Source organism: Coenobita brevimanus, chromosome 26 (assembly GCF_032717465.1).
Source record: "Coenobita brevimanus isolate Jiangsu-jjx chromosome 26, ASM3271746v2, whole genome shotgun sequence".
Classification (NCBI taxonomy): Eukaryota; Metazoa; Arthropoda; class Malacostraca; order Decapoda; family Coenobitidae; genus Coenobita; species Coenobita brevimanus.
The window spans coordinates 49,062,860-49,129,384 of NC_136979.1; the positions used below are offsets into that span (position 1 = coordinate 49,062,860).

General features: G+C 41.9%; 1 protein-coding gene across 1 annotated transcript; it reads left to right on the forward strand.

The window, feature by feature from the left end:
- The first annotated feature begins 24,846 nt into the window (after positions 1 to 24,846).
- On the forward strand, positions 24,847 to 52,697 carry LOC145394111 (2-acylglycerol O-acyltransferase 1-like). The gene is made up of 9 exons (XM_080268091.1): positions 24,847 to 25,165; positions 30,363 to 30,560; positions 31,830 to 31,898; positions 33,558 to 33,738; positions 40,565 to 40,649; positions 46,386 to 46,560; positions 48,874 to 48,925; positions 49,159 to 49,306; positions 52,380 to 52,697. The coding sequence occupies exons 1-9, from the start codon at positions 24,879 to 24,881 to the stop codon at positions 52,532 to 52,534; spliced, it is 1,350 nt and encodes a 449-aa protein (XP_080124217.1). The 5' UTR covers positions 24,847 to 24,878; the 3' UTR covers positions 52,535 to 52,697.
- The last annotated feature ends 13,828 nt before the right edge of the window (positions 52,698 to 66,525 follow it).

A 66,525-nucleotide genomic window follows, 5' to 3' on the forward strand; every position in this document is an offset into this window, starting at 1 on the left:
GCTGAAGATAATAGAAACTATAAATGTATCCTCTTTAGAGCTCGTATTGATTCAGTTGATAGTTTCTCATTATAGCCCTAATATTTAACTCCTTCAGCACGACGATAAGATTTTTTTTTCATTTTGTTCCAACTATTGTCAGACGATTTTCATGCAGCTCTGGAGAAACAGCTCGTAGTATAATTGTTAGAAGCTCACCATTTACCCTTTCATAAAGAGAACACCTTCTGTATTTTACTCTAGTTTTTGCATGTCGATTTTATACGTTTCTAGAGAGACGTCATAGTTAATGAAATAAAGTTTGATAGATAGATTTGTGTTAAATCTCGAGGTCGGGACAACCCAAGTGCTGCGTTCCTACAAACGCCAGACGATTTTTCTCAGCTGTGAGTAAGCTATGCGAGCCAGCGATTGTAATTAGTCCCCAATAACCCTCTCATGACTGGGACAACTCTAGTGCTGTAATCCCGCTTATGCAATATTTTATTTAGCTTTTAAGTATGCTAGTATCACATTTATGATAATTTCATTTATCATCGCACTTTACGAGACCAGATAATTTATTACTGAATTGTTCTTCCTTCATTTCAGTCCTTCCTGCTCGATGATGAAGAGGAGGAAGAGGAGCACATGAAAATTATGAACCCGAGAGAGATGATCAAGTATAAGAGGAGAAGCAGGGAGGGAAAAGAAGAAGACAGGGAAAGGAAGGAGGAAACTGGCGAGAAAAAGGGAAAGGAGAGAAAGCGAGAGGTGAGGTTCAGCTTCACTCCCTTAGACGAGGAGCGAATGAAGCGAGAAGAACGAGAGGAGGAGAGAAACGCGAGAAGACTAGAAGATGGAGGGAGAGAAAGGAGATTAGGAGAAGAAGGGAAAAGAGAAAACATATATCGATTCAGGAACTACCCAGGGACCTTACCCCGTCACCTACCCAGTCTCAGGGGTCGATTTGGGTCTGGGGACGAGATGGAGGACCTCAGGGGAGAGTTTTGCTCCAGGGACGGACTGAACAATTCTCGGGGACGATTCGGGAGTGGGGAAGACTTGTACAACCAACGGAGGTTTGTTGATCTTCCGAGAGTCGATTCTAACGTTAGGGACGAGATGCGATATTCCAGTGAACAGCTTTATTATCACAGACTGGAACTTGACCGAAGGGACGATTTGTACAGAGGACGACTAGGTTATGTGGAGAGAGACGGTTTATGTACACCGAGGGGACGAGTTAGCTACCCAGGTGTGGACCTTAGACAATATTACTCACTAAATGACCTCAGTTACTCATGGCAAGTGAGGGATGGAGAGGATGAGGGGGAGGAAGATGAGTGGAGAAGAAATGGGAGAGGTGAGATACGAGGGACTAGAGGGAGAGGACGAGTGAAAGGTGCTATAGAGGGGACAATACGTGATAGAAGCTCCAGTACTTCAGCGAGTCGAGCAGGGGGCCCAGAACCTCATCGAAGAAACAGCGTGGGCCCCAGAAGCTCGCCTGTAGAACGCCTGATCAGAGCGGCGGAGACAGTGGTGTGACAGGCCTACCATTTGTGACATTGTTTCTGCTTTGGTTGCATACTAAAGTGGTTGTCTGCTAAATTACTATCGTGGTTGTCTGCTGATGACCGCCGTAGTAGTCGTCTGCTGATTCCTACCGTGGTTGCCTGCTGCTGCTGCTGCTGTTGCTGCTACTGCTACAACTGCTGTTCTCCCCCGCTACTACCTTCCTGTCCCCCTTTTGATGGTAAGCAGTTTAGACCCTTCTGTTTATGAAAATATGGAAAGCAAATATGCAAAGGTGAAATATTCAATTTTCAAATAACTGCAAAACTGCAATATGCCAAGCTGAAATATACAGAACTAATGATACGATGTTTAATATTGTGTGATACATTGTTCTGTAATCTAGGATGTTTATTGTATACTTTAAAATATAACACACAAGCAACACAACAACACTTGAAAATATTAGACATCCAGTTCTTGCTTTTCGCGTTTCTGTTCTTTCTTGTCACTTTCTCTCCTTTCCTCCACTGCCTTCACTTTCTCTCCACTGCCTTCACTTTCTCTCCTCCCCTTTCCTTCTCTTCTCTCACCTCTTCCCCTTTCCTTCTCTTCTCTCACCGCTTCCCCTTCCTCTTCCCTCCCACACCCCTCTCTCCTTCTCTCCCTCCCTCGCCTCTCACCCCTTCACCCTCCCTCCCATATACCCACGCCCACCTCCACCCTCCTATTCAGTATATCGACATCATTCCCTCCCTCTTGCTGCCAGACTCATTTCCATTCCCCTCACCATCCCTCTCACCTTTTCCTCCCTCACCCTCACCATTTACCTCCCTCTCCCTCCATCACACTTTCCCTTTCCTCATCACTCTTTTCCTCTTTCACTCTCAGCCTCACATTTCTTTTTCTTACAGTTCCCTCTCTCCCCTCACACTTCCCTCTCCCCCTCCTCATCCCACTTCTTGTCACACTTCCCTCTCTCCCTCACCGTTCTCCTTATCACACATCCTCTGTTCCTCACACTTAAATCACACGTCCCTTTCTCCCCCACACTTGTCTTTCTTCCCTTTTTATCCCCCACACACTTCGCTTTCTCACAATTCTTGTCGCATTTCCTTCTGTCCCTCACACTCCTCATTTTCCCACTTCCCTTTCCCTTACATTTCTCTTTCTCCCACTTCCCTCTCTCCCTCACACTTCTCTTTCTGGCACCTCCCCCTCCCCTCACCCGACTTTCTCACACTTCTTTCATTCCCTCACACTTCTCACTCTCACGCTTCACCCAGCTCTCTCCTACTCCCAACTCCGCTGCTAATTATGGAAGTGTTTGCGTGTGACGTCATAATGGAGGCTGATCGGTAATCGTCATTCACTGGGGGCTAATGAGTCGTAACGAGGCCACCCTGTAGTTAGTGCACGGGGAGGGGTAAAGGGGATTAGAGCAGAGGTAGTTAGTGCCGGGGTAGGGCAGGAAGAGAAGGCGGAATGATGATGATGATGATAATGGTTAGGAGAAGCCACCGTCATTAGTCATGCTGTCACTTTTTCTGGTTCAGTTTTATTTATTGATTTAATTTATATTAACTTTTCTGTTCCCTGCGTTTACTGCATACTTCCATTTGCTTCTATTATTGCCATATGTACTTTGTTTTCATTATTTTTATTGTGTTTTCTTTGTTTCAGAATTAGTTTTCAATGGTTTTAGTTTGATGCCTCACCCCATCCTAGAGCGGGAAAAGAGGTGAATGATGATGATGACGATGATAGTGATGATGATGATAATGACGATGATGATGTGTGATCCTGTCTCTTATATGACTTCTTCTTTGATGATGATGATGATAATGTTTTGTTTGATCCTACCACATATATTCCTTTTTCGTTTCTTTTTAACCAATACTATGTTCATCAGGTGTCGTATATATTTTTTCATTATTATTATTATTATTTTTTGGTGCCTTCGATTTTTTGAAACCTTCTGTTGTACTTGGTTTCTTAGGTATCGTTTTCTTTTTAATTTATATTCATTATGTCGTCTTGTGAAATGGAGAGATGCATCATTAAAACGTGGAAAAATGTGGATAGAGTTTAGTGGAGTAATCAGTTGGTAGGTAGGTAGATAGATCGATAGATAGACAAAGCAGATAGACAAAGATGGCTACAGATAACCAGAGACAGACATATAGATAGATAGATAAGCAGACAGACAGGCAGACAGACATAGATAGATAGATACAGATATACAGACAGACAGATAGACAGACGGATACACAGATAGGAAAAAAATATTAGTTAAATACAGAGACAGAGAGAAACACAGTTAATGGGGAGGTGAAATCGAGTGTACATAGATTATCGGCCGGAGAGATGGAATAATTGAAGTACGAGCGAAAGACGGAGGGATGGGTCGATGGATGAATGAGAACGGTGGTTAATTGGGTGGATGGATAGGTAGATCTGTTATTTAACAGATGAGTGGATGGATGGATGGTTTAATTGAACAGATGTCTGGATGGATAGATAGATAGATAGAGTAAAAATGAAAACTGATAGATTAAAATGGATAGAATCATGGACAAAAGCGATATATAGAAAAATTGAGCTTCGCATAGACAGACCGACAGCGTAATAGATGGAGAGAGACGGGGACAGATGGCTAATGGGGGGGAGGAAGGGGAGAGGGAGAGGGGGAGCAAGAGAAAAGGGAGAGAGTTAGGAGATAGCAGGAAAAGGGATGAGTGAGAAAAAGGAGAAGGGTGAAGGGAGGGAGAAATGGGGAGAGAGGGAGGAGGGATAGATGGAAGAAGAGGACTGAGAGGGAGCGGGGAGGGATGGAGGAAGAGGGGAATAGATATCAGATAGAGAAAAGGGAGGGGGAAAGGGACAGGGGAAGGGGGACCTTGTAGGGGGTATAGAAGGTAGGGGAGGGAAAGGGGAACCTTGTGGGGGGGTAGAGGAGCGAAAGGGGGAAGGAAAGAGTGGCAGGGAGGGAAGGAGGAGTAGCGGAGAGAACAAGGAAGAGTGGAGGGGAGGAGGGGGTGAGGTTGGAGTGACAGCTGGCCAGGGAACATGTAATATTGAGTCCTACCCTGATCAGTAACCCACCACCCACCCACCCACACACCCACACCCACACCCACACACACACACACACACATCGACTCCCAGTGCCGCTTTTATCACACATGCAAACCCGCATATGTACAGTGGGTACAAAAAGTATTGTCACTCCCAGAGTCGATTACGCTGGACACGGGCGATTTCTCTTCATGGCGTTCAAGTAACCTCTTCAGTAGGGTGACGATTTTTGTTTATTATTTTCTTTTAATATATTTTTTTGTTAAATACATGACGATTTTATACAACCCAGGAAAGGTCCCAAGCTTTGATGAATGTAAATTAGTCCTGAACTGGATTATATTAACTAAAGTCTTTTGATTTTTGCCATAAGTTTATACTAAATTGGACTAAAGCGATAATTTGCCTAAATATTTTAGTGAATTCGGGGTACCGAATATTTTCTGTGAGAGTATATTTCATTAAAATTTTTCGGACCAGTGTTTCTCTCTAACCCCTTGAGGGCACTGGGATATCTCTCATTTCAGTCAATTCAACCTTAGAAAGACCTCTGGAAGTGAAGGGGTTAGTGAAGGCTATATCTAAACCTTCAGTACAGAAAGTCTCCCTGAGCTGAAAAAGGTCGTCTGGAGGTAACAAACATATTAAATACATCGTCGGACTGTAGAGGTTACCTTTCGCAATGTTTTAATTCTGCATAACTTAAAACTCAGACTGATATCATATTAATTTCCATGAACTGCAATATTACACAAATAATTCCTGAGTTAAATTTTAAAAAGAAAATTCAGAGGAATAATATTGAACGGAAGGAATTGAAAATGAATGATAGGGAATGGTACATGGTTGCTGATATTTGACACATAGTGCGGTGTTCCAAATTATTTCGCCCAGTGATTCAAAACACGAAACACACAAGAATAACGAAATTGTTTGGGTCGACTACGCACCATTTTTACACACACACACACACACACACACACACAGACACACTCACACACACACGTCTGCAGCGAGTGAGTAATTGACTGTTTCGTTGCTTTCCAGAGACGATCCCTCCACGCCTCTATTACGTCACTTTTATTTCTCTCTCTCTCTCTCTCTCTCTCTCTCTCTCTCTCTCTCTCTCTCTGTAATATATATATATATATATATATATATATATATATATATAGATATATATATATATATATATATATAATCCATTTCACATTCTAATCATGCAATTCTCATATCATCCACTCTATCACTTTCTTCAGTTCCTTTTCACTCCCTGTCCTCCTTTCGTTTTTTCTCTCCCTCCCCTCTTAATATCTCCCTCGATCTTTCCCTCTCTCCCTCTCTCCTTACCTTAAGCCCTCTTCACCTTCCCAATTTCGACGCTCCAATGTTTTGTAAAATAAAGAGTGTTCGTTATCTGGCGTCTGTCTCTTCCCCTGCCTTCTTCGGGTATTACCTGCTCCATATTCCATTCTCACCCTCTCACCCATTCACTCTCCTTCTCACTGTCATTTTCACTCAAGCAATTGTTGAGTGAAGTGAAATATGGTTTTCCGATATATACATACAGTAAGTGACCATTATAATGTGATCGACTAATGTAGGCATTATGTATGTGTGTGTTATGCTCGATTTTTCATGTGTCAAATTATATACCGTTTGTGTATACCATATATAGTTCTCTCTCCCTCTCTCTCGCTCTCTCAGAATAGCTAGCATGGGAGAGTCTGAAGAAGGGAGAAGAGGGAAGGGGAATGGAAATTGGAGAGGAGAGAGGGAGAGCGATGGGAGGGAAGTGGGGGGGGGGGAGTAGGAGGAAAGCAAGTGCAATAAAACAGTGGTAAATAGAGAAAACCAGAAAGACATTCAGTTGAAGGCATACCTCCAACATGCTGAACGGTTCTTACACGGAGCTGGCTCGTAGCAGGCATAGGAGGCTTCGTAACATCTCTTCATAAGTGATTTATTTTTTATATTAAACGTCAGCATTCTCTAGTATGATCTGTATATGTCGTTTTAATATAGACATACTGTAATTTTCATCAACATTATATAAGAGAGTACTGAATGTAATGTGCAGAATAAATCACTGTGGAGGACACATTACGAATTCTCCAAAGACGTTAAGAATATAATCCCTTTTATCTATTGAAGTACAGTCAGGAACAAAGTCGTGTCGCCTGTCGTGCCTCTTGTTCCCTGAACTTCAACAGTCAGACTCATAAATCCGCACCAGCTAACATTAATGACATAATTTTGGCCACCGATCAGTGTCATTAGGTCGTCTGTTGCGGATTCACCACATTAATCATCAAAGTCCATGGAGAAGAACGCAGGGGAAGCGACAGGAATTTTGTTCCCGTCAGTACAATCAATAAAACGGTATCGACCACTTTACCGCACGTATCATTCTGAAACATGGACGAAGCATTGTGATATATGGAACACCCTGTGATCATACAGTACGTGCAAATATTATCCACGGTAAGGACTCGATATCGCACTAAAGTTCACATTATAGTTGTTGGGTTTTTTTGAAGGCACTAGATTAATAGATTCAGGTGTTTCCTACATGTGCGTCCTTGTACTGTACTTGGTGTCGTTATCACTAAAGCACCTTTTCTTTGAGAGTCAACAGAAATTTTCATTGTAATTCTGTTAGCAGTTTATCCGTGACTGAAATGTCGGGCAAACAGACTGTGAAGCAGACAGACAGACAGAGACACTGCAGTGACGCAAACACACAAGTAGCATTGAAACAGACATTGGTGAAACTGACAGACATAGCGATGAAACTTAATTTCCTGAAAGTTTTCAGACAGACAGACAGACCAGTGAAACAGACAGACAGAAATAACGGCCAAACAGGCAGGCAGACAGAAAACAAATAGCGGTGAAACAGAGAGAGATAGGAACAGTGGTGAAACGTAATTTCCCAAAGGTATTCAGACATCCATCGGAGCAGTGCAAAGTTAAAAACATGGAACAGGAATAAGACGTATGCAAGGACTGTTTAGATGTCGTAGCTATTATTATTATTATTATTATTATTATTATTATTAATTATCATTATTGTCATCATTATCATCATCATCATCATCATCATGTTTTCCCTGAACATCTGTTTTATTCTTAGTGCAACCAGACGATTTTATTCAATATCAGAAAGGCACCTCGTACTGCAAGGGTTTATTAAGGATATCTCTAACCCCTCCAGTTCGAAAAAAAAATATATATATATATATATGCTAAGCCGAATAAAATCGTCCGGAGATGGAAAAAAAAAAAAAAAAAAAAAAAAAAAACTTCGGGCTTAATGTGATGTCGGTCGTACTCTTGATGCTGTATTTACTGTAGTGATGATATGGTGATGACGGTGGTGCTGCATTTGCTGTAGTGATGAAGATGATACTGATTGTGATGATGATGATGATGATGACGATAACGCATGAAAAATAATACTATGATAATGATGTATTTGCATATGTTAGAGGCTTTGAAATGTATAGAGATCAGTCCATTATTGAATTCTACTTGCTTCTGTTGCTTCATATCCATTTTTAACTTTATATTTCGTTTTTATATGAGTGAGGGGGATGTAAGTTGAGGGAAGGGCCGAGAAATGGCAGGGGACAGGGCGACATGGAGGCGATTTGTTTGTGTCCACCCCTTACGGGATTAGGGCGTCAGGCTATAGATAGGTAGATAGACAGACTGTTAAACGTATTCTTCCCGCGTCTCATAGTTCTTCCTGCAAAAAATAAAGCATACTTGAAACAAGGAAATCAGTCGCAAATATGGTAGAAAATCTCACCATAAGTTACCAAAAATTTTAAAAGCTATCAGCGTTAAAGTTTGGGCCTCGAATACAGGACTTTATTATATTTCAGCTTACGACGAACGATTTTCTTCAGCTGGAGTCAACAGGTAAAGCAAAAGGAAAAGAAAAAGAATGGAAATGAGAAAAAGAAAAGTCATTATATTCAAGAAATCGAAGGTAAAGAAAAGGAAAACTCTTGTGCAAGAGACCTTAGGAGTCAGTATCTCCATGACAGTTTAAATTTTGACAAGGTGAGTCAGCAATACCTCCATGACAGTTTAAATTTTGACAAGGTAAGTCAAGAATTGGAAATATTTTACACAGACATCTATTTTTATCATTTTCAAAAGCATCTAATCATTTTTAAAGCGCCTAATCAATTTATTTTGGAATTATTTAATGTTAGTGGGTGAGAGAGCTCAGAATTAAGTAGAGAATATGGAAGTAAGAAAAACTTTATACTATTTTCCTTTTTGTTTACATATCTGATTATCTGCATTTATTATTTTGCATTATTTTATGTTAATATATGACTCATTTTGCTTAGTACTTTCAGCTATAATTTTTCATATTTATTTATATACTTTTATTTTCAGGATTATTAAATGTGAATGCAGTTCTCATTAGTCTCGATATTTTAAACACATTTGCCAATTCACATATGTATAGAATTATTACTTTTATTACAGAAATATTGCTTTACCTACTGTCGCCCACCTTTAGAAGGCGGAGCGATGATTGTTTTTGCTTGCCTGTGTGTGTGTGTGTGTGTGTGTGTGTGTGTGTGTGTTTTCCTCTCATATCTCACGAACGGCTTGAGCTGTCAATATGAAACCTTCAGGGTATCAAGATTTGGCCAGATTCTTGGACGAGCTCGAAAATGAGCACTCGGGGTCAAGATCAAGGTCACCAAAATGGCTGTAAAAGGTCAACAAGTTTTTATCGCCCGCCTTTAGCACCATTATATCTCATGAACGGCTTGAGCTATCAACATGAAACTTTCAGGGTATCAAGATATGGCCTAAATCTTGGACTTGGCCAACAGCATATTCTGGTGGGTGATTAGCAGTCGGCTCCCGAATGATTTTCTTTAATTTTACTTGATGCATTGAGTAGTTATTATTTATTTACACATCAAATTATTTTCATTTACCTTCAGGATTTTTTAACTAGTTACTTATGAGTACGTTATTATTTGCGGTTTTTATCTGTGTACCTGTCTGATTATTTACTTGTATTTTTTATATTGTGTGAACTCCGAAACGTTTGCCATAATTAAGTGATTTTAGATGGGGGGACCTAGGAAACACAACCTGGCCAAAACCCCGGTTATATGGTTACCACCCAGCGTACAAACCATTTGGCTTGTCACTCGGTGTAGAGACCATAAGACATCCCTACACTGAGTGAGTGGATGATAGACGGCCCCATCTACCACCAAGTAAGGGAGGACTTAGAATCAGTGAGTTGGAATGAAATGGATCTGGACGGCCTGTGGAATGCATATAGGGATTGCTTAGTTAGGAGCGGTGTGGAGTGAGGCAGGAGTAACAACCAAGACGAAAGGTACGGCATGGTGGGATGAAGACGTTAAGAGAGCAGTGGAGGAAAAGAGGAAGAAGTGGAGAAGTGGCTAGAGTGGTTACGGAACATGGGTTCAGTTGAAATAAGAACTGAATATATTGAGAGCAAGAAGGACGTAAAAAGACTATTGAAAAGAAAAAAGGGAGGTTAATGATGGTCTAGGAAGAAAAACGGATTCAAATTACTCTGAAAATAGGAAGTTATTCTGGAAAGAGGGGCGGAATGGTATAAGTGACAGTGGAAAGAAATGTGAAAGTGTGATGGATGTAAGTGGTGGATTATTAACTCATGGGGATGAAGTAAGGACTAGATGGAAAAAATATTTTGAAAACTTGATGAGTGGGAATAGTGCAGAGCGGCTGTAAAGATGATTGGTTTTGGGGGTGTGCAGAGAAGGAATGCAGTGATAGGAAACGTGACACTCACCCAGGTAAAGAACGCAGTGAAACGGCTGAAAAATGGGAAAGCAGCTGGGGCTGATGAGGTGTATGCAGAGATGATTAAGTGTAGTGGAGAGAGCGGAATGAAGTGCTTGTTGGAGATATGAAAGAAGGCGTGAATGAGAAACTGTGCCAGCAGAGTGGAAAAAGACTTTGATGGTACCCTTGTACAAAAATAAAAGTGAGTGAAGTGAGTGCAAGAATTGTCGTGGCCTAAGTTTATTGAGTGTAATGGGAAGGTATATGGAAGAATTATTATAGAGAAAGTAAGAGAGATATCAGATGTCCTGGTGAGTGATGAACAGGGTAGCTTTTGGAGTGGCAGAGGATGTGTGGATCAAATATTTGCAGTAAAACAGAGTGGAGAAGGTTTGTGAGAAGGACTATAAGATGTTTATGGTATTCATGGATCTGGAAAAAGCATACTACAGAGTAGACAGAGAAGGATTGTGGAAGGTTTTTGCGCATGTAAGGTGTAGATCATAAGCTGCTAGATGCCGTCAAGAGTTTTTATGTTGGTAGTGAAGCATGTGTAAGGGAAAATGGGCATCAAAGTGAATGGTTCACGATCGGTGTGGTCGTGCGACAAGGTTGTGTGATGTTCCCATGGTTGTTCTATCTATCTATCTATCTATATATTGTGATATTCCATCCATCACCATTCATTACCAACGCCATCCCCCTCTCCATTACTCGTGTTTATACTTCTCTCATATATATATATATATATATATATATATATATATATATATATATATATATATATATAATTTGTATGCTGATGATGCAGTACTGCTAGCAAATACCGGACAAGAAATTGGTAGACTATACTCCGTTTTTTTTTTTATTGAGGCGAAGTTGCGCTTGACAGGTTGATGATGATTGGCTGAATGCAACATGTCCAAAAAATATTTACTAACCCAAATTTCCCCCTCAGATATTTGTTGTCAGTTAATAATGCTAAATTATGAAGTAATGTTGCATTCAGCCAATAATCACCATTCTGTCAAGTGCATCTTCGCCTTGATAAAAAAAAAACTGAGTATAGTGCAGAGTTTTGTATATGTCTGTTAGGGTCGTGCCTTGGGAGTAAATGTAGAAAAGAGTAAAGTCATGATTATTGAGAGAGATGACTCCCTGTGTGATGTTACAGTGAATGGAGAGAGACTGGAATTGGTGTGAGAGTTCAAATACCTGGGTACAGTGATAGAAAAGAGAGGAAAATGTGCAAAGGAAGTGGAAAGTAAAGTGGCACAAGGAATGAAAGTAGCTGGTGCAATGAAGGCCTTGATAAGAAACAGGCTTGAGTGTTGCAGCTGCACGAGGCTTACATGAAGGAGTGTTAGTGTCAGCTTTAACATATGGATGTGAGGCCATGGTGTGGTATGAAAATGAAAAGTCAAGAGTGAGAGCAGTGGAGATGGGACTGCTGAGGAATGTGTGTGTAGTACAGAGTGGTTAGGATACGAAATAATGTGGTTCGTGAAAGATGTAGAGTGAGGAAGACTGTGGGCACCAGAATCGAAGAGATTGTACCGAGATGATATGATCATATGGAGAGAATGGATTACAACAGAGTGGTGAAAAAGGTATATCTGAGCGAATCTGAAGGAGGGAGGAGGCGAGGTAGACCAAGAAGGTGGAGGGATATGGTGGTTGAGTGTGTGAGGACGAGAGGTTTTTGGAAGTCGATGAGGCTAGGGGACTGACAAGAGAACGAGCTGGCTGGATGAATGTTGTGAGGAGAAGCGCATGACCAGGAATTTGGCATCCGTTTTTAATGTGACTACGTCCAGATTGACTGTATTGGATACGTTTATGTGATGCTACAGAACGTGGTGAATGTTTTTGGCGTATCAGATAGAGCTAGGATTCTGGGAGCTTGAATGATGATTGAACAGAAGCGTGGCCCATTAAATTGGGCAAATTTGGGCTATCTGGGTGTTGCTACTCCTCACCCTGTCCTAGGGTGGGAATAAAGGTCCGGATGATGTTGAATGATATTGTGTGAATGTGTGATCAGTTTTGCAAGAAATTTTGTTAGTATTCTCCAGATTTTTGCTTCAACTTCTGAAGTATATCGATCCATCCGCCTCTGATGTTCTTGAAAATGATGATGATGATGCATTCTGTTTCCAGTCGTATAGGTACACATAATGCACACAGACACACCTACACTGCCAAATAGCCAGAACACACACACACACACACACACACACACACACACACACACACACACACACACACACACACACACACACACACACACACACACACACACACACACACACACACACACACACACACACACACACACGAGCACAAGCATCTTCGCCGAATCCTCTTAAAGCATCAGCAGCGGCAAAACTTAGTGAGCTTAAAAGAGAGTGTAATACAAGGAGAGAGAGAGGGAGAGGGAGACAGGAAGGAGCTTAACGTACACCGATAGAAGAGAGGAGGGAGAGGATCTGATTTAAAAGAGGGCTGGAAGAGGAAGGGGAAGGGGTAAAGGTGCATTGATGAGGGATGGGAGGAGGAGGGGGATAAGAGGGTGCAGTGTGTGGGGATTTGGGAAGAGGAGGAAAAGGGGGGTGGGAATGATAGCGGTGGGGAAAGGGGGGAGGGAGGTAGGAAGGGTTAAAGGTACGCTGATGCAGGGAGGGTATTGTTTTTTTTTTCTTTCTTTCTTTTTAAGTGTTGAAGGAGCCCAACGTTAAAAGCCTTCAAAACTTACCTGTCCCTAAAGCTAGTCAAACAAAAACAGGAAGCGGTGCCGAGGCACAGCAAACCCGTCCCAGACGGTCATTTTAGTGCTGACAGAAACACAACAGGATATTTAGTCGAAGATGTCACATATCAAAGTTGGAGTAAATCGGGTGAAAATTGACGATTTTATGCCCATCTGAAATTTTATGCTCAACCCACCTGACATTGACCCCCCTACTGCTAACTGGGGGATGGCCTCCCCTGATGTTGTACTAATTAGGCATGTTATAGGATGCAGATTTGAAAGATGCACCTTTAGGTTTTGGTTTAATGTCGATATGACGAATTTGAATGGGGTTATGGCGAAAAAACTTTTTATTTTATTGATTGATTTTTGTTTTGTTTTTTACATTTTGGGGGACTACAGCCTGGGCCTTGGCCAAATTTGGCCCAAAATATAATCAGGTGATCAGAAGGCCATATCCCATCATCCCTGTAGTTTTAGTCAAAATCGCACCACTGATTTTCTCGTAAAGTTGTTAACAGAGAGACAGACAAACCAAGTGAAAACAATACCCGGCTCGAGATTGGGAGGGTGGTGGTTGAGTGGTACGGAAGTGGAGTGCTGATAGATTTTTTGAGTAAGGGCCGTATTAATAACCCCTTCACGTCGATGATGATATGCGACAGAGCGACACCTTCACATGGTGGCACTGATATAACTTGGCGGCGGCTCTGCCTGGTTATACAAACACCTCACAAAATTCCCTCTCTGTCCCCCAAATGGAGGATAGTGGGCAGCGGAAAAAAGGACTCTGTAGTCTGCAATTTGCCGAGTGAACCTGGGGCTGCTGCTGCTGTTAGTACTGTTACTCCTCCTCCCCCTCCTCCAAACGATGATATTCAGCTAAGGAGACAGATTTTGGAAGTGGAGGGGTTAGATTTAGCAATCGTTACCCCTTCGCTACTTGGGATCGTTAAATAAATCGTCTGGAGATTGCATAATTATTTTAATGCGTCATCGAACTAAAGGGGTTTTAACGTAGACGAAGTTATTTAGTCGGCTGCTGATAAATAAATGAAGGGTCATGTATGTGATGCATGTGATTATTAAATTTGATTAGCCTGCATCCCACATTAGCAAAGTGCACTCGCGTACGGTATAGAGAAGCCGTGTATGCTCTATTTTCCCCAGGTTCTTTAGAAAGTGCTAGAGAGAGAGAGAGAGAGAGAGACGCTTTTGAGATTTTACAGTAGGATTTCGATTCCAGCTGGGGCAAAACAGGGAACAGTTTGATTACGATTTTATTTGGAATGAATGATACGATTTTATTTGGAATGAATGGACGTGATGCAGAGGTCAGCCGATTGCCAGGGGATCGAAACACAGATCATTAAGCCACCGTATCAGACTCGGTAATTAGGTTGATTCGTAATTAGGACTGAGGGAATGGATGTATGAGTATTTTAGCGGCTGGTGTGCGTACGTCAGACAAGAGTGAACAGTTGCTCTGTTCTCATTTCATTGTAACTACTGTTCTTTCACCAAAAGTTGACCCGTATTTTCGTCTTTTGCAGCTTATTTCTCGTAGCTCATTGGCGGAAAAAGACGGTTCTCTGGCTGTACGTCCATTTTATGGAGCTCCTTCGTGAGGTACATCATTTTCTAGTGCTAATTTAATGCTACAACTCGACAATCAAGATCGAGAGATGATGGCAGGCAATTTTAGGCCAGGTTAGTGTAAAATTGGTATTGGCATAAAATCGCTATCCCACAGTCTTCATTGCCATGCCATAATAATGATAACGCCAGAAGGTGGTGCTTGGCATGAAGAAGTGCCATGGAAAGGACGTAGAGTCGTAGTATCGTTTTATTCTGCCACTTAACTATGGGAAATAACTGCAAAAGGACGAATATCTCTGTCTAGATAAAATGAAGGAACTGTATACACGTTTAACCCTTTCACCCTGAGACGTCACTTCTTATTTATTCTTGGTACTTTCATAGGCTTTTATTCGGTTTAGAAGAAACTTTTCGAAATCGAGAAGTTGAACATAGCCCTCATTAATCCCTTCAGTACGAAAATAATTATCTGCATGTAGCACGAACTACACAAAAAAAAAAAAAAAGTCATGGATTCAGTGAATAAATAGATATGGTAAATAGAAGTGCAGTACGATCCCATCCCAAGCCTTTAATATACCCAGCAATAAAATCAATTCGACACGAGATAATCTGGACAAAATTATTTCAGGAGCTTTCGGCAGCGCTCTGTGAGCCTCTAATTTTTTGTCTTTTTAAGAGATACATTTATTGTTTTTTTCTCCCAACCTTCCTGAACACGGGCGCTCGTCGATACACTAGCCTATCCCTTTTTTGACATTAGGAATCGGAAAAAATAAAAGTAATGAAATTCAGAAGTGCCGGTGCGTCTCACTCAAAATGGCCGTAATTTTCTTGTGTTCTTATTTCTTAAACGGCAACAGTTTGAAAGCGGATTTATATATATATATTTTTCTATTTTCGCCTTTCATTTATTCAGCGCCAGGCTCGTTATATACTAGAGTCGGAGTGGATGCGTGCCTAAGTGTGTTTGGATACTGTTTTGTTTGTGGAAGCTGTTTAGTGGATGTGTTATGGGAGAGAGAGAGAGAGAGAGAGAGAGAGAATACAGGTAGTAGTGGTAATAGTCGTAGTGGTTGTGGTTGTGGTGCGGGTGGTAGTGTTAGTAAATGCAGTATAATTAATTAGTGGTGATGGTGACGGTGTAGTGGTAAATGTCGTAGTGGTAGTGATGGTGACCGTGGTGATGGTAGTTGTGGAGGTGATGTTGGAAGTAGTGTTGGTAATGATTGAGGCAGTGGCAATAGCTGTTGGCAGTGATGGTGGTGATGGTAAGATAGTAGCAGTAGTAGGAAAGGTTAGTCAGTTAAAGGTTTCCCAAGTCAGTATGTCGATCGCGCTACGATGCGAATGATACCATGTGTAAGAAGGATTATTTTTATACTGTAGATATGAGGGATGACAAGATTAAAGACATCACCACCAGCATGAAGAAAAATGCCGTGACGTGATCGTTGATCCCGCCCTGCTTCCACTGGCTCCTTTGGTTCTTTACATATAATAAAAAGATGCACAGGTGGACATCAGTGCTCTTGAGTTTTGACTCGAGGACGACAAGCTTTTTTGGGCATAAGAATATTATATCAAAGGACAACATTTACCGTAATTTACCACGATGAAAAGCGAAAATTACAAGATCACAGCATACAGAGAAAGGACTGTGATTGTTGACGCAAGCAGTTCTACTCCTCTAGTGTTTACCACATGGGAGGAGCTGGGCGTAGTACAAGAGGCTTTTATTTCAGACTGACAGAATTTTTAATGCCAAAAAAAGAGGGAAGGGGGGGGGGGCAGTCCAGGAGCTACATTGTGACAAGAATTGGATGTCACCAATGTTTCTTACTGGTGAAGAGTTCCTCCTCCGCTTTAGAGGAACCACGTCATCCACCCCTCAAAACAAATCCATCACAGACATCGACTGTGAGGGACAATCTTGCTGGCTTCTGGTCTTTGGTTCCTTGTTCCGTGCATTTAACTGGCTCAACCTTTTTTTAGAGTGTATTAGTTACTGCATTAGGTCGGTATAAGGAATATATAAATAAATGGAGAACAGCCACATGAAAATACAAGGACCTCTACCTTTGTTTTTCGTTCTGCATCTTTTCCATAGCACTTCTTTTGAGTAATGTCATATTTTTGTGTAAATATATTATTACAGCTCAGCATTTAACATGAAGAGATCACAGTGTTAGACCAGGTTAATGTACAAGGAGTATAGTAACAGTTGCCTCTTGGAGGGTATTGGAGTGAGCCTTGGATGGAGCTTTCATAGCCTTTTACCCTGAAAAAGTAGTTGTATCATCATCATCATCAGTAGTAGTAGTAGTAGTAGTAGTAGTAGCAGCAGCAGCAGCAGCAGCAGCAGGAGGGGAAGGGGGCAGAATAGTAACGTGGTGGTGGGAGTGATGGCAAACGTGGGAGTTCTAATCATGGTTAGTCACCCAATCTTCTATTTGGTAATGTATACAAAGGTACTTAGATTACGTAGATTGATTATAAATCTGACTTCATTTATTCTTAAGATAATATTGTACAGGATATACACCTACAGCGCCACCTAGTCCTTGGTCCATATTTTTATTGTTATTGTTATTAGTAGTAGTAATAATAATTGTAATTTTTATTATTATTATTATTATTATTACTGCCACAACAACAACTACTACTACTACTACTACTTCCACCGCTGCCGCTGCCATCATTATTTCTCTCTCTCCCTCTCTCTCTCTCTCTTTCAAGCTGACTCTCTTTAGGGCGGCCTGGACGATGCTGTTTTGTTTCATAAGCGCTAAATGGGGCAGGCACTCAGCACAGAGGAGGGAGAGGGAGGAAGGAAGGGAGGCAGAGAAAAGGGAGAGAAGGGGGGAAGAGGAGAAGTGATACAGGAGGAGGAAGGGGGGATAGAATAGAAACGGAGGACAGAGGGAAGAAAAGAGGGAGAGAAGGAAGAGGAGAATGGTGGGAGAGGAGGGAAGAAATGGGAGAGGGAGGTGGAGGAAAAGAAAGAGGAGGAGGAGGAGAATGGTGGGAGGGGAGGGAAGAAATGAGAGAGAGAGAGGGAGGAAAGGGAGGAGGAAGGAAAGATGAGAGGAGGGAAGGAGAGAGGAGAAGAGAAGCGAAGCAAAGAGGAGAGAGAGAAGCAGGGGAGCAGGAAGGAAAGATAGAGGAGTGGGGGGGAAACAAAGAGGAGAAAGGGAAGAGAAGAAAAGAAGAGGGAGAGGAGGTGGAGGTCCTCCGCCGTTGAGGCGTAGGGAGTTCTCGCCCGGGTGTTCTGAGGTGGGTCTGGGGTTCCCGAGGGCTACGGTCCCCAGGGCTGGGCGACGCCGATAGTGAGGGGCTGCAGCACCGGTCTGCTTCGGGGTCCGTCAGGTGGGTCTCCTCCAGAGCCAGTTGTAGGAAGTAGAGGCCAGGGGAAGCTATAGGGCCTCTCCAATACTCCTCTACGCCCTCTGCGTCGGGGGTCGGGGAACTGGTGTCAAGCTGGGGCGGCAGGGCGGCTCTCGGCTGCTACTGGCCGTGGCTTCCTAGGGGTGCGGCTACAAGCCGCCAAGGCCCGGCTACTGGCCGTGGCTTGACAGGGTGAGTAACTGCCAGCAAACCCAGGGGCACCTTCGGAGCGGCTACCAGCCGTCTGACGAAGACGGGAGCGGCTACAGGCCAACTCCTGCAGGAGGGGTGTGGAGCAGCTACAGGCCGACTCAGGGGAAACACCCTCGGAGCAGCTACCGGCGTCTGATGAAGGCAGGAGCGGCTACAGGCCGACTCCTTCAGGAGGGGGTTTGGAGCGGCTACCAGCCGTCTCCGGAAGAACACCTTCTGACGAAGGCGGGAGCGGCTACCAGCCGTCTCCTGATTACCCTCAGGACGGCTACAAGCCGTTTCCTTAGCGAGGGGCGAGTGGCTGCAGGCCGTCTCAAAGAGGAAGACACCTTCAGGGAGATTACCGGCCGCCTCCTGACGAAGGCGGGAGCGGCTACAGGCCGACTCCTTTGGGGTGCTGGCAGGAGCTGGACAGACAGCTCCACCCCTAAGCTGGTTGGTGGAGGCTCGCCCGGAAGGTAGTGCAGTATTCCTGCTTTGGCGACGGCGGGCGGGCTCCGGGTCATAGGGGCGTGCGGCCCGGGCTGACTTGGCCGTTGTCGCACCGAGTCTCGGTGCGCTGCTGCTGCTCCTCCGTGGGCTCCTTGTGGGGGTGTCCGGGAGTTCACGGGGGCACTATGCTGTATTCCTTGTGGAGGTGACTGAATATTCCAGGGGGCACTGTGCTGTATTTCATGAATGATGATTGAATGGAAGCGTGACCCATTGGACTGGGCAAATTTGGGCTGTCTGGACATTGCTACTCCTCACCCTGCACTAAGGGTGGGATTAAAGGTCCGGATGATGATGTATTCATTTCCTTTGGCCTAATAGAATCTGTTGTTAAACCATCTTGGTTCTGAATTATTCGTTCTAAACGGTTTTGAAGGAATATATCTACCTTGGCCTGTGTGTGTTATATATGCTAACTTAACATATTAATTTTATCACCGACCGAAGTCTTATTGTTCATAAGTATGAGGCCCACTCCCATCCATGGATTGTATGTCCTTCCTCACTTATGACTTGAGCTTCCCAAGTCATCTGGCGCACATTCCCCCCCATTTCCTTTTATAATATCAGGGCTAAGACTATTACTAGCTTTAACTATTAGTCTGTGAAATGAAATATTTGGGTTTATTTGACAACAGAACGAAATTAAAGTTTAAGGTGTCGGACGGTATTTAGTATGACTGCAGGATCGAAGTAACAGGGTTTAAACATTGGATTTGTTGGTTTACTGTGAGAGTAGTTAATATTTTATGCACATTTTGCGTGACAAGTGTTGTGGAACCATAGTTGAACTTGTCAGTTATCTATCTATGTATCTATCTATTGCCAGACGCCTCAATCACCTTTGTATATTTTACGGTACGGTTCTTCGTCATGATAATCTACCAGTACTTCGCAAAAAACTGCCTACACCGGTAAATATGACTTTCAGCCTGCAGCCAAGGTTTTTCTTAAAGGCTTCGTTTTCCCATTCCCCCCACTCCCCCTTTGGGTGTGGTAGAAGGGAAAACGAAGCATTGTCTAATGAAAAGAAGGTCAGAATCTTTCAAACCACATCAAAAACCACCAGAAAAACCTTGTCTACAAACCTAAGCTAACCTAACCTAACCCAACCCAACCCAACCCTCACAGGGGGGTAGAGCCCCCCAGACCTCCTGTTGATGCCATGGAATCGTCGCTAACCTAACGGCGTAGCACATACCTTATTAATTGAGGTTTACATAGCACACTGCATCATCGTTGAACATGCTTGGGGTTTCATTTGCTCGGGACTTGTCTTGGAAAAATCATATTACCGTACATCTCTTGTAAAATCTGCTTCCAAGAGATTGGGTGTGCTAAGCCCACTCCGTTCCTTCTTTACCCCTGCACAATTGTTGACTCTATACAAGGGTTTTAACCGCCCCTGCGTGGAGTACAACTCTCATGTGTGGGGAGGCTCCCCACATACAGGTCTTCTCAATAGGGTGGAGTCAAAGGCTTTTTGTTTCATTAACTCTCCCCCTCTTACTGACTCCCTTGAACTTCTGTCTCTTCGCCGCACTGTTGCATCTTTATCTTTTTTCTATCGTAACTTCAATGGTCACTGTTCCTCTGAACTGTCTGCATGCATTCCTCCACCTCTACGACGGGCACGTAGCACCTGTTTAGCAGCAAACTCTCACCCCTTTTCTGTCCATCTCTCTAATGCAGGAGTTAACCATTACTCCCAGTCCTTCATTTATGCAACAGGTCAGCTCTGGAAATGTCTTCCTCTGTCTGTATTTCCTGCATCCTATGATCTCCAGTCTTTCAAACAAAGTGTGTCTTGGCATTTCGAAATGATCGGATCTTGAATTTGGCTCTCTCTTGTATTTTGTTTTTCTGTTGTAAGGAACAGTTTTGTGGGCTCGTTGCCTTTGGTTCCTTCTTCCTCACATTAAAAAAAAGAAAAAAAAAAAAAAAGTATCTGCCAATCTTTCAGATGTGTATTTGCTAAAAAACCGCCTTTAGAATCACTAATAGAAAAGTTACATTAGTTCCTTTTCTTACTCTTTGCCCTGCCGTGAAAACGAGTACTCCTCCAGATATATTTGTTTTCACGTAGATGACATGGCTTTTGGCATTTCTCACATAACACTTGCGAAGGCAGGAGTCCGTGTTTTCGTAGGAAATTTATGTTCCTCTTGTTCTTTCGCCTGCATCTTTGTATTATTTTATGGTGCAACGGAGCACACCCGCTACATTGTCCTCCCGTTTCCATGTCTTGATGTGGACTTATGCTTTTGAAATTCAAACCCTGGGGTGACTCAAGCCCGTCACGTCATCACATGATTTGGAAAACAAAAGCAATTGGTTAGATTAACTACACGTCATCATGCAACGACTACCAGCTCCTTCCAGCTGCAGCTAACAGATCAACGAACACACAATGGTCATGGGACGCTACGGTCAACATCTCCACCGGAGCTAAGTTTGAAGTCAAAAATTTCAAAAATCATTTCTGACGTTGTTATACATTTGGACACCAATTGATGGGGTTCAAAATGCTCAGAAGAGAGAGATTTAGAGGACAGTAAGACTGAAAATGCAGAAAGCCATATTGGTCCTAAACTTCACAAATACCCCTGCACCATTCGTGATCAGCATATATGGTAAACATACACTTTACTTTAAGCAATAGAAGCTCCTTACCAAATCAGTTCTTCTTGATAATATGTTGTATCAAATTTCTTATTTTTTCTGGGGTGTTAAATAAACGATATTTATTAAAGGGCATATGGTTACACCCATATGGATAATCATGGTGTGGCCATACCCACGGATGTACAGTCACTAACTGTATTGGCTGAAGAAAGTGTGTGGCAAGACCCACCACCTTCTTTTGTTGTATATGCACTCTGTACCATTTACAACAATAAATACCAGTTTTTCACATTCAGAATAAAAAAAAATAAATAAATAAATGTTTCTAGTTACATCTGTTTCCCAGTTAATTTTAGCTGTTAAGCTGTGACAACACTTGCTTGGTTTGTTAGGGTTTTGGACTTGGTTTGGGGGGAAACCCAAGGCTGGTAAATGCTCCACATTACATGTTAAAAGTACCCCGATGTACAATACCCTGCTTAATGATGGAGTTTAACCTATTACATTATTAAACTGGGTTTTATATATATACCAGTATATATATATATATATATATACACACACACACACACACACACACACACACACAAGATGCTACCCAAAAGTTCCAGTAATTTTAACAGAGGGAGCCAATAAGTAATTACTGTATACTTATTGCTCGTAAAATATTTTGGCTCATAGCCAGTTTGTCTACTAAAAATTTGTTTGGCACATAAATCTGAAACCTCAGGAGCCAAATAGCTCGCAACGATCGGCAGTTAGCAAGAGCCCTGCACCCTTTACGGGATTAAGGCATCTGGCAATAGTTGGATTTTATTTTTTTTTTTTAATGAAGTTAGGTATAGCTTTCATTAACTTTTTCACAACAAAAATTATCCCTTAAGTGAAATAAAATTATCTGGAGGGAGCAAGAATAAACTGTAAAAAAGACATGACTGGATTCAGGAGGTAAAATGTTACACTGTAGTGAGAGGTGCTCAAGACCAGTGTAATTTTTCATTTCATGTACATATACGATTTATATAATAATGATAATAACCTAGGAGCCCACATTATATTTACAGCTCATGTAACCTTGAGTTTCTCTTGATGGTCCAGTGGTTTGTGGAGGCTGAGAGTGTCAAGATAGTGGAGTGAGTTTGATTAGATACTGCTGTGGCCCAGAGACAAGATGAGAGGCAAGTGAGTGGGGAGTGACTTGATAGTTGGTTTATTTTCACTTGATTTAATTTGGTCACTCCCATCACTTGAATAATGAGTCATGGTTGCATGAAATTTGATGAACCTTAGTTATGAGGGTAAAAATGAGTCTCCTTGGTTACTATAGCACATTTGCTTTCCTTGGTTACTGTAGCACATTTGCTCTAGCCAGACAAAGATCTTCAACCCTTTTCAGCTCTATTGATAGTCAGACATAGTCAGATTGAAGGGTTGCTTTGACTAATAAGCAGGGAGACTCATTCTTACTTTATAACCAAATCCCATTGCATATAATGCAGGCATGACTTGTTAAGTTGTGGGAGCAGTCCAGTTCTCTCAGGTGAAAACAAACTGACTGTGGTTTTGAGGCAGCCTATCTGTGTGTTAGGCAGCTAGTTTGCTCATTTAATACAAGTGATTGAGGGATAGGGCCATCATCATCATCATCATTGTCGTCATCGTCGTCACTCTCTTTGTTATTTAACCTTTTCACTACGATGATGTAATAGTATAATTTATTCTAGTTATCATCATCATCATCTCGGACACATTGCTTCTTCCTGGGAACCTCCTGAACAGTTCATAGCTGTAACAAATGCTTCCAGGTTACTTTATCCTTATGTTCTTCACTCACTCAAGGATGCATCTCTTCCTGTTCCTTCTCTGTCACCAGTATAGCTCATTGCCCTACTCTTTTCTTTCATACTTCCAGATGATTTTATTCAACTTAGGAAGATCTTAGTTGTGAAAGGGATAATGATGGTCATATCCATTGCATTCATTTAGAAAAAGTTCATCACAGTACAGTACAGGTACCTTATCACTACGGGTTGAAAATCCAGATCGTGTTGGATGCAGTGTAGCCAATACTTTACTTATAGGAGTACAGTATCCTGCAGTGTTTGTACTTTGTCATACCTGTGTTTAATACTAGATTGGATAAACATAGATATGGACACATTGCAACATAAGCGTAGCTCTAATCATGTGTCGTACAACTAGGCACACGCATGCATGCATGCAGGTGCATGCGCACGCACACACACACACACACACACACACACACACACACACACACACACAGTGTCTGGAGATGTAAAGTGTGATGTTATCTTATCAGTCAGGTAAACATTGTCTTGTACTGATAATGCTCATAAGATGTACTGGAGCCTTGAGTGGTGTGTAGTAACTGAGTTCATACCATTGTGGGTAGTGACTGAGTTTGCACTGTAGTTTATAGTGCATGGTGAGTGAACTTGTAGGCTACTGTAATATGTAGTGCAGTGTAATGTAGTGTAGGGTTTTGTGTCTGTGTAATATAAAGGGATAAAAGCTTTTACAGCTATGAACAAAATGTTTTCTAACAATCCTTTCCCAGTAGTTTGACCTTCCTTCCATATTTCTTTTTCTCCCAAGATGAAAGCAAGTATCTTTCCTAATCACCTTTGTTGTATGCTGCATAATGTTATCACAAGAAAATACAGTATGTAACACCTTCCATTGCCATACCTGCAAAAGAAGTATTAGCCAAATTTTGCTTGTGTCTGTACTGTAGTGTACTGTATTGTATAATGTCTGGTGTATTTAACCTTTGACAAGGTAGGTCCTCTGCTGAGTAAAATCACTGAGAATTTTCCAGAGTTATTTACAGTAAACCCAGACAAGGTGTGACATACGGTATATCCTTGATGCTGTACCAGTACTACCAATCAATATTTTTCAGCTTAGGAGTTAGGAGACCAAAGGAGGAGGAAGTGAAGGGATGGGGTGCAGAGATATATGAATGATAATGGTGAGATGGAGGGAATTGCGTGATCTCTGAGGACAGGTTGACGTGGGGGCAAATTTTCCATGGTCATCCTCTTCAGGAGTAACCATGTAGAAGAGGAATTAATCAGTTTGAGTAATCAGACTGTCTTCCACAATCTGTATATCCTCCTGTCTGTTACCCCCAAATCAATTAAGTGCAATGTTTCAAGGCATCTTGAAATGATTAAATCTTGGATTCAGCACTCCTTTTTAGTTTTCCTAGATTTTTTTTTTTTTTTTATGGGCATGCATTATATGGTTCTTTCTTATTTCTGTTAGAGAAATTGAAATATATTTTTGGTACTGTAGTGAAAATTGTTTTGTCTGAGTCAGACTAGGATGAAAATACAATATACTTTTGGTTTTGCAGTGAAGACGGTGTTTTCGGAGTCAGACTAGGAGAATGGATTTCGCCAGTCATAAAGTGGAAGAGATACATCCCAATGGCAAGAAGACAGAGGAAGGCACATTCCTGAATGGGAAGGTGGCTGCAGGGGAGGTAGTGGATAAGAAAGAAAATAAAATGGAGGATAAAAAGGAGACTGAAAATAGAGAAGTGACTGGAAGCAAAGATGAGGAGACAAAAAAGGTGAAAGGAATGGATGATGAAGAGCTGAAGAAGTACAACAGGAAGGTACCAGAGGAGAGATCAGCTGTAAAGAAGGATAAAATTGAGGAGCACTTTGACAGGTAAGGCAAAGTTATGCCACTGGTCTCATGTAAATGCCTGATGATATAGAGGTTAAAATGCCGTATGCAGTGACGTCTGTGCATAGGTTCAATTTTCAAGATGTGCCCAGAAGTTTTTTTTATTATGTAAATGCTGGTTATGATTACATAAGGCATTAATGCAAATATATTCTGACATGTTGTGATGGTGAAATGGCTGTAGGTATAAGGTAGTTTGCTGCCATAGACACTTGTATGTGACCAAGAGAGAAATGTAGCTTTTAGCTTATATCATCATCATCATCATCATCCGGACCTCCTTTCCCACCCTAGGGCAGGGTGAGGAGTAGCAATGTCCAGACAGCCCAAGTTTGCCCAATTCAGTGGGCCACGCTTCCATTCACTCAGTCATCATTCAAGCCCCCGGATTCCTGGCTTTATCTGATATGCTGGAAACATTCACCACGTACTGTACCTTCACATAAACGTATCCGATAGAATCAATCTGGACGCCGTCACATTAAAATGGGGTGCCAAATCCTTGATCATGCACTTCTTCCAACATTCATCCAGCCAGCTCGATCTCTTGTAAGTCCCCTAGCCTGATCGACTTCCATACCTCTTTTCCCCACACACTCATCCACCATATCCCTCCACCTTCTCCTTGGCCTACCTTGCCTCTTCTCTCCTTAAAATTCGCTCAGATATACATTTTTTTACCCCTCTGTTATTATCCATTCTCTCCACATGACCACACCATCTCAGTACACTTTCTTCGATTCTGGTGTCCACAGACTTCCTCACCCCACATCTTTCATGAATCACATTATTTTGTATCCTATCCACTATGCATACTCCACATACATTCCTCAGCGGTCTCATCTCCATTGCAGTCACTCTCGACTTTTCGTTTTCATGCCATGCCGTAGTCTCGTATCCATATGTTAAAAGTTGACACTAACACTCCTTTATGTAAGCCTTGTGCAGCTGCAACACTCAAGCCTTTGTTGCATATCAGGTATTTCATAGCACCAGCTACTTTCCTTCCTTGTGTCACTCTACTTTCCAATTACCATTCTACATTTTCCTCTCTTTTCTATCACTGTACCTAGGTATTTGAACTCTCTTACCAATCCCAGTCTCTCTCCATTCACTGCAACATCACACAGGTAGTCACCTCTCTCAGTAACCATCGCTTTACTCTGTTTTACATTTACTCTAAAGGCGCGACACGTAACAGACATATAAAAAACTCTGCACTAGTCTACCAAATTCTTGTCCGGTATTTGCAAGCAGTACTGCATCATCATCATACAACAAATTTGAGATATTCCATCCATCACCATTCATTACCAATGCCATCACTTTCTCCATTACTTGTGTTTTTACTTCTCTCATCACCCCATCCATATATATATATATATATATATATATATATATATATATATATATATCTATCTATCTTTCTATTGCCAGACGCCTCAATCCCGTTTGGGGTGGCCACAAACAAATTGCCTCCAAGTCGCCCTGTCCGCCGCCATTTCACTCCCCTGCTCCCAACTCACACCCCCCTCTCTCATATACCTCTCCACCCCATCTCTCCATCTCATCCTCGGCCTCCCCCTCCCTCTTTCCCCCTCCACCTCACTCACATAAACTCTCATCGTCAGTCTTTCACCCTCCATCCTCTCCACATGGCCAAACCACCTCAGTGTGTTCCTCATAACGCTTCCTATCACATCCACATCAACACCACAACGCTCCTTTATATCCTCATTCGTCAGCCTGTCTCTCCATGTGACTCCACAGGCTCCTCTTAAATAACTCATTTCCACGGCTCTCACTCTTGACTTGTGTCCTTCCAACAACGTCCACGCTTCACTTCCGTACGTTAGAGTTGGTATCACAATACTGTCATGTAGTAACTTTTTCACTTCCATGCTCACTTCCCTGTTTCTTATCACTGCTTTCAAAGAACCAGCAACCTTTCTTCCCTGCTGTACCCTTTCAAGCACTTCACCCTCCAAACCTCCATCCTTACTCATCACACTACCCAAGTACTTAATATTACTAACATATTCCAATTCCTCACCATCCAACCTCGCTGTACATTCACTGACTTCACCTCTCTCAAAGACCATCACTTTACTCTTCCCTACATTCACCTTTAGATTCCGTTTCCTACACTCTCTCAAACTCATCCACCAAGCCTTGCAGCTCTCCTTCGTCTTCACTCAACAACACGGTATCATCTGCAAACAACAGTACAGGGAGTTTCCAAACACTATCCTCTCTCACCAGGGCCACTCCAACATCCACTACCCTACCTTGTACCTCTTTTATTACCCCATCCATGTACAGATTGAACAACCATGGAGACATGACACATCCCTGTTTCAACCCAACTTTCAAAGAGAAAAATTCACTTAGTTCACCATCCACACGCACTGCAGCCTTCGCACCATCGTACATACTCTTCACAGCATTCAACAACTTCCCATCTATTCCATATATTCTTAACACTTTCCACAATCCTAGTCTCTCCACCGTCATATGCTTTCTCCAAATCCATGAAAGCCGCATACAACTTCTTTCCCTTCTCTAGAAACTTTTCCACTAAAGATCTGAGAATGAATATCTGATCTACACAACCTCTTCCCTTCCTAAAGCCTCCCTGTTCTTCTCCAACTAATTTCTCTGTTCTTTCTCTAACTCTGTCAATAAGTATCCTACCATACACTTTTCCTATTATACTAAGAAGACAAATGCCCCTATGATTACCACACACTTCTTTTTCCCCTTTTCCTTTGTACAAGGGAATAATTATACCTGACTTCCAATCCTCCGTGACTCTACCTTCCTCCCAGGCCAATCTGCACATCTTCCACATCCATTCTACTACTATCTCTCCCCCATGCTTCAACATTTCACCACACACTCCATCAATTCCTGGGGCTTTCCCTGATTTAACTTTCTTCATTGCTTCCACAACTTCTATCCTACTGATTTCTTCCTGTCTTCTCACCTCCCTCCTTCTCCCAGCCATTCCCCAGCCACTTATACTTGCAATACTTCCATCCTCCACGTTCAACAATTCCTTAAAGTGTTCTCTCCATCTGCTCACTTTTTCTCCCTTCTCCACTAGTAATCTACCATTTTTATCTTTCACTCCCCTGCTAACTTCACTTCCACCCTGTCTTACTCTTTTCACCTCTTTCCAGAACATTTTCTTACAGTCCCTCGACTTTACACTCAAATTCCTTCCAAATTCCTCATCCACTCTCTTCTTACTCTCTCTTACTAATCTTTTCACCTCTCTCTTCCTTTCTACATATAACTCTCTCTTCCGCCTCTCAACTTCTTCCACGTCCCTATTTCTCATCCATTCATTGTATGCTTTCTTCTTTTGTGCCACAGCCCGTTTCACCTCTTCAGTCCACCACGCTGTTCCTTGCACCCCCCTCCGTCTTCTCTTCCTTCCACACACCACATCACATGCTGCACATATATATATATATATATATATATATATACACACCACGTTACCGTTCCGATTTACCATCGTATCCTCGGCAAACCTGGTATGAAGTGCCTTGTGATAGCCTTCGGCTGCCAGGATCTTGTCTTAGTTTTTTATTATGATCCTCACGTTGGCTTCATTCATGTCATAGGCCTTGGCAATGTCAATTTTCTTCTCCCCTTTCTTCCTCTCGATGCTTTCTAGCTTGGTGGCCTGAGAGAGGTGCCGACGCTTCTTGGGGTTCTGAGAATGCTTCCTAGGCATCGTGAGCAGGGTGAAATGCAGTAACAAGGGCAGAAATTGCAGCAAGAAAAAAGCACCTTCCAATGCAATTATGCGACTGAGTGGCGCTGTGGTGGGAGAAATTTAAACAAAACATCACGTGACACCAAAAGCGTTTTTAATTGGGCGGCATCACGAACACATCACGATAGCGGGCGGGGAAGGCTACTTGATCAGAAGTTTTCATTGGCTGTCATCATCATGGGAACGTCCAGTATGACCGTGTTGGACCGGGGGTGATCGTGCTAGAGTGAACTCTGCGGATTTCGCCCACTTCTCAGAGCTCTGTGCGTGTTATGCTAACACACTCGTGTTGCAGTAATTAAATCGTATTAAATAATACTAATTAATTGCTCTCCGTGCTGGACCCAAATCGTGCTGACTAACGCGTGTTGGACGCGAGGTTACTGTATATGTATATATATATATATATATATATATATATGTATGTATGTATGTATGTAACCAAGGAAGAAGGAACCAAAGACCAGAGGTCTGTAAGATTGAGGAAAAAACAAAAGCAAGATAACAGAGCCAAATTCAAGATCTGTTCATTTGAAAGACTGGAGGTCATAGGCAGTAGGAAATGCGGACAGATGAAGACAGTTTCCCATTTGATTACCTCTCCTGACATGGAGAGGGCACTCCCCATGTGCTTAGAGATCTTTGTATACAACATTTGTTAGGATTGTAATGCAATGTAGTGGTGTGACCTGGGTAGTATAATGGAAGAGGATATTCATAGGCTCAAACATAAAGAAATGAGTGATTTGATGGATGTGTAGTGCATCCTTGAAAATATGAGGCCTGGGGGGGTGGGGGCTAGGATTGTAATTGAAGAGAGGAGGGATGGGACTTGAATGTATTGGTGTTTTGATGAGGAGGGGTGGATTGAGATGGTTTGGCCATGTTGAGAGGATGGAGGATGACAAGTGGATGTGGAGGGTGAGAAGTGCAAATGTCGAGGGTAGGGTTGCAAGAGGCAGACCAAAAAAAGTCCTGAGATGGTCATAGAATGTGACCTCAGGGAAAAGGGATAAAATAGGGAGGTTGTGAGAGATTGAGCAGCATGGAGAGCCACTATTAGGTGAACAAGGCTGATGCATGCAAACATGTTGGAACCTTTATATATAAATGAATGAACTAGCCACACAGTCATCACTTCTTAGCCAGAAAAGAAGTAAATGGAATCAAGAGTCAGAGTTCAAGTTGGGACTTGCACGTGGTTACAAATCTTATTATGCATTTTTTTTTTTTTTCTTCCCAATAGCATTAGCAGCTGATGGTTTGTTATACCTTCCAGTCCATAGCTAATATCACTTGCTCCATGACCACCCTCAATATGGGGATTGTTTGAGAGATTGCATGACGTCATTTGATTTTGTATGATATTGATTTATCTCTCCCTTTCCCCAGACTGCCATGGGTTTGGGGGGCTCTTGGTCGCCTACTCAATCTGGGCTTTCATTATGGGCCACAGTTTGCGCCCCTGAACATTCCACTTAATCGACGACTCCAAACATTTGCCGTCTTCTTCTGGATGTCAACATTCCTGTTTATGGGCTTTGGATCGCTTTTCTTCCTCATTTACCTCTTCTTATACACTGAGTATTGGTGAGTAAAGGAGAGAGAGAGAGAGCTAGCCATAATATGTATCATAAGTCCTTTTTATAAGTCATTCATATTTTTTTTCTAACCTTCTTTTTTGTTATTAACTCTTGCTGAGCTGCATACCTCATATGAGGTGCAATGAATGTCTGAATGGGCCAAAGTGCAAGCCTCATATGAGGTACAGTTTACATTGATTATAGAGCAATGACTCAGGGGAGGTAAAGTACCTTACGAAGAACCAGTGCAGGAGAGGTTAAGTCCACGGTAAATTAGCTACAGAAAATTGCCTAATTGAGTCTCATTGTTGGATAAGGAGGAAATGGAAAATGTGGGCGCAGTTAAGTACTTGGGTAGTGTGATGAGTAAAGATGGAAGTTTAGAGGGTTAAGTGCTTGAAAGGGTACAACAAGAAAGGTTGCTGGTTACTTGAAAGCAGTGATAAAAAACAGGGAAGTGAGCATGGAAGTGAAAAAGGTACTACATGACAGTACTGTGATACCAACTGTAACGTATGGAAGTGAAGCTTGGACCTTGTTGGAGGGACAGAAGTCAAGAGTGAGAGCAGTGGAAATGAGTTATTTGAGAGGAGCATGTGAAGTCACATGGAGAGACAGACTGACAAATGAGGAAGTGAAGGAGCGTTGTGGTGTGGATGTGGATGTAATAGGAAGCGGTTGCAGAAATACACTGAGGTGGTTTGGCCACGTGGAGAGGATGGAGAGCGAGAGACTGATGAGGAGACTGTATCTGAATGAGGTGGAAGGGGGGGAGAGGGAAGGGGAGGCCAAGGATGAGATGGAGGGATGGAGTGGAGAGGTATATGAGAGAGGGGGGTGTGAGCTGGGAGCAGGGCAATGAAATGGCAGGGGACAGGACAACATGGAGGCGATTTGTTTGTTGCCACCCCTTACGGCATTAAGGTGTCTGGCAGTAAATAGATAGATAGATGGTCTCATTGTGACATTAATCTGACTTGACATTTCTTCCCATTTTACAGAGTCAGTTGTGACATTTTGGAACAGATAAGGACATAAACTAGGTGGCATAGATGGCTTTGTAGCAGCTCATCCTTATTAACTTATAATGGATTCTAATACTGCAAAGTTCTCTGTTATGCTATATATACCATTTTTATGTTGTCGATTCAGGGTAGTAAATGATTTCCTGAGTTACAGATATTCATATGGCTTGTCACTGAGTATAGATTTACATGGAGGCATCACTACTCGAGTGAGTGGATGATGGGTGACCCCCCTCTTTTTTTTTTTCCAGGTGGGTTTCACTGTGCTACCTCACCTGGTTTGTGGGTGATCGTTCTGTCTGCAACAGAGGTGGCCGTAGGTAATTCTATAGTCTGCTGGTCCTCGTGATATATTTTTCATTTAGTTTTTGCTATCTTCAGATGATTTTATGTAGCCCAAGATAGACTTTGAACTGCATGGTTAAGCTATGTCATCATCATCCAGACCTCCATTCCTTGCCCAAGATATGGTGTAGTAGGGTCCAGAGCCAGAAAAAAAACTTTATAGAATGAGATGTGAACCAATGTTTGCCCAGTTGAATGATCCATATTTGCATTCAATTACCATTCAAGCCCATGGAATCCTGGCTGCACCTAATAGGTCAAAAAACATTTCACACACAGCTTCACATTCACCTTTCCGACAGAGTCAGTCCGATGACTGTAAAGTTAAAAGGGGTGCTGTTATCTCTTTCGCTGCAGGAGCCCTCTCTTAATTTAAAGTCATCTGAAGGTAACAAGAATGAAATTAATCCTAGGTACAGTAATTGATTGAAGGAGTTAACTCATTCATTCCAGTGGTGTACTTTCATGATATTCTTGCTATCTCCAAACAGTCTGATTCAAGTTAGGAAGGACCTTTGTTACTAGTTGTAGTAGTAGCATCAACCCCAGGCTGATCTGAATGTGAATCTGGTGGACTGCCTGCCAAAATTGCCTTTGTGCTGCAGCTGACCATCCTTCCTCCTGAGAGATAGGAAGGAGAGTGAGGGACTTATTTATATCCAATCAGTTCCACCACCTGGTCATATTAATGCCACCTTGTGAAGATGTTCCTCCAGCACCCCTCTGTTAGTGAAAAGGGTTAATGAAGGCTGTATGTAACACCTTCAATTTGAAATGCTTTAAGTGTAATGGAATAATCTTGTGGTAGTAAAAGTAAAATAGTTAAGAGCTTATTCAGACTGAAGGGATTAACCACTCCTAGTTTGCAGTGTAATAAGTAACTGACTGCGAACAACAAGCTTATTTACAAACAAAAAGTTTTCAGAGAAGTTTAGAAGTCTTGACTTTAAGTTTGGTTTTTATGTCCTCACCTCTTACACTTCTTTCACAAACATAGTCATTAAAAAAAACAACAAAAGAATGTCAAGAACTCCTTGCTGAAGTGGCCAATCCATCAATTTCATGTTTTGATGAGCTTGGGGTCAGGACAAAACCAGCGTCATATATATTCCTCCATTGCCTCCCCCTACGCTTTTTTTTTTTTTTCCCCAACATCTCTTTTCACATTTTATCCATACATCTACCTCCTCCTTAACTTCTTCACTCTCCACCCCCCTGCATCTCTTCTCACCTTCACACAACCTTCCATATCTCCTCCCTACCGTCCTCACCTCCTCTCCATATTTCAATATTGGAGTCAGTTCATTGGTAATCATTGTGGCAGCACTGTTGAGTTGAGATTTCTTCCCATTGTACTGGATCAAGACTGCAGGGCTGAACCCTTCAAAGAAATACATTTCTGTGTATTTGCCTTCCTTATATCCTCCCTGCATCGTCACCCTTCTCACCTTCTCCCTGTCTTCTTCCTTTACTCCTCCCTACATCTTTTCCTTATCTCTTTTCATCCTCTCCACCCACCCATCCTCCCCACATTATTGTATCTTTCATTCCCTACATCCTCCCTACATTTCTTGTTTCATTATCTTCCTCAACTCCTTTGCTATATCTTCTTCCTCTTCTCCCTACACTTCCAGGTTGGAGTCACTTCGTCGCTGGTCGTTGTGGCAGCACTATCGAGACTTCTTCCCACTTCACTTGATCAAGACAGCAGAGCTGGACCCCTCAAAAAACTACATCATGGGTTACCACCCTCACGGCATTCTGTCAGCTGGAGCTTTTGGCCACTTTGCCACAGAGGGTACACATTTCAGCAAGGTAAGGTGGCTATACAGTAGGTGCTGCAGAATAATTTCATGAGTGTTGGCACTGATATAACTAGATGGTGTCACTGTCCAGCTATACAGATATCATTCAGCTACCTCCCAATCCCCTGAAAGGAAAATGGACTGCTGAAGAAGTGCAGCTTCAGCCTACAGTCCACTGGGTTCATGTTTAGATGATCCTGGTGTCACAGTAACAACCCTCTCACTAGCTCTGCTTGTTCATACTCGGTAATCAGTGTGGTATCAATCATTTTGCCACACACATACACACGCACGCACACCGCACCACACCACACCACACCACACCACCACACCACACCACACACCTCATGTGGTGTTGCTGCACTTCAAGTCGTTATGGTATTATTAACATCTTTTTTCACATAAAACTGCCTTTAATAACCAGTAGAGATGTTTTAACACTGTAAATGGATGTTGTATATTCAGAAAAGCATACCATTTTTAGTCTGTGTAATGTGAGCAAGTTCAGTACACTACTGTATACTACCTATGTATGTGGATGGCTTACACCGGACTTAACCATTCGTGCATTAGTTCATGGAAAGCAGTTATAATCATGATGTATGTGAGGAACAGTCCTTGACTTCTAGTGTGTTACATCCAACGTTTGGGATTAAACCAGTTGTATTTTTTTTACTGTTTTCCAACTCTAAGCTGGTCGGGCCTGAACTGGCTGATGATTAAAATGTTACATACCGGTATATTTAAACATAAATGTTGTTTCATTTTATGGCTAATGACCGGTTGGCCATGATTTTGTGTATGGTACTTTCAAGTAAAAATGCTGTGTTTTATTATTTGGGTAATGACCAGCAGCATACTGTACATACATTAGGGGTTCCATTTATCATTAATTACCAAGAGCTGGCTTAGATTTAGAAGCTAAATGTTATGTGGTTACTATAAGAAGGCACGAATAAGTGAAACTGTGCCAGCAGAGTGGAAAAAGGCTGTGATTGTACCCCTGTACAAAAACAAAGTTGAGTTAAGTGAGTACAAGAATTATCGTGGCACAAGTTTATTGAGTGTGGTAGGGAAGGTATATTGAAGAATTATTATAGAGAAAGTAAGAGAGATATCAGAAGCCCTGGTGAGTAATAAATAGGGTGGCTTTAGTGGCAGAGGATGTGTGGATCAAATGTTTGCAGTAAGACAGATAGTGGAGAAGGCTTGTGAGGACCATAAGGTGTTTATGGCATCCATGGATCTGGAAAATGAGTACAACAAAGTAGACAGAGAATGATTTTGGAAGGTTTTATGCATGTACAGTGTAGATTGTAAGCTGCTAGGTGCCATCAAGAGTTTTTGTGATTGTAGTGAGGCATGTATAAGAGTAAATGGGCATCTAAGTGAATGGTTCATGAACGGTGTGGGTGTGCAACAAGGTTGTATGATGTCCCCATGATAGTTCAATGTATATGTGGATAGGATGATGAGAAAAATAAAAACATGAGTAATGAAGAGGGGGATGGCATTGGTAATGAATGGTGATGGATGGAATATCTCAGATGTGCTGTATGCTGATGATGCAGTACTACTTGCTATTACCAGACAAGAACTTGGTAAACTAGTGCAGAGTTTTGCTGATGTCTGTGAGCGTCGTACCTTGAGAATAAATGTAGAAAAGGGTAAAATGATGGTTATTGAGAGAGAAGGTGACTCCCAGTGTGATGTTACAGTGAATGGAGAGAGACTGGAATTGGTGAGAGAGTTCAAGTACCTGGGTACAGTGTTAGAAAAGAGAGGAAAACGTGGAAAGGAACTAGCAAGTAGAGTGACACAAGGAAGGAAAGTAGCAGGTGCAATGAAGGCCTTGATAGGAAACAGAGGCTTGAGTGTTGCAGCTACATGAGGCTTACGTGAAGGAGTGTTAGTGCCAACTTTAACGTATAGATGTGAGACTATGATGTGGCATGAAAAGTCAGGAGTGAGAGCAGTGGAGATGGGACTTCTGAAGAATGTATGTGGAATACAGAGAGTGGATAGGATATGAAATAATGTGATTTGTGAAAGATGTGGAGTGAGGAAGTATGTGGACACCAGAATCGAAGAGAGTGTACTGAGATGGTATGGTCATGTGGAGAGAATTGATAACGAGTTGTGAAAAAGGTATATCTGAGCGAATTTGAAGCAGGGAGGAGGCGAGGTACGCCAAGGGGAAGGTGGAGGGATATGATGGATGAATGTGTGAGGAAGAGAGGTTTGGAAGTTGGTGAGGCTAGGGGACTGACAAGAGATTGAGCTGGCTGGATGAATATTGTGAGAAGCACATGGCCAGAGATTTGGCACCCCTTTTTGACATGACAGCATCCAGCTTGACTCTATCGGATACGTTTACATGAAAGCTACAGAATGTGGTGAATGTTTTTGGCGGATCAGATAGAGCCAGGATACCGGGGGCTTGGATGGTTAGTGAATGTGAGTGTGGCCCTTTGGATTGAGCAATCTTGAGCTGTCTGGACATTGCTACTCCTCTCCCTTCGCTAGGGTGGGAAAGGAGGTCCGGATAATGATAATGATGATGATGATGATTACTATTTATCTAATGATTGAGTGTTGTGTACTTTTAGGGAAGCATAAAAGTTTCGGTAAGTGCTTTATGTTTCCTGTTATTTGTTCAGTGGCAGAGATGTTACTTAACATATAAGTATTAGGTCATAATAACAGTGTAAAATATAAAGATATACCGTAGTACAGTTATTTTATAGCTTCTTTAGAATAATAATCTAAATGAAAAAGCTACCGGTAAACCATCATCATTATCTAATCCTGTGTTGCCCCACGAGGAGCGTAGGAGCCTGGGGCTAGGCAAGTTGGTCCTGACATTTGGGATGGGTGACCAGCCTCACACATCCCTGAGTGGCATTACATGAACAATAAACCCCAACCACCCCTTGGATATAAACCTGCACAGGCTCAATCCGATTGGAGTGCCTTAATTACCCATTAAACCACCAGACACCATAATTTAGTCATATGGTTACCAGCCAGCATGGTACATGGTTTCCTGGTGTACAGGAAACCATCTGGCTTGTCACTCTGTGTAGTCATCTGTAGACAGAAGGAAGAGGAAAGAATGAAGGAAAGAAAGACACAAGAGCCAGGGAGGAAAGAAGGAAGGAAGAGAGGAAAGGGCATTAACCAGAGAGCAGCACTACATTGAGTGAGTGGATGGTAGGTGCCCTCACCAAAGGAATTATTATATTTTGATGGAAATTAAAACATTATTATATATATATTTTTTTGTACCAGCATTTTGTTCACATTTGCTTAAAAATATTAAGATTTGCAAGTAGTGACTGAACTTAGCACTAAATTTGTTGAACTCAAAGAAAGGCAGTGATAATTAAGTTGTGTATATTATTTGATTATATACATTTTGCTGAAGATTAATAGAAATAATGAAAAGAAACTGAATTTCTGCTCATAGCTCTTATACCATCAAAAGTAAACATTAAACATAAGTCATACCATTAACCCCTTCTTTACTGAGCACCATGTCCTTTGTCGGCGCCCCCTCCCCCTCACACGAGTTGTCATGCAACGTTTTTGGTGTGTTAGGGGTTGGGTGGGTAATTCATTATTGTGTCCAAGCTAATAACTTTGTGTTAATTATTTTTTACCATCAGTGATCAGATAAATCTCGAAAGATTGTGCCCCCCAAAAAATATATATATTACATATTTTTGTTTTTTCATAAGTTTTGTTAAAATTTACGTACATAAATAACCAATAAATATTTTGGCTTGAAAACAGTAGCATGCACAGGTTATATGTGTACTTGTACAGTGCTCATCAAAATTATCGAGCGCATACCGCCGGGCGCGCAGTACGTATGGCCAAAAAAGAATCACCCATTTTTGGGGGTAAAAATTGAGCCACAAGTTTGCGGTGCTGGCATGACGTCACGGTACCCTGAGGCCTTCCGACGTGCTGGTTGGTTCCCGCCTCAGTTGCCTACGGGCTGCCTGAGAGAGAGGAACTCCGCCGCATCTCCCTTTCTTTTGGCGCCATTTTTTACCGAGTGTCCCGCAGTGTTTTGGCTTTCACCACTTTGTTATGGCACCTACCTGTGAACTATCGAGCGAAATCATATCCCAGATCATTGCTCTAAAGGAGGCAGGCCACCAGACAAAGGAAATTAGTGAATTGGTTGGTGTGGCTCGATCGACAGTGCGTCGGTGGTGCGCGCGGTTTCGAGTGGAAAACAGTGGTGAAGTTCCCACAAAGAAACCGCGGTCTGGTAGGCCTAGGAAAACTTCCATAAGGCCTGTTAATGTTTTAAAACATGCAGTGGAGTTTAATCCTCATGTGAGTGCAAGGAAAATAAAGGAGAGCAACCCGGAAGTGTTTGGTGAGGTGTCTGTGAGAACAGTGTCTCGTAGGGTCCATGAACTTGGTTACACAAGTCACAGGCCTGTGAAGAAGCCTCTTCTCACAAAAAACCAGCGACTTCGTAGGCTTGCCTTTGCTAATAAATATCTTAACTGGGGTGAGGAGCAATGGTTGTCAGTGTTGTGGTCTGATGAAGCAACGTTTAGTGTCACCTGTAATAGAGGAGCACGTGTGTACCGGTGCAAAGGGAGTGACCCACTTGACCCACGGTATGTTGAAAGTACTGTTAAACATCCTGATTCACTCATGGTATGGGCTTGTTTTTCTGGTCAAGGTTTGGGGAAGCTTGTTGTGCTTCCCAAGAATATAAGAGTGAATCAGGATGTGTACCTGGAGCTTCTGTGTGATCATTTACCAGATTTCTTTGAGCTAACAGGTGCACGAGTGTTTCAGCAGGACGGTGCACCTGCTCACAAGGCCAAATCGGTCACCAATTGGCTTCGTGACTGCGAGGTATTATTCATGAAAGACTGGCCAGGAAATAACCCAGACCTCAACCTGATTGAAAACCTCTGGTACCTCGTAAAGAAGAGTCTCCAAGGGAAGGACATGAGCTCTCTGCCTAAGTTGGAAGCCGCCATTCGTGACTCCTAGGACAAAATACCCCTCCAGCACCTCAGGAGCCTCACCTTTTCACTTCCAAGACATTTCAGGTCCGTGAAGAAACGTAAAGGATACCCTACTAAGCACTAAAGGTAAATAAAATGCATTATTTATATGTTTTTTCAATGTTGAAAGGTTTGTTTCGTAGGAGGGACGCAGGGCGCTCGATACATCCGTCGAGCACTATAATTTATGTGGATTTCTTGCAGTAAATAACAGTTTTTTTGTGGGTGAGAAGGTGACCTAAATACAGGTGCAATCTGAGGCATACGCAACCAGGCAAGGCACTGCCATACACGACAAAAAAGAGTGAAAGAAGTGAAAAAAAAAATGAAGAAAGGGGGGGGGAAACTGATGTAAAAGGGAAAGAATGTGGATGTAGAAAGTTTAAAAGTAAAGAAAAAATACAAGGAACAGAATAAGAAGGGATAGTAAGAGAAAGATGAGAAAGATGAAACAATCAAATGCACTGTAGAGGTGATTTTCATATTGATAAATTACTTCCGGAGGAGTCAGAACTCGAGGCAAACACACTTGACACACAACTTTCACTGTCATCTGTGTTCCCACCCTCACTCTCTTCTGGCTCATACAATGGATCATCGTCACTTTCCTCAGACAACCACTCATTATTAGATTCATTTAGATCACTGTCTGAATGGAGGGTAAAATCCTCCTCCTCATCACTTGACGAAATACTTCTGTATAACGGGGTTTGTGGCAGTGTTCAGCGCAGAGTACACAAGCCCTCCAGGGCCACAGGCACACTAAGTCATCATTCACAAATTTACTTGAAAAAGTTGCAGACACGCAGGGGAGGCGTGGGTGGTGGGGAGGCTGATAATCTGATTGGTGCTTGAGAAATTATGTCATATATGCAGTCTACAGTTGGTTGAAACAAATGAGGTTTCATGACGTATATATGACATAATAATGTAACCATTGGTTGAGAAAAAAGGAGGGTTACCGTATAGTCCAGCTTTTTCTGCAGCTGAAAACCACATGGAAGGATGAGCCATACCGAGGCAGCAAAGCCAAGCAGACAACCATGATGTTTGCAAGTACATGTGTACTTCCAAAATTTTCTCGGTACCTACTACCTCAATGGCTTTAAGAATGGAAGTACACATGTACTGCCAAATGCATTTCAGTAAAGAATGGGTTAATGGACCACCACCAGTGTGGAAGTCTGTACAATCAGAGTCTGACTGGCAAGTTCCTACTAGTCCTCTACAGCACTTTGACAGAAGACTACTCTTTAGATATTTGTGTTGAGCTTCATTCTAACCACAGTGATAAAATATTATGGTCTAAATGTTCCGCATGTCTTAGTTCAAGCATTTTCCATTGAAGACAATCAGTAGATGTGGGATAAGACCATATATTTGAAAAATAATTGTCATCATTACTTTTTTAGTTCACACCTAAAATGGTGGAGAAATAAGTGTTAGAGTCTAAGGTCATTGTGTAAACAAACAGTTATTTATTTTTCATCATTACTCAGCCGATTCCAATTATCAGACAAGTTTTCCTACCTGATACTGATACCAATATTAGTTGGCTTTTGCATGCTGATTTACAGCACGAACTGATGGTTTTTCAGTATTCTGAGTGACTTTTGTGATTCCTTAACACTTCTTCCTTATGCCATACTCACTGGGCATGTCACCTATGGCTTTATAATATTCTTAGTGGTTTTGAGATTCCATAACATCTTTTCCATAGAGATTTATGTTGCACTTACCATACTCATTGAGTGTAACTGCTTCTTAACACTAACCTCTCTTTACCTCCCTCAGATCTTCCCAGGCTTAACCCCACACTTGCTGACACTCGAGGGGCACTTCCTCTTGCCTTTCTACAGGGAGTTCTTCATGACTACAGGTCAGTAACCACCCACTTTTTTTTTCTTTCTTTCATGCATGCTTATGTATATCTCTCCCTGTCATGTTTTATTTTCCCTTGCTTTCCTTACCCAATCTCATCCATCCCGAGGTGTGGAAAAGATGTCATAATTATGATGATGGTGGTGGAATTGGTGGTCGTGATGTTTTACTTTCTGTTTGGAAAACTATATTTTCTTACACCACCAGAGTACTCTGGCAGCTCAAGTTTATAACTTTGTCCTCTTGTTCTTACACCATCCCCTATGATATAATCATCTCTAGCACTCTTTTAAATACTGTGTGTGCACTTATACAACATTTTCATATCTCCTTTTTTCTTCTTTCTTGCAACATAGGTAATTTCAACCATTGTAGCCTCTCAGACTGCAGCTTTCTCATGTTTGGGATCATCATAGTATCCATGCATTGTAGAAGGTGCTACCCAAAAGTTCCCAAAATTTGACTGTAGAAGGGAAAAACTTGCATGAAGTCCTAATCACCACCATCACCTTCAAAGTAGTCTTCTTGGGCTTGCGGACATCGATCCCAGCGCTTCTCCCATGATCAGAACGCATTCTGGAAGTGCTTGAGCATCAGCTTTATCAGGACCTTCCGCGATTCCTCCTGGATCACCTCAATGATGTCAAATCTTGGTCCTTTCAGCTGGATTTTTATTTTCAGAAAGAGGAAAAAATCACAGGGGGCCAAATCTGGTGAATACGGAGCGTGGGGGACAACCGACATCTTTTTTTATGCCAATAACTGCCGAATGACAAGAGTTGTGTGCATAGGTGCATTGCCATCGTGATGCACCTATTTGTTTTTGCACCACTTGTCAGGAAGTTGTCACCTTACATCCTCTCAGAGCCATCCCAAAACGTCGCAGTAGAATTTCTCATTGATGGTCTGTCCTTGGGAAACGAATTCCTTATGAACAATGCCCTCCATGTCAAAGAAAGTGACGAGCATTGACTTCACATTGCATTTTACCTGATGTGCCTTCTTTGGTCGGGGTGAATTTGGGCTCATCCACTGCAATGATTGTTGTTTGGTTTCTGGGTTGTACCTGTAAACCCAGCTTTCATCACCAGTAGTGACACTTGAGAGGAAGTTAGGGGGCATTTCTGGCCATTTCCTTGAACTCCGTGCAGACCATGCGATGCTGCTTTTGCTTATCGGTCGGAAGCCTCTGGACAAACTTCACAGCGATTTGTCTCGCATCAGGGTCACCAGACAGAATGTGTTGGCAAGTTCCATATGATATGCTTACAATGTCACAAACATCTTGGATTGTCCTCTTGCAGTCTTGAGGATGGTTGCATGAACTTTGGCTATTTTGTCAAGAGTTGAAATGGTGGAAGGGCGGACCAGAACTTGCATCGTCATCTGTTGACGTTTGTCTGTTTTTAAAATGCTTAAACCAGTGTTAGGTTTATGTAACCCCCAAAGCATTGTCACCAAATGCATGTTTTAACATTTTATGAGTTTCTGCTGCATTCCTCATGAGTTTCAAGCAAAATTTGTTGCACACATTTTGTTCTGTAACGTCCTCCATTTTTTATATAACAAAATTGGCAAACTAACCCAAACACAGCAATAAAAAAACACACACCTGGAGCAAATGCATCCACCCTGCACAATGCTATTTGACATACTAACAAACAAAGGGTGCGTGCACTGCCACCAAGCATCCACACACTGTACGACAAGTGGTTTCCGCCCTGCTTTCAAATTTCCGGAACTTTTGGATAGCATCTGTACTTTCTCTAATTTATTTATAGTTTACTTAAGTAGGGAGACAACACAACTGCAGCATATTCTAATCTAGGTCTTACCATTGTCATTATCAATTTACTTAGCATATCTTCGCTCATATACATAAAATGATATTGTATTTGCTAAAAGATTGTATTTTCCTCTGGTTATCTTATTTACAGTATATGCTTCTTGTTGTTGTTGTTGTTGTTTTTTTTTAATGCGAGGAAGAAGTAACCAAAGGCAAAGAGCCTGCAATAACAGTTCCCTCCAAGAGAAAAACAAAATACAAGAGAGAGCCAAATTCAAGATCCAATCATTTCGATATGCCTGGACACACTGCGTTTGAAAGACTGGAGATCATAGGCAGCAGAAAATACAGACAGAGGGAGACAGTTCCAGAGTTGACCTGTTGCATAAATGAAGGACTGGGAGTAATGATTAACTCTTGCATTAGAGAGTTGGACAGAAAAGGGATGAGAGTTTGCTGCTATACGGGTGCTACGCACCCGTTGTAGAGGTGGAGGAATGCATGCAGACAGTTCAGAGGAGTAGTGACCATTGAAGTAGCGATAGAAAAGAGATAAAGATGCAACATTGCGGCGAAGAGATGGAGGTTGAAGGTAGTCAGTAAGAGGTGGAGAGTTAATGAGACGAAAAGCCTTTGACTTCACCCTGTCGAGAAGACCTGTTTGTGGGGAGCCTCCCCACACATGAAAGTTGTACTCCACACAGGGGCAGATAAAACCCCTGAATAGAGTCAACAATTGTGCAGGGGTAAAGAAAGAATGGAGTCGGTTTAGCACACCTAATCTCTTGGAAGCAGATTTTACAAGAGATGTAATATGATCTTTCCAAGATAAGTCCTGAGAAAATGAAACCCCAAGCATGTTCAAGGATGATGCAGGATTAAGCTGAATATTATTAAACATTAGTGGGTATACCTGTGGAAGATTTTGTCAGGTTGATATGTGTAAGAACTGAGTCTTAGATGCATTAAAAACAACCAGATTACTTTTACCCCAGTCAGAGATACGAGCCAAGTCAGACATTAGGTGTGCCATAGCCTCATCCCTTGTTTGTTGAAGTAACTGCTGAGATGGGTGATGTGGGAACCGAATGGAAAGGTCAAGGGTGGAGTCATCAGTGTATGAGTGGATAGAGTTAGATGTACAGCTTAGAAAGTCACTGATGAATAAAAGGAAGAGAGTTGGTGATAGGACAGATCCCTGAGGAATACCACTGTTGATAGATCTTGGAGAAGAACGATGGCCATCTACAACAGCGGCTATAGAACAACCAGAAAGGAAGCTAGCAATGAAGGCTCAGATAGAAGGATGGAAACCGTAAGAGAGCAGTTTGGAAATTAAAGATTTATGCCAGATGCGATCGGAAGCCTTTGAGATGTCAAGTGCAATGGCAAAGCTTTCGCCAAAGTCCCGAAAGGAGGATGACCAGGAGTCTGAAAGGTAGGTGAGAAGATCGCCAGTGGAGCATCCCTGATGGAACCCGTACTGACGATCAGAAAGAAGGTTGTGATAGGAAAGATGCCTTAAAATTTTTCTATTGAGAATTGACTCGAAAACTTTTGAAATACTGTACAGGACATTAAAGCAATTGGACGATAGTTAGAGGGTTGGGAATGGTCACCCTTCTTTGGGACTGGCTGAATAAGAGCAAACTTCCAGCAAGAAGGAAAGGTACAAGTTGGCAGACAAAGGCGAAAGAGTTTGCCTAGGCAGGGTGTAAACACAGAAGCACAGTTCTTGAGAATGACAGGAGGGACCCCATCAGGCCCATATGCCTTGTTAGTATTGAGGCCAGTGATGGCAGAAAATACATCAGCTGAAGAAATTTTAATGTCAGCCATGCTCAAGTCAGAAGGGGGAAGTGATGGAGGAACAGCACCAGAATCATCTAAGGTGGAATTGGAGGAGAAAGTCTGTTTGAAGAGATCTGCTTTATCAGTAGAAGAAATAGCTACAGAACCATCAGAGTAGAAAAGAGGAGGGAAGGATGATGAGGTAAAGTTGTTAGAAAGGTTTTTGGCAAGGTACCAGAAGGAGCGGGAAGAATTCGAGTTGAGAGTTGAGAGCATTTAGTACGGATGAAATTATTTTTAGCAGAGTGAAAAACAGACTTAGCACGATTTCAGGCAGAAACGTGAAGATGATGTGATTCAGGGGTGGGTTGGCTCCGGTACCTTTTGTAGGCCCTCTCCTTGTTGCGGACAGCATTAGAACAAGCGTGATTAAACCAAGGCTTTCTTGCGTTAGACAAAGGTTACGAGAAAGGAATGTATGCTTCCATGCCCGAGAGAATAACCTCCATAATGCACAAGGCACACTCGGATGGCTCCCGGCCATGGAAGCAATAATCATTCCAGGGAAAATAAAAGAAGTACTGCCTGAGGACCTCCCAATCCGCAGCTCCAAAGTGCCACAGATGACGTTTCTTTGGAGGGTCCACAGGCCGTACCGGAGTGATAGGACAGGTTAAGGTGATAAGGTTGTGATCGGAGGAGCCCAACGGAGAGACAAGATTAACAGTGTAAGCAGAAGGATTAGTTGTAAGGAAGAGGTCAAGTATGTTGGAGCTCTCTTCAAAGCTGTCTGGGGTACGGGTAGGGTGCTGTACAAGCTGCTCTAGGTCATTAAAGATAGAAAAGATATAGGCTTTTTCACCAGGTGGATCAGTGAAGGGAGAGGAGAGCCAAAGGTGGTGGTGAACGTTGAAATCTCCTAAAATGGAGATTTCCGAGAAAGAAAAAATGGATAGAATGTGTTCCATCGTAGAAGTAAGATAGCTGAAGAATTTTTGATAGTCAGTAGAATTAGGGGATAAGTAAACAGCACAGATATATTTAGTCATTGAATGACAGGAAAGCCGAAGCCAGAGTGTAGAGAATTCAGAAGAATCGAGTTCAGGAGCACGAGAGCAAGATAAGTCATTGCATATACAGTATATACACAACATCCACCTTTGGCTTTGAAATGAGTATAGAGAAAGTAGGAGGATACAGAAAAGGGTTTGCTGTCAGTTGCCTCAGACAGCTGAGTTTCAGTTAGAAAGAGAAGGTGAGGTTTAGAGGAGGAGAGGTGGTGCTCAACAGAGGGAAAGTTAGAGGAAAGGCCGTGAATGTTGCAGAAATGAAGTAGTGAGTGATTATTCTTTGCTGTATTATTACACCCAAATCCTTCTCATATGTTGTCTTGGCAATGTCTTCCATCCAAATTTTATATTCCCATTTTGGTCTTGCTTACACCAATCTGTCACATGACTTGAGCATTAAATCAATCTTCCGTTCCTTGCTCCATCTGTATAGTTGATTGAGGTACTCTTGCAGTTCGCAACAGCTTCTCTCATATTCATAATTTTCGCGTCATCAGCAAACATATTCATATATGATTGAACTTCATTTGACCTATTATCTAAGGTACAAAAATTAGGAACATTGGGGTGCCTTAATTACCCACTAAACCACCAGATGCCATAATTTGGTTATGTGGTTGCCACCCAGTGCAGTAAATGGTTTCCTGGTGTACAAGAAACTGTTTGGCTTGTCACTCAGTGTAGAGTCATGAGCAGACAGAAGGATGAGGAAAGAATGAAAGAAAGAAAGACAGAAGAGGAAGGAAGGAAAGAAGGAAGTGAGAAAAGGGCAGTCACCAGAGAACAGCACTTCATTGAGTGAGTGGATAGTGAACGCCCCCACCTACCACTTAAAGATTTTAAATAATCTCAGAATCACAAGATCAAGTAATTGATTTCATTGTCATTAAATCAGCTCAAACTACACCTTAAGCATGTAAACTCTAAACATTGCAAAGTGTTTTAAGGCAATCACATACTTAAATTATGATTGCTTGATCTGTGTGGATGGCACCCATTGTTTGTGGATTTTTGCCATTTAAAGTTTGTAATGCATCACCCATGAAAAGCTGTACATGACCATAACATCTAGCCGGTCCCATGACAGGAACAGTGAGTGCAACTCGAGAGAGTATGAACTACCTTTTAAGCCAGGAGGAAGGTGGGAAGGCACTGGGTTTAGTTGTAGGAGGAGCCAATGAGAGTCTTGACTGTCACCCTCGGTCTGTCACGCTGCACCTCAGCAAACGAAAAGGATTCTGCAAAATGGCACTCAGACATGGGTAGGTTTGGATTTTACCACTGTACAGTGAAAGTAGATGATGTATATTCCAATTTCCACTTGGTTAACGCCCGAATGCCGCAAGGATCATTTCTGGCTCCAACCCTATTCCTAATTCATGTTAATGATCTCTTATGTGTCACCCATAATCCCATCCATTCATGTGCAGATGACTCAACACATCATAGTTCATTCATACTTAAACAACCATTCTCAAGGTTTAATATCCCTAACTTTTAACTCAGTACAGCTGTCTCCATAAATCAAGACTTACTTAGGATCACTGAATGGGGACAAAATAGCCTTCTCTCATTTAATACTAGTAAAACCAAATATGTGCAGTTTACTAATAGACAGATATTGTCAGATTCCTATACCCCCGGTATTACCTCAGTGCTACTAATATTCCTATCTCCAAGAGTATTGAAATTCTCGGTGTTTCACTTAACATTGCCCGCAGCTGGACCTCTCATGTCAGATTGCTTGCTAAAAACGCCTCAAGGAAACTTATATTATTGTACAGAGTTCATAGCCACTTGAGTGACAAGCAGTTATCTATAGTTTATAAGAGTCTTGTGCGCTTTCAGCTGGAATATTGCTCACTCTTGTGAAATGGATGTGGAGAGGTTGCACTAAAACAACTAGACAAAATTCAGAGCAAAGCTGTTAGAATTATTAATAACCCTGCTATCACAAATAAACTACCTCCCCTACAAGTAAGAAGGAATGTTGCCTCCCTTGCATTGTTTTACAGATACATTTATGGCAAATGCTCAGATGAAGTTTCATCCATTGTGCCACCTCTCCATGCCTTGCCCTGTGCTACACAGGCTTCTGGTGGCATTCATGACAGGACTGTCTCACTGCCATATTGCAGAACTTCCACATATTAGAAATCTTTTGTTCCCCAATCTGCATCTCTTTGGAACTCACTTCCCCAGAGTTGTTTCCCCTTAAATTTTAACATACAGCTGTTCAAGTCCAGCTGTTACAGATATTTTTTTATGAATGGAGGACACATGTAATCTGGTGTATGAATTATGTTTTTATTCATTTGTTTTCCTTTCCTCTGTACTGTTATTAAAAAAAAAATAAAATAAAATAAAGTTTCTCACTAGATACAGATATGTGGCTGTACTAGCTGCATTTCAGCTTTGTTGATGGCCAAGTTTGGTCATATTAGAGGGTTGATTTGACTGTGAACCAGGGATACTCATTCCAGCCTCATAACTATGGCACAGTAAATTTCATACAACCACTGCTTACTATTCAGTTTATGGGAGTGGATCATTTACCTTAGATGAATGCAAACTATCTATACAATAATCCCTTGGTTATAGTAGTTTTTGATATCACTGTGATATGAAAATTAACATTTTTGCTGTTAAAACGCAGTTTTTGGGCTGAGCTCGAGACTCACAATCATTGGCTTGGTGCATCACCTCATTACATCATCACATGAGTGAGCTGTTTTCGTTAGGCAGGACCTATTAACCATGAATACTCATTTTTCATTGGCCCACACCATCACAATTGAGGGTGAAGGTGAGTTTCACGAGGCATTGCTCACATCTCGTAGTTGTGAACAGAAATAATCAGGATCAAATGCATGCTAATATTTTCAATTATGCAAATTGTAATGCTCATTTTTGTGCAGAATAAACTCAACATATTATTATCATTACAGATAAAATACTCAGATAATTCTAAAAGCACAGCAGTAGTATACAACTGTGCAGGATGCTGCTTCCACCCAGTAGAGAGGGGCCCGTCCCTGGGAGTAGCACCCAGGATGCTGCCATAGCTTTGGGTGCATACTGGGGAACAGTTACAGTGTAAAGGCTGCCTTGGAGGGTATCCTTGTAGCAGTCCTGGCAGGGTGCCTAGAGGCCACAGCCCCAGCCACTGGCCATGGCTGGTGGGCTAAGGGTTCCTGATCCCCTGCTTGGACTTGGGACTGTGTGGGTGGGCAGGGCCTTTGGTCCTTCTTTATTTACCCACTGACATGAGTTGGAGCATAGAAGTAAGGGAGGGATGTTGAAGGACAGAATCTTAGATGTATTGCATAATTTTTGTGGTTTATGTGCAATTCTATTTTACACAAGGATCCATTTTACATAGTGTCTTGGCAAATCTAATCCATACTTAAGTAGGAGACTACTTTATTTCTCCTTTACTTCTGCTCTTTTATTTTTGTGGTTTATTTGCAGTTCTGTTTTACATAAGGATCCATTTTACATAATGTCTTGGCAAATCTAATCCATACTTAAGTAGGAGACTACTTTATTGCTCCTTTCCTTTTGTTCTTTTCCAGTGCATCCCTAGTACCTATGTTTTCCTTTGGTGAAAATGAGATCTACGAGCAGGTAAGCAATGTCATCAGAATAGTGAGATTTACAGTATTCAGTGAGATACAGTGTAAACAGTGAGATACAGACAGTGACACAGAGTATTAACAACCATCAGATCAGAATTGTAAGATACAGTATACTCTTAGTAATGAAGTATAAATGATGAAATACGGTATATGGTGAAATATAGCTAGATCAGAATAGTGAGATTGGGACAATGAAATGTAATTAAAGAGGTCTACAAACAGGTAAATAACCCGCCGGGCTCGCTGGTACGTCGAGTGCAGGATACCATCCAGAAAATCATTGGCCTTGCTCCCTGCATCTTTGTTGGCCGTGGGATACTCCAGTATAGCTTTGGCATTGTACCCTTCCGCAAGCCTATATATACTGTTGGTACGTCCCTGCTGTGATGTTTAATTGTTGTTCATTCATCTTAACTTGGCTCAGAGTTCCCTTTGCTGCTTATTTCACATAGCTCAGTGGTAAAAAAATACAATGCTTTGGCTCTGCATCATTTAGCATTTTGTAATGAGCAGCACCATATTCTAATTTTAATCTTTTGTTCTTATTCATCATTTAAGTTGGAGAGGTATGCAATTTTAGGCCGACAAAGAGTATAGTATATAAATTTTGAGTCTTATACAGTATATCCATCTGCAAGCCGATATACAGTATACAGTAATCACTCAATTTTCTGACATAATAGAGCCATTAGTATATCCGGATATGGACAAAATCCATATCTGGAACAATATCCTACCTACCAATACCCTACCCATACCCAGCCTATATATACAGTACCCCACCTAATTGTGGCAGTATTCTTCAGCCTTTCAGCAACTGTACAAAACTGTACAGTATTTAGACATCAAAACACACTTGGGAACATCCAGTATAATACTAAACACCAAGAAGACAGTGCATAAACAATAAAGGTCCAAAAAAATTCACCGTACGATACCACCCTGTGAATACAACAGATTGCCTCAGGGCTTCAATATTCTCAGGCGTACGAGCGCTCCTAGGTCGACCAGGTGATTTTCTTTTTAAAGCTGAGCCTGTTGCCCTGAAATTCTCAACCCACTGCAAGAATGTTTTCTGATCTGGAATGTTTTGGTTCTGTGGAATATTGAAACGTCTTCGAAAGGCCCTCTGCACGGCGATCATGGAACGGTTGTTTGTGAAGATCACTTCGACAGCAGACAACACGGTGTGCTCCCGACCACGCCATGTTGGCAACTGAGGATGGTTGGGGTTGGGCTACCAACAGACCCTAGCCCCACCCCTCCCGGCTCACAATTGCCAGTGCTACAGCCTTTCGAAATGTGGTACTTTTGGGGGGGTCACCCTGTAGGTTATGGCAATTTATATTAGTGTACACAGAGAAAAGCAAAAGTAAATTGATGCGAGTTTTCATGCCACAGGCTTTCGCTGTGAAGTAACTTTATATTAACGTTTCCTTCACGTTTGCTCTTCAAGGTAAAGTAATAAGTTAGGTGTCATTATAAACCTGAATAGATGCTCTTTATGCTAGTATCATTGAAATGGATTAAAATGATATATAAAAGGCCAATAGCATGAGCTGAAGTTAGCCGATAAGGAAATTCGCATACCCTTCCGTAGAAAAATATTTGTGAAAAAATAGGTTTTAAATTCACATGAATTCTGATTTCACCATGTCAGTCAACAGTAAATTCCCTTTCCACTGATATATAGTTTATGGCATTTTATGCTATTTATCCCTGAGATATGGTGATGGAAAGTTATACAGTAGACCCTTCTTATCCACGGAATTTGCATCCGCGGATTTAAGTTTCCGCAGATCAGACTTACTTTAATACTGTACTATACACTGTAACTTAATTTGAAATTGGCGTGCAACTCGCACTTCATTTGTAGCTACGGTTAGCACACCCGCACCTACGGGCGTTCTCTCCACTCTGCCAGTCTTATTGTAAACACCAATCAGTTTGTTACTTACATCGTCGTCACCCTTCTCGTGTTTACAACTCTACTGTGCTTCACTGTGTAAGGATATAAGCAATCCTTCTAAGCCAAAGAGGGAGCATAAGGTGTTATCTGGTGCCCTGTCAGAAGGGTCAGACTAGACTCACAGCTTACCTACAGTGCTGCCACACATCTCGTCGCCTCACCACATTGTTACTGTAGGAACTGCACTACAATCATCGTCGTCATCATACAGCAATTGTCATCATTGTACGAAGGTTATGAAGAGAACACACAGTCTTCTGGTGAGTGTTAATATATATTTGTAATATTTTAAAGTATGTTTTTATTTTTTCAGGGATGTGCTTAGCTTATGTGGAAATAATATGCCATTTTGTGATGATGACTTGAGTCTCCACGGAATTTGCCTTCTGCGGGGGTCTCTGGAACCTAATCCCTGCGGATAACTAGGGTCTACTGTAGCTCCGGTTGGCACATCAACATCGTTCTTGCTGTCACACAGACAAATATCCATGCTGGTAATACTGATATTATTCATGGTAAAAACCTGTTTATTATGCATATCTATCCGATGTACTCGTCACTGTAAAAACAAATAGTTGGAAAAGGATAAACAGGATAGTGTATGTGGAACAAACCCAGATAGGCGACAGAAAACATGCAAAAAAATATATATACTGTATATATTGTTTCGTATGACTCGAATTTGAGTCATCATCAGAATCTCAACGGCTGGATTTATAATGACGTGAAATGGCATTGTCGGAATCTCAGAGGGTTAATATCCTGTTCTTCCTTTCAGTTCTATTTAGGTTATCCAATAAAAGTCTCTGAGACCCAGATTTTGCCCTTTATACCTCTTTTGTAGCTCTATGTTTGGCAGCTAAATATTTCTCATTGTTACCACCCCTTTTCCATCTCTGGAAAAGCCTTCTTTTCTCCTTAACTGCAGCTTCTATACTCTCATCCCACCACCACGTTACCTTACGTCTTCGGAGGGCCCCTTGTTCATCCACACATTGAATCAATAACTCAGGAAATTTTTCTTGAGAGCTCTGTACTGTTCATTAACACTTCTGTGAAGAGCTCCCTGTTCAGCCACCACTCTATTCATCTCACTGTAGAAGGCATCCCTTGCTTGGTTTTGAACTTTCATATTTTCTTCCTAGGTGCATAGGTCCTCTTCACTAGCATCACCACTTGCTCCTTAAGTACCATGTCACATGTCAGTAATCATCATCATCCAGACATCTTTTCTTACTTCAGGATGGGGTGAGGTAGGGTCCAGAGAGAAAGAAAAAACTTTACAGAAAGACAAGTACCAAAATCTGTCCATTTAAATGTGCCACACTCATTCACTTGCTATTTAAGCTCTTGGAATTCTGACTCCATCTTAAAGGCATGCACATCTACACTAATGCACTTCATAATACCTACCAGTTGTCACAGTTATTGCCTGTTAAGTCGCAGTGTTAACTGTTGTTATTATTTTTTTCAGTGGGTGCACCTATCGATGTTCCACTGGTGAAGAACCCTACAAAGAAACAAATTGTCGACCTCCATGAAGCCTATGTGAAGGCAGTCAAGGAACTCTATAACAAGTACAAGCATAAATACTCTGAGTACCCTGAGGTGGAGATGAAAATTGTGTAGAGAGGCAGACAGACAGACAGGAAGGGGAAGAAATGATGAATTAAGTGATCCTTGAAATCAGTAAATTGTTGTATGTCAAGAACTGTATGATAGGTACAGTACAAGCATAACTACTATGAAGTTCCTGATGTGGATATGAAAATTATGTAAAGGAAGGAGAGATATACATTCTCTCTCTCTCTCCATTGGGAGGGTGGAGGGTTCAAGTTGGCCAAAACTCCTGTGGAGAGAGAGAGAGAGAAAAAGAGTGGAAGGTGGACTATGAGGATGAGGTAGAGGGATAATATGGAGAAGTATGATAACTGTATTTCAATAAGGGTGGTGTGGGTTGGAGGGAGTTGTTACCTCCACCCATTGGGTAATCACAGATGAAGGAACTCCATGCCATCCTATTGTCTGCTGTGAAACTGTCCTCCCTTCAGCTTGCATCACCCTCATGCATATACCTCACCATCCCATCCCTCCACCTCATTTTTGGTCTCCTTCTTCACCCCATTTTCATTCTCCTAGTAAACCATAAGGCACAGCTTAATTATTGATAGCAAAGCTACCTCCCCATGTGAGGGATATGTCAACCCATCACTATGATACATACATATGTAGAAATTTGTCACTACTGTGTTCATTAAATAATGAATTCTGATTTTGTGAGGGTATATTAGCTTAGTTAGATAAATTAATGTGCAATCATTTGCATTAGGATGTCAAGAAGCCTCTGCTAGCCTGTTATCCAGCCATCCATATTATTCATTCCTACCCAGATGAAAGAGAGTATACTTTTTGGCTGTGTACTTCTTACTGCTTTTACAAGAAAATTGTTCTTGTAATACTTTCCATTGCCAGCTGGCAGAGTGGTGTCAACGAACTTTCACTCATGGCAGTAAATGAGTAATGAAAGAAATGAAAGACTATTAACTATTGTGTATGGTTGGAAAATGATTTCTCTCTTTTGCATGAGGACAGCTCTTTGGTGTACGTAAAGAAATCAAGAACAGGCCTGTGTGCTGAATACTGATGTAGTGCATTAGCCCCGTTGCCTATCTACAGTTTTTAGATGCCAGATGGGTTAATGTGCTCCAACTGGATGTGACCCATGTGGGCCTTTTTCTGGGGAGTGGTTAGAGTTTAATACTCATGTAATTCCCATCAGGAATGAACAGCGCATCATTCTTGTCCTTCAGTCTGATGACACTGTTTGAGTTTAATATTGTTAGATGCTGACTATTTCATTCAGTTTGGGAATCTGATGACGTTGTTTTAATATTGCTAGCTGCTGACCATTTCATTCACTATGAGACGGTTTGGCCATGTTGAGAATAGTGAATGTGAGACTGACCAGGAGAATGTATGTGAGTGAGATGGAGAGATGTGTTGAAGGTTTTGGGTATTTGTCTGGAGTATGTGCCATACTCAGGGTGGTTGTGGAAACTTGATAGCTCTTCTTACATAGCAATTTATTTTCCATATTACTCTTCATTATCCTGTTTAACATTATTGATGCAAATTATGTTGATGTAAAAGCAACATAAATACTGTAACAAGGGGCCTGTATGGTAATGTCTGGAATCCATCTGATGTCCTTTTTTAGTGTATCTTGCTGCTGCCTGACTGTTTTATTTAACTTAGGAAAGGCCTCTTGTACTGAAGGGGTTTATTAAGACTACATCCAACCTAGCCAGTCCAAAAAGTCTGCCTGAAGCTGAAGTGAAGTCTTTCGGAAATGACAAGAAAAATTAAAAAGACATCCCTAGCAGATTTTTTCCGCTTTGTGTACCATCATTGTCTCTTACCCTGGAAAGTGTAGGTTAGGGTGGTATAAAGAACAGAAATTTGCTCCCTGGCAATGTGGGTTAAAGTGTAGTATGTAAAAGAAATTGCAAAAGAAAAGGTGTTAAGAAATCTCCAAAATTAGAAAGAATACGAGCACATCCCCGACATAGAGAAGGTGGATGCCCCTGCCCTACATAGTCCCGGACTCCACTTGGGCAAGGTGTAGTACTTGTTAGCTCACTAAGTCACTTTAACCATATACCCAATGCAGTGTACTTAGAGAGAGAGAGCGAGAGAGAGAGAGTATGGTGCTACAGAGGTTTGATGGCAACTTCCTCACAGTTGGACCTGTTAGATTGGTACCTCAGACTACATAGCATCCTTTACTCCGCCATTTTATGTTTTTGCAGAGTACTGTATAAGAAATTCCAAGGATAATAAAGTATGCCCTCATTATAATGAACCCCAGCATAGGAGATACTGGATTTAACTGACACCACGAAGTTCGCCAAACTTACGTTTGCTAAAATAAACAACGTCTGTGAAATTGGGCACAGAGGGTCGTAACACGTTTCCTTCCCTTTTTACTCCAACCTGGCCTGAAATTGTCCTCTCCCCTTTGTGACTGCTGAGTTATCATAACAGACTATAGCAATACTGTACTAGTTATGAAGAAGTGCAATGACAAGGATGTGAAATAAGCTGCAAAAAGGTGAAATTATGGGTTATTAGTGTAAAATGGGGATACTTTTCATTTTTTTTTACTAGAATATGCAATTGTACTAATATGTGCGTGAAGGCCCACCTTGGGGGACCCTCAGATTTAATGGACCTGGCTTTCCCCCAGTTAGTCCATTACAGCCCAGTCTCGTTATGTAATAACGTTGCGTCAAGTGAAGACCTATCTCATAATGAGGTTGGTATGGGTTCAGTGGGGTTGGGGGGCTGACCTCGACTGCAAAACCAAAAATGCCTCCCAAAAAACTCTGCTGTCCATCTGAAGTTTGTCCAGTGCTGGTATCACTTCACTACATCTTGCACCATTTGTTAAACACTTGCATTGTTATTTAGTGATAGCAGTGGTGTTTCAGTGGCCTTTCATGCACAAAACAGAATAAAAGGAAAACAGAAGATTCTCAGGGGCAGCCATCGAAAATATTGTGCTAATGAAGTCACGACCAATTTTTAAACGTTATTTTAAAAGGTGGCAGGTGGGGGTGCTGACCATCCACTCACTCAGTGTAGTGCTGCTTTGGGTGTCTACCATTTCCTTTCTTCCTTCCTTCGTCTTCTGTCTTTCTTTTATTCATTCTTTCCTCTTCCTTCTGCATATGGGTGACTTTACACTCCCTCTTCTGTCTTTCTTTCCTTTGCTGTTTCCTCTTCCTTCTGCCTATGGGTGGCTCTACACTGAGTGACAAGCCAAGTGGTTTCCTGTACACCAGGAAACCATTTACTATGCTGGGTGGTATCCATATAACCAAATTATGGCACTTGGTGGTTTAGTAGGTAATTATGACGTTCTAATCAGATTGAGCCATCCAAGGGGTGGTTGGGGTTTATTGCTCACATAATGTCACTCGGGGATGAGTGAGGCTGGTCACATCCTAAATGTCAGGACCAATTTGCCTAGCCCTGGACTCCTACGCTTCTCATGGGATGGCATAGGGTTGGATGATGGATGGACGGATGGATATTTTTGAATGATTGTTCTAGTGATTTATCATGTAACAGTCGTATAGCGAGAACAGATTGTATAGCAAGGATCTACAGTATTTGCTCTTCCATCACAGGGTGGATTATCACAATGCTTTTGGTATGTTTCAAAATTCTTGGTGCTATAAGTGGTGACCTACTTTTCATGAAAGGTGTGCGGCTATGAGCAAAAGTTCATCGATGTTTTTCTGCTGTTTGTGGCAGTGAGGGATGTTACATGAAGTACAGGCACTTTTAGATATAGCAGAATAAGGTAGACAACAAAAGAATATGTAAAGTCGTATGGAGCACACAATAGAGTACTGTATGTCAAGGTATATAAAGCTAATGAAAGTGTGTGAAGGAGGATAAGGCACACAAAAAGTATGTGAAGGAAGGATAAAATCTGTTTTGGGAGGGAGAAATGAGATAGGGAAGGCAGAACACAATCCTCCAATATATTACCAATATACCGGGAATCGAACCTGGGACTCGCAGGTGAGAGCCAGGCAGCAGTCTACTATGCAACGACCAGGTAAAAGTTATCTCTGTCATAATCTTGTAACCAGTGTCCCTCCGCCCTCACTGTGAGCCTAAAAGAAGCTAAGGTAACCCCCTGGGACTCAAGCAAGTAGATGCTTTTAATCTATCCCAAGCACTTCTGCAAGTCATATTGGTAATATGTTGGTCTCTGTCTATCTATCTATCTATAGCCCAACGCCCTAATCCTGTAAAGGGTGGCCGCAAACAAAACGCCTCCAAGTCGCTCTGTCACCCACCATTTGACCACCCTCCCCCCTAATTCACTCATCCCTCCCTCATATACCTCTCGACTCCATCCCTCCACCTCATCCTCGGTCTACCCCTCCCTCTCCCTCCCTCCACCTCACCTACATACACCCTCTTAGTCATTCTCCATTCTCTCCACATGTCCAAACCACCTCAGGGTATTTCTCCTAATCTTCTCAACCACATCCACATCCACCCCACAACGTCCCTTCACTTTTTCATTCGTCAACCTGTTCCTCCGTGTCACTCCACATGCTCCTCTGAAGTATCTCATTTCTACTGCTCGCACTCTTGCCTTGTTCCCCTCTTGCAAGGTCCACGCCTCGCATCCATATGTCAGGGTAGGGATCACAATACTATCATGCAGTGACTTCTTAACTTCCATACTCGCCTCCCTATTCCTCATCACGGCTTTTAGTGAACCAACAACCTTCCTTCCCTGCTGTACCCTTTCACGCACTTCATCCCCCAAAGTTCCATCCTTACTCATCACACTACCTAAGTACTTGAATGCACTCACATTTTTTTTTTATCGTATTAGCCATGGTTTCGTCTTTTCATCAGTCAATTAAATTATCATGCAGTGTCTTAGAATTCATGCAAATAGCTTATTTAGCACAAAATCTTTTACACTGCTGTTGATCATAATGCAACGCTACATGTTCCTTGGCTCAAATTTTTGTTGCTCGTCCCGTAGCTAAATGACATAGAGATTAATGCAGCCTTACATTATTTCTACACCACTTCATGAGCAGCTTCATATTCTGTTATTAATTTATTGCTGTAACTCATCGGTCAAAATATGCAGATGGCAGTTTTTGGTCTGGTTAAAGTGAAATGAGCGAAGCAAACTTTGAACTTTTGAAATGGGCGGGCAGGTTCCAAAATTATAAACGTTTTTCAGTAGGTGCGCGTGGATAAGAATGTGTTATTTTTTATATTTTTTTCTTTCACTGCAACCAAGGTAGGGAAATATTAAACTGGAAAAAATTTGACCAAACAAGTCTTTTAAGGTTAATAGTAAGTTGCTAATGACGCCAGAAAATCCCAGAAATTGTTGAAGATGTTTTATGAATGCCAAGCAGATCGGACAGGAAGTTGTATCCCGACGCCATTTTGAAGAAAGGACAGCCTGGTAAGCATCCGACTTTAATTCATCTTTTTTTATTAGTCACAGTTAAATTGCAAACATTAATGTATTTACTGATTTTAGATAGGCTAATGGTGATCACTTGGAGGTGGGTATGGTAGGGAAATGTATTAATGGTGTTGCATTTAGGTGAGAGGAGATTTGGGCAGGCGACTTCCGAAAAATTGGCTTCGTAAGTATCCGTCCTAATTCAAGTTTTTGACTAGTTACACATGTTTTGCCCGCTTTATTCTTGTTACTAGTTTTAGTAAAGGTAATAGAGATAACTTTGAATTAGGTATCATAAGGGTTATTGGTGTTTTGAGATGCTAAATGGTGATGGAATGCACAGACGCCGAAGAGGACGGCGTCCCATGTACTTAGCTTTGATTCCAAACTTACAACCGTTTTCAACCAAGTTAGCTACATTTTTGCACTTGGTAAATTTAGGCAAGTTAATAGAGATTGTTTAGAGGTTAGAGTGGTCAGGAACTTTTATTGCTTTATGGTGTAAAACTGTTGACTGCTTTTCAGGTTTCGTGCCCCTATTTCGTCCCGGTAAGGATGCTGCACCAGTTCCCTTCCTTCCCACATACAGGATACAGGTAATTTACTTACTTTTATCTACTTAGTATAATTAGATAAGTTAATGTACTGTAAATTTTGTAGATCACTGGTTCCCAAAGGGTTACGCGATTCCGTGGTGGGCTACCAAAGTTTGTGTGTGTCAAGGCACGCATCCAATACGTGTCTGACTGAAATATCTGTGATTATTGACAGCTAGTAGCTACATCGAAATGAAGGGTACAAACTGTAGAATATTTGAATTTTAAATTCGAAGTCATTGGTGTACTGTAACTATACAACATACCTAAGGGAACTTAATTCGCTAAAATTAGTACTGTATTCGTACTGCCGTTTGCACTGATGGTGCAAAAGCAATGACAGGCCCAGTAAAAGGTGTTTTGGCCCTTATTAGAAACATTGCTCTATCAGGCAGACACTATTGCCTTCATAGACGTGCACTTGCAGTAAAGATGCCATACGAACTAAAGACTTGATTCCTCCGTTTCTGAAGACATTGCTACGTCATCGGGTGAACCTGAATCTACGTGGCCTGGGAGGCTTTGTAAACCTCTTCCTATTTCCTTCATTACAAAGTTTGCACAATAATTATTATTTGAACAGCTGATAATATATTCAAGAGCTTCTGTGCATAAAATTTGCCATTGAAAAGTATATAATTTTACGGGTGGAGGGTGACGTCACAGGAGCATTGTGGGAGATGAGACGGAGCTGCTGGGGATGATGAAGGTGAGCGATGACTGCATTTATTACTGTTTATTTATGGTGTTTCTTCGCTTATTTTTACGGTAATTATCATGTATGTATATTTATTAGTATCTAGTGCCCCTTTATGGAGACTTAGAGTTGGTTGATATAATGTATAATTCTTTAGTGCTTCACAAATATCCTTCTCTCACACTTTCCTGTAAAATGTCCACGCCAGTTTTTCTATACGGCGTGGTGTTCTTTCTGACTTTTTACTGCCGGCTTCGGCTGGAGGGTTTAGAGGGCGGGGGAGAGCCTTCTTTGCTATCCTTATCTCATTCTAGTAGTTCAGTTACTCTTCTACGAGCTGCCTAGCATGGGCCAACTGGCCTACTGCAGTTATCCTCTCTTATGTTCTTATGTATAGGTGATTCCCTTGTCCGTAATGGATTGTATTTTATTTTTTACTTTGTGTGTGTGTGTGTGTCTAATGAGAGAGGAGGGGGAGGAAAAGGGGGGGATGGAGGGGAGAGAGGAGGTAAGGAGGGATGGAGGGGAGAGAGGAGGTAAGGGGGGATGGAGGAAAAGTGTTTTTCAAGGAGGAGGAAGAGGGAAGGAGGTAAGGGGGGATGGAGGAAAAGTGTTTTTCAAGGAGGAGGAGGAAGAGGGAAGGAAGATTGATGACAAGAGATGAAGAGAGAAGGAGGAGAGAGGAAGGAAAGAAAAAAGAAAAAGAAAGGAGAGAGAGGTCGAGGAAAGATGGGGGGGAACTAGTGGGGGTGGAGGGAAGGGAGGATGTAAGGAGGGAGAGGGACAGGAGGAAGAGTGCTTTTCAGGGAGGAGGAAGAGATGGAAAGAAGAAGGAAGACAAAGGAGAAGAAAGGAGAGAGAGAGAGAGGTGGAGGAAAGATGGGGGGGGAACTAGTGGGGGTGGAGGGAAGGGAGGATGTCAGGAGGGAGGAGAATTGGAGGAAGAGTGCTTTTCAGGGAGGAGGAAGAGGTTGAAGGAAAAAGGAAGAGGAGGAGGAGAAGGAAGGAAGGAAGGAGAGAGAGAAAGAGAGGTGGAGGAAAGAGAGGCTGTGAAGGGAGGGAGGAGGTGGTGGAGGGGGGGAGGGGGGAGGAAACTGGTGGGGGGGAGGGAGGGAGGGAAGGAATGTGGGGGTGGATGGAATGTGCCGGCTTTTGGTCAGTCAGTCAGGCCCCAGGAGTCACAGGGGAAGGGGGTGCAATTTTGGTAAGCTATTTTTCCTTTCTTTTTCCAGTAATTACCTTTCTCTCTCCATTAATTGCTTCTGTGGTGATGATATTGATTTTAATGTGTATTGTAAACAGGCCTGAGTGTTTCTAAAGCATACTCATGATTGAAAGGGTAAGAAAGTATCATGACAGAGCTGGGTGTGAACTCTGGGGTGGGATGTATGTATGTGGAGCTTGGGGTGTGTATGTGTAGTTTTTTGGGTGTGTATGTGTGTAGATTTTGTGTGTGTGTGTGTGTGTGTGTAGAGTTGGGGGTTAGTATGTGGAGTTTGGGGTATCTGTGTGTGTGGAATTGTGGTTTTGTTTTTGTATGGATATTTTGATATTTTGTGATTTTCTTGTGATGGCTTATAAGGAATATTCTTTTTCAGGAGTGTGAGTTGGGGAGAAGGCAGCCTGATAATGAAGAAGAAGAAGAGAAAAAAAGATCTGGAGGGTTCAGTAATTGGCCATGTAGCTATAGAGACACTGCTACCACAACTACTACCCCCTACCACAACCACAACCATCTTTGGGGGACATTTAATTGGATACTTACTAGGTGAATATGCCAGAACCTTCTCAATTTTATTATTATTATTATTATTATTATTTTATGCATGCTACCTGGAGGGGTTAGGTATATAACTTTCCCAGCTAATTTATAAAAATAATTTGAGTTTTTAGTGAGACCCCCAGCCTTCACAGTTTATGGCCAAGTGTAGCCTGATTGGGAGGGTAATTTTGACTAGTAACCAAGGAGACATTCCATACTCATGACCAGGGCTCTCTGTAAAATCTCTAACCCCTTTTCTGTTAATGGCCAGATGTAGTCAGATTGGGAGGGTAATTTTGACTAGTAACCAAGGAGACTTATTCCATACTCATGACCAGGGCTGTCTGTAAAATCTCTAACCCCTTTTCTGTTAATGGCCAGGTGTAGTCAGATTGGGAGGGTAATTTTGACTAGTAACCAAGGAGACTCATGACCAAGGCTGTTCGTAAAGATCCCTAACCCCTTTTCGGTTACTTTATGGCCAAGTGTAGAGATTGGAAAGGTAATTTTGACTAGTAACCAAGGAAACTCATGACCAAGGCTGTTCGTAAAGATCCCTAACCCCTTTTCAGTTACTGTATGGCCAAGTGTAGTCATATGGGAAGGGTAATTTTGACTAGTAACCAAGGAGCTTCATGACCAAGGCTGTTCGTAAAGATCCCTAACCCCATTTCAGTTACTTTTTGGCCAGGTGTAATCAGATTAAATCATTCCATAACTAAGGTTCATAAAATTCCATGCAAAGACTACGTAAAGATTCCTAACTCCCTTTTAGTTGCTTTATGGCTGTGTAGTCAGATTGAGATGGTAATTTGGGCTAGTAACCAAGGAGACTCATTTTTTAACTAAGGCTAAAATTCCATGCTAGAATAATGTAAAGATCCTTATGCCTTTTTTCAGTTAATTTATGGCCAAGTGTAGAGATTGGAAAAGTAATTTTGACTATTAACCAAGGAGACTCATGACCAATGCTCTTTATATACTGTATTTCTGACCCTTTTATTCAGTTACTTCTTGGCCAAGTGTTGTCAGATTGGAAAGGTAATTTTGACTAGTAACCAAGGAGACTCATTCCCAAGGAGACTCATTCCCTAACCAAGGCTCAAATTCCATGCAGCAACTATTCAGAGATCTCTAACTCCTTTTCAGTCAGTGGTTGGCCAGGTGTAGCTAGATTGGAAAGATAATTTTGACTAGTAACCAAGGAGACTCATGACCAAGGCCCTGTGTAATGATCCCTAGCCTGATTTCAGTTACTTTATGGACAAGTGTAGTCAGATTGGGAGGGTAATTTTGACTAGTAACCAAGGAGACACAACCAAGGCCCTACGTATTGATCCTTAGCCTAATTTCAGTTACTTTTTGGCTAAGTGTAGGCAGATAGGAATGGTAATTTTGACTAGTAACCAGGGAGACTCATTCCCTAACTAAGGCTAGTATTCCATACAGGAACTATGTAAAGATCCCTCACCCCTTTTCAATAAGCTGATGGCAAGTAGTAGTCAGATTGATGGTAATTTTGACTAGTAACCAAGGAGACTCATTCCTTACTCATGACCAAGGAGGCTCTTCATAATTTTCAGTTAGTTTATGGCAAAGCTGTCAGATTTGGGGGGTAATTCTGGCTAGTAACCAAGGAGACTCATTCTTGACTCATGACCAAGGCTTTGTAAAGATCCCTAGCCCCTTTTCAGTTAATTGATGGCCAGGTGTAGTCAGATTGGGAGGGCAGTTTTGACTAATAACCAAGGAGACTGTCACAATAGCTTTGCCCAGGTGTTCATTCCTTTGTACGGTATATTATTTCACATAGCGCATTGGCAGAAAAAAAGCAGTGGTATGGCTGTACATTCATCCCATAGCACTTCTTTGTGACTAGCATCATGTTCTAGTGTTTATCTGATAACAATTCAGCGTTCAGGATGGAGATGGCAATTTTAGGCCAAGGTAAAGTAAAAGCAAGCTAGTAACCAAGGAGACTCATAGCACTTGTTCATGACTAGCATCAAATTTTAGTTGTAAATTGGAATAGTAACCAAGGAGACTTATTCTTGACTCAAAACCACAGCTCGTCAGATGCAACCACATCTTCGTATATTTTGTGGGAGTGACCAGTCAGATTTTAGTAGTTGTAAATTGGATGAGTAACCAAGGAGACTCATTCCTAACTCATAACCACAGCTCGTCAGATGCAACCACATCTTCGTATTTTGTGTGGGAGTGACCAGTCAGATTTTAGTAGTTGTAAATTGGAATAGTAACCAAGGAGACTCATTCCTAACTCATAACTACAGCTCGTCAAATGCAAACACATCTTGGTATTTTTTTGCAGGAGTGACTGATTCAGAAGTGGCTATAGGTATAAAAACAACTTTCCACTTTGAATACTTGGCTGTAACGAAATTGTATTAGAATACAGTATGATGCTATGCCCTTCTTTTTTGGTTTAAAATATCATAGCATCATGAATTTTGAATTGTAGCTGTAGATGAGTAAAATGTTGCTAGTCATGAAGAAGTGCTGTGGAAAGGGTAGTCTATAGCATTACCTTGTTCTGCCACTGAACTGTGAGATGGACTGCGTAAGGCAAAATATAGGCCAAGCAGAAGGTAGAAGTAGTAGTGCTATATACTGTATAACTGTCTACTCTAAATGTGAATAATTTGTATTATATTCCTACAATCATTGCAGTGGTGTTCCTGTGGCGGCCTTGGGTTTGTGTGGGTGTAAGTGAAGTACAAGAAAGCAGGGTTCCAGAGAGATGGCAGCGTGATGGCGGTTCAAGAGGAGTGAAGGGAGACTGCCTGGAGAACTCAGAGTAGCAGAGGGGCCACGACTGCTTGGAGAGGTTGAAATCTGTTGGGTATAGTACCGTCTCCTGTCTCTCCTTGTTTGTTTTTCCTGTCTCATGTCTGTCTCTCGTCTGTCCCTCTTGTCTCTCTCTCTCGTCTGTCCCTCTTGTCTTAGTCTGTCTTTTTTTCTCATGTCTGTCCCTCTTGTCTGTCTCTCTTCTGTCTTTCTCTTGTCTGTCACCCTTGTCTCTCTCTCTCCTGTCGCTCCTGTCTGTCTGTTAGTGTAGGCAGGTAACTATGGAGGGTTGAATTAAGCAAGGACACTCATTCTTACATTATAGCCAAGGATGAGATGGAGGGATGGAGTGGAGAGATGGGAGGGGGTGTTAGTTGGAGGGATGGAGAGTAGATACAAGTAGATATGGGAGAGAATGTGTATGAGGGAGGAGTGTGGGTAGATATGGTGGAGGGAGGGTGTGAGTTGGAGGGATGGAGATGAGAGAGGGTTGTGAGTTGGAGGGAGGGCAACGAAATGGCAGAGGACAGGACAGTGTGGAGGATATTTGTGGCCACACCTTACAGGATTAAGATGTCTGGCAATAGATAGATTAAATAGGTATATAACTGAATTTCCATCAAGCACACTGTATTGATGTGGGCGTGGTAATGTCCAGTGAAAACATATAGTAACCAAGGAGACTCATTCCTATCTCCATAACTATAAAATTAATGAAACTAATCAATTAAGTACTAAAGTTGTGAGAATGGGCCAGTTCCATCAGGTGAAGGACAGACTACAGTATAGCTAAGTGGCAAGATTATTTTTCCTTGATTAAGAAATCTAAGTGAGATGGAAGCACCGATTTTAGCCCATAAATTGGTATAGCTTTTTGTCCTTTTGTGGAGTGATACAGCTTAATGCCAGATTGACATTACCTTGCCTGTACACCTTTCCCATAGCCCAGAGGTCAGCAACCCTTAAAGCTACAAGAGCCATTTGTTTTAAAGTTTCATAAAAATGTAGTACTCTTGGAGCCACAATACAAAAAATTTTCAAACTGAAATCTGCAGTATTCTAAACAGAACATTACGGTGATACTGTTTGATCTACTTATTGTATAGGTCTTTTCAAAGTTTCATAAAAATGTAGTACTCTAGGAGCCGCAATACAGAAAATTCTCATAAACCGAAATCTGCAGTATTCTATATCTAAACAAAACATTATGGTGATATTGTTTGATCTGCTAATAGATCAAAGTTGAATGAAAAATCTAATGTTGCCTTGCATGTATAATATGATGCCTTTGTTCTGATAGAATAAGTGGTTATTTATGAAGCTCCTGGAGCCACAAAAGTGTCCTAAGAGCCACGTGCGGCTTCTGAGCTGCAGGTTGCCGACCTCTGCCATAGCCCTTCTTTAGCATAATTAACAAGTCATTTAGATACAGGTGTTAGAGCAGTTAACAGACTATATAGTAGACTATGCAAGAAAGATTAGGGAACAGTTGGTACATTATGACCTAAGTTTTATCCAGTGTGGGTGAAGGCATTGGTAAAGTATATATCTACATAGGTGCAGTCATAGAAATTTACTGTCCATTGCATTGGGCATGTGGAGAGAATGAAGGATGGCAACTGGATGCAGCGGGGGAGAGGTGTGAGTGTTGAGGGTAGAGTTAATGGGTAAATTGAGATGGTTTTGAGAGGCAGGATGGGGCTGGAGTGTATTGGTGTTGTGATGTGAAGGGGGTAGACTGAGATGGTTTGGGAGGAAGGATGAGACTGGAGTGTAGTGGTGGTGTGATTAGGAGGGGTAGAGTGAGATGGTTTGGGCATGTGGAGAGAATGGGGGATGACATTTGGGTGCAGAGGGTGAGAGGTGTGAACATGAAGGGTAAAGTTGAGAGGCTGACTGGAAGACCTGGTATGAAGTCGGTGTCCTCAGGGATAAAGGGCTGGTCAGAGAAGCTTCTAGAGATCAAGCAGCATGGAGAACTGCCATTAGGTGATCAAGGCTGATATATGGAAGCATCTTGGAGTTTTTATAAATGAATGAATGAAGGAAATAAGTTCCCTTTCCCGCTTCATTAGGCGGGTAAAGATGTTGAGGTATAAATGTAAGTGCTTCCTCTATTATTTCTTTCCCTGTCCTTCCTTTCTGCACCCTTCCTCGATCCAGCATTAGGTGGAAAAGATCAGGATGAAGGAAAATGAAGATTGTTCCTAGCTAGTTTGCTGTTTGCATTTACCTAACTTGAATAGGGAAGTAGCATTATACTGTATAGGAATAAATGCATTGGTTACTAGGCATATTTGGGTGTTAACATATTTCACTGAGAAACTTACTTACTAGAGCCCTTAACTCAGTTGTGGATTCATGCTTATCTGGATATGAATCTAGGAGACTTCATGCTAAAGTTCCCCTTCTGCAGTCCACCATCCTCCTCCTGAGAGATAGGTACATATGTGTATGGCAAGAATATTAACGGATAGACTCCTTGAAATGGCTGGTTTGATACAGCCTTCAGTATGTCCTTCAGCCTAAGATTTAACTAGTGTTGATGGTTGAGGTAGCACTGGCATTGTAGTTCAAGGGTGGAGTTGTAAAGCATGTTTGTATTTTAGGGCAGTATGACGAGGGCAGCTTGATGGCAGAGGAGGCCACCCCTGCTGTGGTGGGTGTCTGGTGGTAGACATCCACCACCACCACCACCACCACCAGTGATGAAGGGGAGCAACTTGGCTGAATACT

Excerpts from the sequence above, each read along its gene's own strand:
- LOC145394111 (XM_080268091.1), top strand. The coding sequence starts at position 24,879 with ATGGATTTCGCCAGTCATAAAGTGGAAGAGATACATCCCAATGGCAAG. Across the intron at positions 31,899-33,557 it reads TGCAACAGAGGTGGCCGTAG|GTTGGAGTCACTTCGTCGCT; the intron begins GTAATTCTATAG and ends CTACACTTCCAG. Across the intron at positions 46,561-48,873 it reads AAAATGGCACTCAGACATGG|TGCATCCCTAGTACCTATGT; the intron begins GTAGGTTTGGAT and ends GTTCTTTTCCAG.